The sequence below is a fragment of the Ursus americanus genome, chromosome 33 (genome assembly GCF_024610735.1).
Source record: "Ursus americanus isolate L20-20 chromosome 33, mUrsAme1.1.p, whole genome shotgun sequence".
NCBI lineage: Eukaryota > Metazoa > Chordata > Mammalia > Carnivora > Ursidae > Ursus > Ursus americanus.
In genome coordinates, this window is record NC_142159.1 from 8,345,445 (window position 1) to 8,416,140 (window position 70,696).

A 70,696-nucleotide genomic window follows, 5' to 3' on the forward strand; every position below is an offset into this window, starting at 1 on the left:
GGTGAGGACGCAGATACCCAGAGAGGGTAAGGGACTTGCCCTGGGTCCCACAGCCAAGGCGGTCTGAGAAGCAAGCCCGGGGGTAGACTCTAGGTGGCTTCCTCTCAGCCACCGTCTTCCTGCCGCTCACCAGCAGGTGCTCAGTAATGGTGAGGCCGCTGTGATCCCTGCTCACCCAGCAGCCCTCCCCCACTCCCTGCCGCACCTGCAGGCTCTGGGATCACCCTCACCATGGCCCAGGGCACAGCCAAAGACCTCTTTGGGGGCAGGTGAGGAGAAGCCTCTGTGGCTGTGACCTTGACCATCGGCATAAGAGAGAAGGTGGAGGGGGCAGGAGGAAGAAGAGGGAGGGGAGGAGGGGGCAAGGGAATCAGGAGGATAAGAGAAGGAGGAGGGTGGAGGAGACCATGACAAGGAGAGATGGGGAAGGGGACAGAGAGGGAGGGACAGGCAGACACCAGCAAGCCACAGGGAGGACAGACAGAGGGCCGTGGACAGAGGACAGCAGTCACGCTGTGCCTAGAAGGCGGTCTCCAGGGGTGCGCCCCAGGGCTCTGCTCCCTGCCCAGGCCTCCCGGTTCACTTGGAAGAAGCACCACAAACAGCAGCGCCCCAGCTCGGCAGAAGACAGAAGCCGGAGGGACGGCGAGCAGCGCCGGCCGCCAGCGGACCTCGGGGTGAGAGTTCGCAGACGGCGTGTGAGCGGACACTTGGACAAGTTCTGCATTTAGGGTCAAACATGAACTGCACAAGTGGAGAGGGCGGGACAACCGTCTTGTCCGCGATTCCTGGAAAAGTCCCACCGGAGGCCCCCCCTGAGCTGACGGGGGCGCGGTTGCTGGAAAAGCCGGTGCGACACTGGATGACGTGGATGCAAGTAGAGGGTCCAGGAGGACGAGGTGAGAGACCCCCGTCCTCGGGCTGTCCTGGGGCCACCTGAGCCTGGTCTGCGAGGAGGGAGAATGGGCACAGGTGCAGGGAATGTTCTGGAAGGCTTGCAGAATCAGAGAAGGCAGAGGCGGAACACAGAGTACCATCAGGAGACCAGGGAGTCAGACGGGGCCTGGGTGGTAACCCCAGCTCTGGACTTCCTATGACCTCTGACCAGTCCCTTCACCTCTCTGAGCCTCGGTCTCCTCGTCAGTAACACGGGAGGGATCACAGTGCGTGTTTCTCAGGGTCTGAGCCCAGAGGAAGTGCCCAGAAATGGTGGGTCTGAAGAGCCTGGGACCGCCCAGCCAGAGAAGGGGCTCCTGCTGACCTGAGAGCTGTGTGCACCGGGGAGACAACTGCCAGGGTGGGGACGGGCCCGCCCCCGACACGCACACACAGTGCACGGCTGTGGATCCCAGAGAGGGACTCGAGTGAGGACCTTCCTGGACGTGAACCATGGTAAGAGGTCAGGGAGTCCTGACCAGCAGGGATGGCCCACGAACTCAAGGGGCTGCCTCAGGGGCTGAGGAGACAGGAGGCTCAGGCAGGGTAAGTGACCTGCCCAAGGCGACAGCAGAGCCAGGCCTGAGCCGACTCAGACTACAGAGCCTGCGCTCGTGACCTCTACCCGAGGAGGACGAAGCCGCGACGGACAGCGCAGGACCGAGCCTCTGGTCATTCTGACAACCCCCCTTGGGTCTCTTCCTTCCTCCCACACGGGCTTGAAACGGGGGGCGCTTTCGCTCCCAGTCACTCCGTCTGCTGCTTCTGTTGAGGCTCAGGGGTCGTGAGCAGAACGCATGTGGCCCTGGGCGACGTACACTCCCACAGCCACCCTGCGAGCCAGAAAGGGCCAGCCCATTGTGCGGGTATGGAAACCAAGGCTCTGAGAGGTAGAGGGAACAGTGTGGGGGTGCCAGGGACTGTTGAGGGCACCAGGGCCACGTGCTTCCTTCCTGGGGGGCCACCTGGGACCCCCAAGCTTCCTCTCCCTGACTCCCACAGCAGGGCTGTCACCCCCACATGTGCACCACCACAGTGGGAGAGGCCCCCCACCCACCCGAGGATCTCACTCCTGCGGTACTAGCTCTGTGCCTGGGATCAGGTCCCTGCCCTGGGCCTCAGTTTCCTGAAGTGGAAGATAAGGGAGGCTCTCACACCCAGTCTGGGAGCCCCGCGAGGATGACTCCGCCACACATGTGAGGCCCAGGCACAGTGAGCACAGGTCACGGGGGCCTTGACAATGGCCTTTGCCATTCACCCAGAGGGGCAACGGGACCTTTTAAAGCCGGCGGGGGTCACCGCCCAGGCGTGCTCAGGCTCGCGTGCACCAGCACACACCTTGCCACGCCCCCCGCTCCATGGGACTGTCCTGAGTGACGCGTCCGTGGGGTTCCTGAGGCTCCTCCCACTTGAGGAAGGTCGTGTCCTCCAGGGGTGTGAAGGTCAGGGACACGGCCGGGATCCTGCCAGGCCCTGCAAGGGGAAGGCGGCCCAGGGCCGGGGAAAGCCAGCTTTGGAACCAGACCCCTGAATTCAAATTCTAGCCTTGCTGTTTCCCAGGTGGCCTGCTCGGACCACTCACCCTCTCTGAACCTTGGCTTCCTCGTCTGTGACAGGGGGACGACAGCGACCCCTCCTTCACCCCAGAGCTGGAGCACGGAATGGGGGTGGGTGTCCCCAGGGCCCAGCCATGTCGCAGGTATTCAGACAGTTCCCGATTCTGTTCCTCTCCTGCTGGACTGGAGGCTGGAGAAAGGCTGTGGAGAGATGGGAGAAGAGCTGCAAGAAGGCAAAACTCCAGGGACTGGGAGGGGAGGGAGGCCAGCCCTGCTTCCCCTCCTACCAGACGTGCATTAAGAGCCCAGGCAGAGAGGCAGGACTCGGAGGGCGTCTTGGCATCCCCTAAGTCCCAGATGCCTTTGAAGTGAGGGCCCAGAGAGGGAAAGTGGTTTTCCCAGGTCACACAGCGGCCGATATAGCACTAAACTCAGTCTGAGCTGAGCCTGCCTGTTCCTGGTGGTCAGAACCTCCAACCACCTGTCTCCTCCATACCAACAACTCTGCCTTCAGCCCCACGCTGACCCAGAGCTTCAGTGGGGGCCACGGACCCACTCCTGTGAGGCTGGACCTTTCCTCAGAAGACCCCAATTCCATCTCTGTGTGGAAGGAATAGGGTCTGAGGGCAAGAAAATGGAGCTGTGTGACTTTGGACAAGTACCTTGACCTCTCTGTGCCTCGGTTACTTTGTCTATAAAATGGGATAATAATGGTCCCCCCACCTCGTAGGGTTGTTGTAAGCTCCCCGTACTGCATGCAGGTCACGGTCCCAGCATACAGGAGGAACTCAATAAATGCGGGCTGCAGGGATTAGGGCCAGGTTGTGGCTTCCAGCTGTCTGACCTTGAGGAAGTCACTGCCCCTCCCTGTGCCCTTGTCCACGGCCCTAAACGAGGACTATTCTACCAGTAGCACGGCACCGCAGGTCCCTGTGAAGATCACATGGGATCGTGAGGGATTAAAAACAGCCCAGGGTGTCTGCTGCGGGTCCGCGCACCCCGAGGTCAGCACGAGGCACTGAGCATGTGTTTATTACCGGCCGGCTCTGCGGCTCCCCCTCCCGCCCCACTCCGTCCAGTGTCACTCAGGGGTCCCCAGCCCCTCCAGCTGCCTGCTAATGAGCCGCAGTCTTCAGTAATGAGGCTGCTTCATCTAGGAAAGTGCTGGAACAGCCTCGGAGGGAGAGGGGCCAGGTGGGGGGGGAGGGATGGGTGCAGGAGTCTTTGCTCAGGGAATCCCCTCCGGTCTGCAGGGCTCAGTAAGAGGAGAAGCTCCCCTGCTGCTCTTCCCGCAGGAGCCCCCACAGGATGGGGGCCCAGGAGTTGGACTTCCTTCCAAGTGCCTAAGACCCCACCTGCAGAGCCACCCAGCCTTGAAAAGTGGAAGAGCCAGGATTCCTGAGTGTGGGGCCTTTATGAACAAGCCCAGCGCCCTGTACCTGGGATAATGAACACTGAGCCTTGGGCTTCCAGAAGTGCCCCCCTCTGCCCCCCTCTTGCAGGCAGCCAGCAGGCTCCGAGATGGGCAGAGATCCTGGCCGTGTGGCAACGTCCAGCTTGGAGCTGGGCCAGGCCAGTCCTGAGGGCAGAGGAACAAGACTAGACCCTTCATAGAAGGGATTGGCAGGGACCAGCCAGGCAGTGAGCCCCCACCAAGCAGGCCTGGGTCAGAGGAGGCGGTGGGCGAAAGGCGAGTCAGCCTGGGCAGAGGAACGTGACCAGAGCCCAGTGCCACGGAGGGACCCACAGGGCCAAGGCCACAGCTCAGAGTCCTAAACCTGGTGGGCCTGAGGCTGCTGTTGGGTCCCCTGAGCTGGTCATACCTTGCTCTGTCCCAAGGCTGGCCTGAGCTGGGCAGGGTTGGGGGTCCAGAGGCCTCTGGGGCCCAGCCTCAGGATTGTCCACAAAAGCAACAAATGAGAGGGTACATCTGCCCTGGACAAAGCCATTTGCAGGGGTGGAGGGGAGGGTGGGGGATTCCCTGCCCGAGGAATCCCGTGGCACAAAGGAGAATGTAAGACAAGGTCGGCAGGAGAAGCAGCCCAGGAGACTGGATGGCAGGCACCATGGCTCAGAACGGGCCGAGTCAGGGCCCTGGGTTGCAAGTGACAGAAACACCACACCAACCAGCGTCAGCACGAGAAGGGAGTTGATAGGACGCCGTGATGGAAGGTGCTAGAGGAGGGGCTGGGTTCTGGGACATCTCAGGCCTCTGGCTCTCTCCGCCCTTGTCTCTGGTCTCCATCCCTTGACTCTGGTCTCCGCGCCCTCCCCTCCAGAGAGCCCCAGGGCCCCAAGCTCACACCCCTCCGGCTCTGTGTCTGGCCGGTCCTGTAACTCAGTCCCAATCGCTCTGATTGGGTCCTCCCTGAGTCCGCCACTGTGTGAGGAGGACGAGGGACTGTGATCGGCCACGCCTAGGGCTGTGCCCCACCTCTCTCTGCTCTGGAGTGGCTTCTGCAGGACCCCAAGGACTGGGGGGCTCAGGTTGAGGCTGGACCCCAGCTGAACCCACACCCTTCCCTGGCTCCCCCCTCCTGAGAAGACACCATCCAGATGCCACTTGCTCTTGGGGCCCCCTCTCACTCTGCTTCTGGGGAACCCCACCTACACTGGACCCTGCCTGGAACAGCCTTACCCCGACCTCCCCTCCACGTTCTTGCCTGTGCGGGGCCGAGTCTAAAAGGGACCATCTTGTCAGCCAGCATCTTGGGGTCTTCCAAACCCAGCTCCTGCCTCGACCTCCTCCGGATTCTCCCCACATCTGCCACGGGTCCCCACGCAACCCACCCTCTCCATGTCATTCCTGTGTCGCTCTCAGATCTCCGTGTGATGAAAGGCAGGTGGTAAACAAGGCCCAGGAGAGAGGAAGCCAGCCTCTCCCCAGGGCAGCCCCCGACTACTGACAGATGGCAAATTGCTTTGCAACCAATATTTTTTTGTTTTTTATTTGTGTATAGATAAACAGGACTAAACTAATTAGGATTTTTTCTTTCCTTCCTCGGGTCTTGGACTACAACGAGAGTCTCTTGCTCTGGACTGGATTGGATAGCAGTCTTCACTGAAGGATTTGTCTCCCCAATTACAGTTCATTAATGGACTTACAAGAGAGGGAAGATGGGGCCGTCCACAGTCCCAATAAGAGGATTGTTTTGTATTCCTCCTTTTTAATTGCATGCATATCTCCTGGACCAACGCTCTGTGAAAAATGAGGAAAAAGAGACCCAACTGGTCCATCTGTTCGAGATGCAAATGATGGGGGAGAAGACAAGGCGTGGGGAGGGGGTGGGGAGCGGACTGCTGGGCTGGGCCAGGACACCCCTCCCTCCTCACGGTGGGGGGGGGTGCGGGGGGGTTGGCCTGGATAGGGAGGGGCTCCTCTGCTCACGTATCACTGTCTCTGGGGGGATGTGGGTCAGGACAGCCGTGGTCTTTACGGAGCTACCCTTCTTGGGCACCTACTATGTGCTAAGGGTTTTACATGGATTTTCTAACTTAAACTTCCCGGAGATCCATTTTATAGGCCCATCTTACAGATAGAGGAAGGAAGGCAGGGCGCAAGGCGAGGTGCAGAGTGGGCAGGGGAGGAACTCGTCATGGGTCTTACGGAGGCTCAGAGACAGCAGGATTGGCCCACGGTGCTCAAGCTGGAGCTGGAATTGGAAGCCAGGCCTGTTGTCTCAAAAGTTTCTGCTATTTCTTCTCCCTCTTTGCTGCCATCTGGTGAACCTTAGACTCAGTTTTCCCATCTGTGAAATGGGCCCTGGAGACCAGGTGAGATGAGCTGGAGGGCTTTGGGACGCTGTATTCTGAAGAAGGTGGGGGAGCCTGGGATGGCAGGCGTGGAGAGAGGCTCCAGGGTCCCGGAGGGAGGGCCCCTAGTTCCTGGCGGCAGGAGGAGGGTGCGGGCATCATGGGGGAGGTCTGCTCCCATCCCCAGTCACCTGAGGCGAGTGGGCGGACCAAATCAGTCCCTTGGGACTCTCCCTATCGAAAAGTCTGGAAGGGCTGGCCACTCCCTTCTCCAGCTGCGCCACGCTCCGGCCCGCACTCTGGGATGTTTGTGTGCAGGTCTCCAGGTGTGTCTCTGCTCTCCATGGCCTCCAGCTGTCCCGAGGCTTTGTCACGCCGGGGGGGGGGGGGGTGGGGAGGGCGTGGGGGGGGTGGCCCACACCTGACTGCTTGGGTGGGGGGAGCTGAGCAGGAGCACCCCAGGAAGGATCTTTGGTTTTTCACTCTCTTGAGCTCCTACTTGCACATGGCCCAGTTTTGTCCCCAAATCAGGGAGTAAATGTCTCCAAGCCAGGTTATCAGGGAGGAGCTCCCACTTCACAGGGCCGGGAAGGAGCTGGCAGCTGGCTGTTGGCCTGGTTGCAGCTCCGCAGGAGCTGGGAGGGGAGACTTGCGGGTCCAGAGCCACGGGGGAGATGACCCACTGCACAGCCAGAGCCCCAGGTCACACCGGTACAGGTGCCGAGCCTGCATGGGGACCGCACACACTGCGGGTCACAATGTAGCTGAGGAGCCCGGGGCCAAGGGCTCAGCTGCTTTTGTAGCAGGTGGTAAAGCAGCCAGGCCCCTGTCCTGAGGAGCGGGGAGTCGTCACCCAGCAGTCACACTGCGGTCACCTTCACCTACGCAGGGGATGGTTAGACCTCGTGGTTTGCACACTCAGCAAGGACATGCAGGAGTGCCCAGGGCCTGCTTCTCCCCACACAGATACAGCCTCCGCCTGGGTGGGGTGAGGGTGTTGGGAAGCCCAAGCAGAGGTGTCTGCCGGGCCCCGCGACAGGTGCCAGGAAGAGAACACGAGTCCACCATCCAAAGAGCTGGGGGTGAGTACCGGGCTGTCGCGGACGTGCTGTGTGACTTGGGGCAAGTGATTGCCCCTCTGGTCTCAGTTTGCTTACCGAGGAAATGGGGAGAAATATTCCCCCCTGGGGCGGGAGACTGGAATGAGACACTGGGTGTGGGGCAAGGTGTCATCAGGGCTCAGGACGGAAACCCCATCTGAGCGGGGTTTGGGCACAGGTGCCCCCTACGCCGCAGGTCTCCCACGGGGGCTTCAAGGAGGAGACGGTACCCCCTCCAGATCGAGAACTGTCCTCTCCTCCCTCATGGAAAACCTCCCAACAGGTCAGAACGTGTCCCCCTGCATTGCCCCCTCCGGTTCACGGGGCCTGAAGTGGCCGCTTTCTGTCTGTCCCCTCCTGTAAAGTGCAAGTGGCCGTCCTACTCAGTGGCGGTGACAGGGAGCATGGGGGTCAGCAGGGGGATGGCGTAGATAGCATTTGAGGGGGGCCGGAGCAGGTGGCCGGGAGGATGTGTCAGCTCCCCAGACGGGGGTGGGAGAACAGTGGGGGATGGGTGGCCCTCGGGAGAGTGCCACTTGTCCCAGAGGCCCCGGCTGGCTGGTCCACGGTGCTGGGCCTGGCCCCTGGCTCCGTGCAGACCCGGGATTTCAGACTCAGGGAAGGTCGAGGTGGGAGAAGACCCTGGCAGTCCTCCAGCTGCTCCCTCTCCGGGGCTCCCCAGTGTGGGCTCTGCGGGCCCCCAGCTCCCTGGGATTCCCAGACCCTGGCGCAGAGATCCTAAGTCTTCAAAGGGGTGGGGGCTTGGAACCTGCATTTCAAGGAGACCCGGGGGTTCCGAGAGGCCCCCTCACTGCCTCCGCCCAGGCCTGGGTGCGAGCCCTGCTCCAGAGCCCAGCACGGGAGACGCCTGGCAAGCTCCTCCCCTTCTCCAAGCCTCCCTGTCTCTCTGTGGGTGGGGTTAACCTCCTGCTCCCAGGTTTCAACAGAAGGCTCGGTGACAGGCTGCTGCAGGACGCACCCCGACCCATGCTGGGCACACAGTGGGCCCTTCAGCGCTGGGAACATCCCTGAAACTCCAGTGTCAGGATGTGTGAAGTAACACAAAAATTTCGATTGCTGACACATGGTATTCCTTGCAGCCTCAGGACCTCGGCACTGTTATAGCCCATTTTACAGAACAGAACAGTGAGGCTCAGAGGGCAGGGCCGGGGGGCTTGCAGTGGAAGCGCTGGGTCTCCAACACAGGCCTGTCTCAGGGCCATCAGCCTTTCCGCCTTGGGGTGGAAACACAGTGTCCCGGAGCTGCGGGAGCTGCCCGTGTCACCCCGCCGTGCGCATGTTACTGTAACAGCCCCCTCGGCTCCCAGGGAGGGCAAGTGGAAAATAGGCCAGAGCGGTAATGAGGCTGCAGGGTTCTGATGTGGCTTTTGATGGGATCTGGCTTCACAAGCACCGCCCCACATCAGAGGCGGCTGTGTGTGGGGCCCTCGATCAAAGGCCAGCCGCCTCGGAGCCCAGACACTGCGCCTGGTTCTGTCCTCAGAAGGCTCCCCCTTGATCCTCTCCCAGCAAGTCATGCTGTCGCTGCCATCGTCTCTGGCTGTTCCCTGAGAGGGTCACTTGCTGCCCGGACTGGCGGTGAGCAGATCTCCCAGAGACGGGCACGTGCCCCCCACACCTCCCACCAGGCTGCTTGAGACCCCACCTTGGGGCTCGTGTGGCTTCCTTCCAAGTGGCAGCTCCCAGGATGGGAGTCTTCTCATTTTGGTAAATGGGGTTCCAGGCCTGGCTCTGTCACTCCACGTGGGGCCCTGGTCCCCTGGCTCCATTCCCTCCCCAATCAAATGGGGGTTACAATGTCCTTGTCCCAGCATTGGTGTCCAGACCCTGGAGGTGGCACCTGTGAGGGCTTAGAATGTGGCAGAGTGGGCAGAAGTCCTGCATCCTCCTTCCGCTGTGTGACTGTGGGCATGTGCTCAACCTCTCTGAGCCTCCGTTCCCTCCTCACGGTGTGACCGTGAGACAAGAGGACAAGTGTTCGCTCACACCTCGCCTTCTCAAGAAGGCTCCTCAGACACCTTATTTAATCCTGCCCTCTGCCCCCCACGGCCCCCCAACCTGCAGCGTAATTTATTTATGTGTCACATTTACTGTTTGTCGTCTGACTGCCCCGCTGGTGCGTCAGCTTCTTTGGCATGAGGACGGGGACCCCCGTCCTGTCTTCCAGGGGACCCCAACTGCTAGAACAGCACCCCGCAGGCAGCAGACAGTGAAGCGTGAAAACGCACGCGCCCCGGCATCGGGCCCGGCCCTCACTGCCAGCTGATCTCCAGTTTTCTTGTCGGCACCCTCTCCCTTCCCTGGGCTCACCTGGATCTGTCTTTCCATCCAGCGGCGGGAATGGGGGCCAGGAGGGCCTACCTGGCACAGATGGGGCGCTGCGGCCCTGCTCCTGCACAGGTGGGCGCACATCCAGGTACCGTGATGGCTCGTGGCCTTCCTGCCTCTACCCGTGAGCTGCAACGTCGTGTCTGCAGCCAGGGCTTCGGAAATCCCTGCCACGGGCGTCACGGGCCTGTGTCGGCAGCACGGTGGGAGGACGGCTGAAGAAATTGCATTTTGACTAACGAGCTGTTGCTCTTTGATGATGGGGTACGCGGCCCCAGGTCCCTTTAAGAGGAGATCACAGTCTAAGTGGGGTGATTGAGGGGGGATGCAAACAGGCAGCTGAGAGTGCAGCCTGGGGAATAGGGGATGGGTGTGTCAGGGGAGGACTTCCTGGAGGAGGAGACTCCGACACTGGGTGCAAAGGCTGAGGAAGCTGGAGGTGAGGAGGAGGAGGGTGTGTGTGTGTGTGTGTGTGTGTGTGTGTGTGTGTGTGTGTGTGTGTAGGGCCTGGCTTGTGGGTAGATAACAGAATTCCCCCCAGGCATTCTGCTCACCCCCCAGCCCCCATATTCACACCATGTCAGGCCCCTGGGGTGGGAAGCACAGCAGAGAAGAGACAGTTGAGGTCCCAGAGACGAGACCAACATTTCACAGGGAGAAGGTGGGGTCAGCAGCCTGTGGGTCCTTGAGGATAAGCTGTGCACAGGCTGGCCAGGCCCCTGAGCCTCAGACCGGAAGAGGCTGGAATATCTGAGCTGAGAGCCCCTGGAAGCCTCTACCCCACCTCCCCCTCTGAGGGTCAGAGCACCCCCAGCAGCTCACAGGGGGTCAGGCCCCTCCAGCTGGGGGGGATTTCCAGGGAGGCTCCTGGGACCCAGGGAGGGGAGTGGCTTGTCCCTGTCCCCACGGTCAAGTCTGCCAGGCTCTGAGCTCCGAGTTCCCTCTGCCGCAGGTACCCGGGGACCCCAGCCTTCCTGCCGAGGTCTGGTGGGTGGGGAGCGGCCCCTGGGCCATCCTGGAGGACTGAGTGCGAATCCAGCTTCCTCTGGAATTCCAGCCCCGCCCGCCTAGTCTCCATTTCTCCCCTCCCTGGATCCGGTTCCTTTCCAGAGAAACCCAGCCGAACCGCAGGACAGCCGTTGCTCAGAGCCCACCGAGCACGCCCCAGATTAACAGTGATATGGGAGAGACCTCCGTGGCGGAGCAGGGCCGGTGCTTCAGGAAAAACAAACAGAACAGAAATGCAAGCGGGCTCCTGCATTCCCCTCCCCAGGCGGCTTGTACTGAGGGAGACACACCAGAAAATTCCACTTAGCAAAGGCTGCGTCCCCGTCATGAGCCTCATAATTAACACAGCAGGAAAACGACCCCAGAAGAGCAATGTTCTTCGGGGAGCACCTCTGCTGAGGTGTTGCCCCCACGGAGGTCAGGACCCATCTCACCCACTTGGCATGCGGGGACCTGGGGGACGGTGAGCCCGGTGAGGATCTGGGGCGCATGAGCTCAGGGGCTCCCAGGGACCACATCTAGCGCTGAGAGGAGCTCGCGGGTCAGCGGCCCAGTGTCCTCCCTCTGCAGACACTGACTCGTGCAGGCCAAGGGTCATGGAAGCTTCCTCGATCTTCAGATCTGCCAGTCCTCTCATGGCACGTGTGACGCATGGGATCTGGGAATGAGAGCAGCTTTCACAGACTCAAAGATGCTTTCAGAAAACCTTTAAATCACAGAATGTGAGCATCTGGTCCCTTTCACAGAATCCTAGAATTCTAGCATCACAGAATCATTCATGGACTCCCAGGCCTGACAACCTGAGAATTAAGGAATCTCTGGAGGACACTGGAACCCATGCACAGCTTATGGGGCCCTCGGAATCACAGAATCGGTCCAGAGAAACGTGGAGCCGAAACAGACATCCTGGGATCAGAATCTCAGCCCAGAGAGTGACGCTGGTTTAACTCCCCGCTTCCTTATCCAGGGAGCTCTCTCCTCACTGCCCTGTAATCACTTGAACTCTCATAAGGATGGGGAGCTTACCACCTGACAGCACACCACCTGGTATTGGGCACAGCTGAGGATACTGAACCTAAATGTGCCCCATGTGACCCCCCCAGTCCCTCTGCACACTTCCCACCTCCCCCCTCCACTTCCCCGCCATCCTGCCCCCACAAAGAGCTAAACATGAAAACTAGTGAAGCTGACATCATGGCACAAGTTGTTCTGGCCAAACACGGGGACCAGCTGGGGCCTCGGGCTGAGGGGAGTCCTCCTCCAAGGCAGAGACAGACACCCGGCCACGGGGACACTCAACCCACCTCAGTTCATCAAGGCAGAGAGAGAAAGAGCATGAGAGCAACCGAGAGGAAAGGAGAATGGAGATACTTAGTAATGCCCTGTGATGGGGGAGAAGGAGCCGTGTCCCTGATCAGGGCTGGGGATGGTGCCCAGAGCCAGGGCAGGTGGACAGGGCTGACCTGTGGTTGGACAACTTGGTCCGAGTTATCCCAGCCCTGTCGTTGACCACTGGGTGGCTCTGAATAAGTAAGTCAGTGTTCCCCATCTGTAAAATGGGCTGATGAAGCCCACTCTGTGATTGGTGCTGGGCTGCGGTGGGACTCACTGAGTGTGGTCACCCCTCACATGGCCCTTGGCACGTGGCAGGAGGGAAAATATGTGAGCTCCCTCCCTCCCTCCATCAGTGCCTTGGCCTTGGGAGAGGAGCAGGATTTCTCCAGAAGCAGACCACGTGGAAAGGCATTCTCAGTGAAGGGAGCAGCCTGTGCAAAGCCTGGGAGCCGTGAGCATGTCAGGAGGGTTTGGGGAGCAGCACGTAGCGTTCTCGGGGTGTCGAGATGTGGGGGTGAAGCTACAGGTATGGTCTGGGGGCTGTGGGGCCTTTTGTCCAGGAAGGTGGAGTGAGGGCACTGGGAGCTGTGACAGGCAGAGGTGGCCTCCTGTGAGGATACCCCGCCCTCCTGTGGTGCCCGGCCTCGGCCTGGGGACGGAGGGCAGCTGCCAGCCTACCGGGACATCAGTCAGACAGGGGCAGGAAAGTCAGACAAATGAAAACATGTCAGAAACAATCATCGGGAAAGACAGGATCCGCTCCCAGCCAACACCCAGCCCCAACCACATGGGATGAATTGGTGATGAAACCCAGCACTAGAACATTGGAGCAATTTAGAGGGATCTGGAAAGGTTTTATTCTGACATAAAGAGCTGGATTTGATTAAGGCACATGTCAGCTGGGGAATCAAGGAGGCCAAGTCTTCTGAGGAGCTGGGCCAAGGCGCCCGCCCGCCCGTGGCAGATTTGGGAAAGCAGCCAGAGGCACAAGGTGGCGGCCAAGGGTCTGGGCTGGGGTCTCAGTTCTGCCCCCATGAGCTGTGGGACGTGGGGCAAATACTCAACCTCTCTGTGCCCTACATCCTCCCGCAAGAGGAGAAGTGGCTCTTGGAGCTGTCCCACAGGCCGTGGCACAGACTGAAGGAGGCCGCAGGAAGGCCCTCTGGCTTCCTGGCGCCCGCAGGCTCCCCTCTGTCTTCTTTTCTTGGGGGTCGTTATTGCTGTGGCCTCGCTCAGTCCTCAGTCCCTCCGGGGTACCCTGTGTGCGTTCAGTCAGCCCTGGATGTCTCCTCCCTTTGGTTCTCCTGTGTCCACTTGGCTCAACCCTGCCGTCCCCCCTCCCCCGGCATGTGGACACACGCCCCAGGCCCTGGGGGTGACTCGGCCTCCGCTGGGACAGCCACCGTCCCTCCCGTGCCCGTGAATCGAGCAGACAGTCGAGAGAGCTTGGATGTGACTCCGTTTGTGTCCCCCAGGCCCCGGATCGCGCTGCCTCTCCACCCTGGTCACTCAGGGCCGGCACTGGTGGCTGAAGCCGGTGGCGCAGGTCAGAGTGGCCCATCGAAGGGTCGCCCACTGCTGTTCAGGTGTTGCTGTGAGCCGGGCCGGCCTCCTGCCCTCACGCCGCCCCAGGAAGTCCTTTCACTCCTGGAGACGGTGTCTGAGCTCCACGAGCCCCGGGCTGGGAAAAGGTGCGGCCTCTGGGGCCTTGGTAGAGAACAGAGGCCCCCCGTCCATCCTGCCCCTCAGCGCCCTGGTTCTGTGGTGTCAGAACACGGACGTGGGTGAAGGCCGAGGGGTGCAGGGGAGAGATAAACATGGACTTGTGTCTGTCCTCTCGAGTCCCTCCTTCTGGCAGGAGAGAGCAGGCAGAAGAGGGCCGTGGGGCTGGGCTCAGACTGGTCTTACTTACTTATGGCTGCCACTGGAATCCCTTCCCTGTGCTCCCAGGGCACCTGCAGCCAAACATTCGGTTTGTGGCACTAGTTAATCAATGGGTTTTTGTTTTGGTTTACGGTGTTTTGGCCTGTGCCTCAGGCCTCTGGTACCCAGGTTGAACCCAAAGCCTGGTGAGCGTCCACGGAGATTGGGCTGATTTCTCTGCTCACCTATCCTGTTGTAACCCCCCCACCCCCTGGCGTTCCCAGGGAGCAGGGGCCTTGGAGCCAGCGGAGACCCAGTTCAAATCCCCACCCCACCTCTTACTGCAGGAGCCCATTGGGAGGGACCCTCCCCTCTCAGTGGCCCTGTCTGCGCAGCTGGGATGGGGATGCCCTCGCAGGGCTGACCTGCAGGGTTCAGGGGCCACCGGAGCAGGGGCTCCAGGAACAGAACTCCCATCATGGCTGTGAGAAGCAATCCTGCTCCAAGCCCCTGTCGCTCTGCTTCGCAGCCCTGGGTGAGCGCGTCCTTCTGGAAAGGAGAGCGCCTTATTCCCTCTAATGAATGGTCCCTGCTCCGTAATGGGCCTCACCTCCTCTTCCTGTCCCATATTGTGTGTTTTATGTGTGACCTTCGCCAAAGGCATCCGTTTCTCTGGATGTAGGTGAATTAGGGGGGAAAAATGGAATTTAAACATCCTGAAAGATTTATTCTGTGTAATAATGGAACAACTCCCACAGAAACCACACACAGTGCATTGGGAGCAGGAGGGCAGAGGTGGGGCCTTGAGGGAGGGGTGGGGCGGGGGGGGTGTTGGAGGGAGGGGTGGGGCTGGGGTTTGGAGGCTGCAGGATAAAGGACTCACTCAGCAGCTCTGAATTGGATGCAGCTTACAGTTTGTCGCCCTTAGCAGGGGAGGCGAGCTCCCATTTACTGAGCGCCTACTGTGTGCAGGGCTGTGCACGTGCTGGACTCCATCAGCCCTTACTCGGTCCCCCAGGTGGGCACTGCTGCTCCCACTTTTCTGGAGGAGAGTTTGGGGCCCCGAAGGATGAACTGACCTGTCCCAGGTCACTCAGCTGGTTGGTGGCAGGAGGGGATGTGAGCCCAGGCCTGGCTGACCCAAGTCCCTGCTCTTTCCCTGGCTCCGTGCATGAGGGACACGGGCATCTGTGCCTCAGGGGAGCTGGTGTGACCTCATGAAGCTGCCCCAAGGGGCCTCCTGGATGAGTTGGGCACCTGCCCTTTTGAGACCTCTCTGGTGGGCTCCCCACCCACTGTCCCTGCGGGGGCTTCCCACGTCATCTCCCAGCCTTCAGACACATGTCAGTGGGAACCTTTGCACCCCCTGCCCCGACCTTTGCCAAAGCTCTGTGTGGTTAACACCCTGCTGGCCGAGGCCTCACGGAAGGTGAGCGCAGCCTTGCTGCCCCGGAGAAGCTGGAAGCGCTGTGGCGGCTGGCTTCTTCCCATCTGTCCTTCTATTTCTGCCTCCACACTCCGAGTCCAGGTCTGTCTGACGGCGATGTTGAGTTGGGATCCCGGCCGCAAATGGCTCTCTGCCACGGAGATTCGGAGGGGACGCCCCAGCTGGCGGTCACACAGCAATTCAGTGTCAGAACCAGAATTCAAATCTATTAACTCATTAGTTCGTTCGTATGGCAAACAGTACTTGCGGTCTTACTGTGTCCCCGATCCTGGAACCCCCACCCCACATATGGTGAAACCCAACATCACCCGAGGACACAGAAGAGACGGGCACAGACGTGGAGGTGCCCGGCCACTCCTGGCTTCCTTTCCTGCTCAATCCCACTGCAGCCCACCAGCGTGGGAGGGAGGAGGCATGAACCCACTTGATGGAGGAGGAAACTGAGTCCCAGAGATGAGGCCATCAGCCAGGGAGGGGCCGAGGGGCCCAGCCCCGGACTGCAGGTCCACCATTAGGCAACAGAGGACATCTGTGCTTCTCTGCTTCCACTCCCTCCACCTGGGCCATTGCTGGGGACTGTCGCTTCTGCCTCAGAAATGTCTCTTGACCCAGTCCAGGGTTGGACATGGCACTGCCTCACCGTATCTGGTGGCCTTGAAATGTCTGTGTGTGCCTCTGACAATCCGAGATGACCAAACTGACTGCTGGAGGGGGCCGGGAATTTCTGCTGGGGAGCAGGTGTGAGCTTACAGTGGGTGCTCAGTTCAGTCCTCCTTCCCCTCCTCCTGCTGCATTCCACCTGCTGCCCCAGGACAGCACCTGTCTCCTTCTCTGCAGTCCTGGATGTCCTCAGTGCAGGCCACCGTCACCTCCCACTCAACCCTAGCAACATCTCTACACCCAGTCCCCCTGCCTCAGGCTCCCTTTCCATCCTTCCCTACTGACCAGCCACTCTGCAGCATTCACCCACCTGTCCTCCCTTGAGAGAAACACACACACACACACACACATGCACACAAAACACTGTCCTTGGTGGCTCCTCTCGCTTCAGGTAAAAACCTGAGCTCCTAGGCTCGGCATTCAATGCCCTTCCAAGTTAACCTCAATTGCTCCTCAATTGAACCCACATTTCCTGCTGCTCCCCCATAGTACCAACCCACTCGAGCCACTAGGCTCTTCCTTCGTCACGTCTGGGCTAGAGGAGATCAGCTCATTGAAGCAGGGTTGGTTAGAGAATGTGGGCAGGACTGCTGCTCCCCTCTGAGGCCCCCAGCATTCAGTTCTCCTGGTATTGGGGGGCCAGGCTGGCTCCAGCCCCTGTCCTGGGGTCTCCCTAACCCTGTTGCAAGGCTCACCCTTCGGTCTCTCAGCTTGGCGACCCTCCCTTCCTCTGAATTCTTGCTTTGCCTCGTGGGATATCTGACTCCCAGCGGCTCCCATGTGAAAGCTCCTTAAGGAGAAATCCACGCCCTGGCATCACTCCTGTTTTGCAGAGAGCGGGGAAATGTTCATCACTAGCGCCTTCCTTGTCTTCCTGCGGCCCGCCATCTCTGAGCTCTGTGATAAAGGAATTAGGTCCTGGGTAAAGGAAGGCCGTGGTGTCCTGAGATGCCTTTCCCTGTCCTGGGGGATGACAAGCAGCGAGCGAGGACGAGGAAGAAGAGGAGACAGAAGGTGGGTGGCAGGAGCAGGAGAGACAGAGTTCGAACATAAGGAGGAAAGTGCCACTGGGTGTTCGTGCTTGGGCAGAAGCATGGGGCTTTGAGAACACAGCCAGGCCTCGGGGGACCCTGGGAGTGACAGCAGCTTAGCGTGGGCGAGACCAGTAACACCTGCAGAACTGAGTATTTGTTTTTCTATCGCCCATGTCTGGACAATGAAAGCTCCGTGCTGCTTGGCTGTGCTAGCAAGTTGATTTGCTCAAAGACAATGAAATGTACCGCCACGCTCTCCTGCGTGCCCCGGGTGCAGATGCGGCAGGTGGAGCGAGGGCCCAGCCAGCCGCTGTCGCGCCAGTGTAGCCTCTGAGAGCCCCAGGGCTTCGGGGGGGGGGGGGAGGTGGGGGGGGGCCACCGGGCCTGGAGGCACTGGGGCCTTTCAACCAAAATGGGCTACAGTTTCTTCTTGACTGGAGACCCTAACTCCATGTTAGGCCACCTAACGGGGAATAGGTGCAAGGATGCTGGGGGGGGACGGGGCACCCAGGCTGGGTGACCACGGTCTCTGAATGCCCCTGGGTCTCACTAGCTGTGGATAGAAAAAGGGGACATCTAGTAGGTAAACTTGGATCTCGCCATCTCTGAGTTCCTCCCACACTTGAGTGAACTGTGGTTTCTTGCAATCCCTTCCCCCGCAATTTGAGGGTCCCCAGGGGGTCTCACATGAGCTCAGAAACCAACCCACCAACTGCTCTAGTCACTGGATGAAGGCTGCTCTGTGCCCCTCCTGCTGTCACTGGGGAAGCGTCTGGGGTGCCTCTCCCGGCTGCCCTGTTGGCCGTGTTCCAGTGGGGACGGCAATGCCAGTGTCCACTCCAAGGGACTGGTCCCACTAGCATTGGTCCCTGAGCCCAGGGAGGGACACAGCCCACAAGTGGGGCTGGGGGGCAGGCAGCCAAGCCCTCAGCCCAGCTCGGGTGGCCGCTGCCCCCGGAGCCCTGTTCTGGTTCTGCCCCCTCTGAGCTGCAGGGTCAGCTCCCCCGCAGGCTGAGCTCACCCGCCAGCACAGTGAAGGCTCCTGGCACCAGAATGGCCTCCCCGTGGTGCCCGAAATCCCCATCAGCACATTATGCCCCTTGGGGCCGACATCACCCTCTCCAGATCCCCTGGGGGGACCCCCAGACTTTAACCCAGTGTTGGCTATGAGCACCCTCATGGGTCCTGCCTCCCCACCCAGAGACACCACCCCCCACTCCGCCCCCAAGCCTGTGTTCCTATTCCAGCTCTGCGCCTCTCTGATCCACGTCCCCCTCCTCTTGGAAGGGAATTTGAGGCCACATTTGCCCTTGGCGGTCTGCAGAAATGCAAAGCTTCTACCTGGAGGAGGCATTACAGCCCTGACAGGTGGGGCGCAGCCGCAGGAGGACTTGGAGGGGCGGAGCTGGGGGCTGGAACAGCGGGGAGAGGCGGGGCACCTGCACCTTCCCAGCATCCACCAGCTCCGTGGCTGGCGTGATGACTCTTCCTATTCTTGTCTTCATTGCTTCCTCCAGGGAGGCAGAGCAGGTCCTGGGACGGAACCCTGGCTCCTCCGCTCACCTGCTGGGTGACCCCAGGGCACGACACTTAGCCTTCCTGAGCCTCAGTTTGCTCATCCGCGAAGTGGTGATAATATCAGTGCCTGCCTCCGCGGGTTGTCCGACGGTCGAAGGAGTTGAGGCTTGTAAAGTGCTTAGGTCGGTGTCTGGCACCTTCAAGCCCTCTGTAGCTGTTCGCCACCAGCCGCTGCTCCGCTGCGGTATAAAGGAGCCTCGTGGAGCTCAAGTGATTCGTGAGGTCACAAAGCTTCCGACCCCCTTCTTTTGGTCAAAAAGTCCCTGATTTCCGGGGCGCCTGGGTGGCGCAGTGGTTAAGCGTCTGCCTCGGCTCAGGGCGTGATCCCGGCATTCTGGGATCAAGCCCCACATCAGGCTCTTCCACTGGGAGCCTGCTTCTCCCTCTCCCACTCCCTCTGCTTGTGTTCCCTCTCTCGCTGGCTGTCTCTATCTCTGTCAAATAAATAAATAAAATCTTTAAAAAAAAAAAAGTTCCTGATTTCCTTTTGGGGAACTCGCTCCCCCTGATTATCAGTCCTCAGGATCTGAAGGAGGCATCTTGGACCCAAGCCAATGGGACATCCCGCTGGCCATGGCCGCCGCCATGGGTCCTGAGGGGTGGGTGGCCAACTGCGTGAGCCATGAGCAGCCTGAACCCCAGCAGGGGCGTCGTCCTGCAGCCATGTTGTCTCCATGCTGGGAGGGTCTGTCTGAGGGGGCAGCCAGACCAGAGTCCGGAGTGAGAGAGAGGGGACAGAAAGCAGGACCCAGGGAGTTCCTGGGGACCCCCTGCAGGATGTCAGATCAGAAACTGAAACTCCCCATGGATTTTTCAGTCACCACAGCCAATAATTTCCTGTTTTCAGTCAGTTTGAGTCAGTCTTCCATCACTTACACGACCCTCTCAGTCGCTAGGTCTGCAGGGAGGGCTGTGGCAAGGGGCCCAGGAGGCCCACGTTTCCCGAGCTGCTCAGAAGGGGGGCCTCTGTGTTTCTTCCCACATCATCCCACATGCCTCCACCCCCCTGAGAACCCATCTAACCCATTTTACATAAGGAGACCCTGAGGCCCATGGACGTGCAGTTCTTTCCCCAAGAACCCAAACATAAGTACTCGTCTGGGCTGAGTGCTCAGCCCCTGGGGTGTCAAGGTCAAAGCCCAAATGACCTTGGTCTGGCCATCAGAGCCTGTCTCCGGCAGCCCCGCCCCACCCAGACAAGCCGAGAGAGTTGCCCAGGTGCGACAGAGCCCCAAACCTGGGGGGGTACAGGAGGTGGGGCTGAAGTCTGAACCGTGGAGAAAGACAATCAAAACACTTAGGAATGAAAAATAGTGACAGTAATTTTAAAAGAAATCTATTAAGTTGATGAGCTGTTGGAAGTAGTGAAGAAAACACACCAAGAGTTACAGGGCCAAGTTCACTCTGCATCTAAAAGATCAGCGCCCCCTTTCTCCACCTTCCCCCCTCTCCCCAGCCCTGCTCATCTCTCTGCTTCCCCTTCTTCCCCTCCTTCCCAGATATGGCCCAGCAGTCCCATTTCCTTGTAACCACAGAGCCCAGCACCTTGCTGAGCCCCGAGCTGGCCCCTGTGGCGAGGCCGCCGACCCGCCTTCGTTTTCCCACAGTGACGCTTGGGGCCAGGAGCTGGCAGGCCTGGAGGGGAACATACAGGGCTGAGCTGGGACTCCCGGCTTAGATAGCCCTGGGAGGGTAGAGGCGAGGTGGCTCAGGTGGGGTTGGGGTTCCCTGCCCACCCCCCAACAACGAGGCCTGTGGTAATGGCCCACCAGCATTTGTCTCCAGTGGCCGAGCAGACCCTGAGCCCCCCCACACCTCCCCCAGCGGCAGCGGTCAGGGGAGTCAGGAGGGTAGGGGGACGACTCTAGGAATGGGCATTAGGGAGAAGACGGACCCTAGGGCTGCACTGCAGTTTCTTACTCAAAAGGACAACAAGCGTGCACCCTCTCAGGACAGCTGGCGTGGACTGGGCGCCACTGTGTGCCAGGGGGTCAGACATCAGGCCCAGACCACGGAGTCAGGGACAAAAAACAAGCCCAGCTCTGTCCCCCCAGGGACCTGGCTCTTCCCACTTGCCCAGTTTGGGGGGTGGGGCTCAGGGTCTTTGTCACTCACTCATTCACTCACTCCTTGGGCAAATGTGACTGGATGCACCAGGGTCCAGGCCCTTGGGATGTGACACAGAAGTCAGGGGACCCAGAGGGTTAGAGGGACTGTGGGAAGGGAAGTCCTGGGGTAGGGGGGCAGGGAAGGGAAACGGGGAGGGGGAGGTGAATCAAGGTCTCTGGCTTAAGTGACAAACCCAGAGTTCACTGCATGGACAGTGGGGTTGGGGAGGGGCACAGACCCCCAGGGGAGGGGGCAGCTGGTCTGTGTGCAAAGGAACATCACCAGGCTCCCCCTCCTCTCGCATGCCTGCCCCTCCCCACCGCTGCAGTCCACAAGGCGGCTTAGGGATCCAGCCAAGGCCCCCCCATCTCCCACTGCCAGCCACCTGCAGGGACTGGCCAGGGACCCTCAGGCGGCATCCAAGCCTGATTGGTCTAGCCATGGTCAGGTGTCCAGTCCTGGTCCAATCAGCTAAGGCGGGGGACAACTCCTGGTTTTGTATTTTATCCAAGGAGTTGTAAGTACCATCATCATGAATATTAAAATGAATATTCATCACTCACTTCTGTGCAGACCAGCGCTGGGAGTTCTCCATGCGTTGTCTGATTGGACCACCCACAGCCCTCCAGGAGGAGCCGTGGTGCCCTTGGGCCTTAGAGGAGGGAAGGAGACCTCGGAGGCAGTGTCAGTGGCCTGTGGCTGGTGAAGGACAAAACCCGGACTCTGGGCCCTGCCATCTGACTCCAGGTCCGTGCTAGGAACCACAGGCTGTCTGCCCTACTATGTGCGGGCTCTGTGTCCTGCATTCTTCGTAGGAGCCCGCAGTGAATCAGGAAGATAGATGCATGAACGGTTAAAATGCAAGTGTGCGGTAGAAAGGGTAAATGCCTTGCGTGGTTGCAGGGAGGGTGTGGGGTGGGGGAGGGCTGAGGGTGGGTCCAGGCTGCTCCAAACCTGCCTCCAGGCTCCTGGGTTGAACAGGAGAGGGAAGACAGCACTCTAACGCTCATCCAGCCCCGATCTGGGTGTGTGGCGAGGGACCGCACTCGGAGTGTCCCTGACTCTGGTGGGACCTGGGGCACCGGTGTCACTTCCAGAGCATTCTAGCGGGTGGCAGGGAGGTCACACTGAGCGGTGGGTCAGAGTGTGCACTCGGCGCAGACAGACCTGCTTCTGCCTTCCCACAGGTTATGTCACAATGGTGGCTTGTCTTTGTCAAGCCTCAGTGTCGTTTCCTGTGGGATAGGGATGGGGGTCCCCCAGCTCTGTCCAGTGGCTGTGAAGGGTAAGGAGGTGAGGGGGCGCTCGGAGCACGGGGAGGGTGTGGGAGAGCAGCAGGGACTGCTATTTAGTCTGCCATCACCAGGACGCCTGTCCACAGGGTAGGAGCCTCTCCTGGCCCGACATGCAGCAGGTGCTCAGAGGCCACTGTCAGTGGCGGGGTCTCCTCCACACAGTGGGGTGCAGCCCCCCCCCACCAGCGCCCCTTCTGCCACAGGGACAGCAGCAGCGCCACGTGACTTCGAAGAAGTTGCCGTCTCATGGAATTCTCCATCTCTTTTCCCTTCAGCCCAGATCCATCGCCTTATTGACTTGAGCCGCTTTACCTGCCGCTTGTCTCTGGCAGAATGACAGAGAGCCAAGGTCTCGGCGCCCTTTGCTCCAGCTTTTATCTGCCTGATTTCAGGCAGTTGGAGCCCGGGCTGCCACTCAGCTGGAGAAATGTCCAAACTATATTAAATCACAGGATGCGGGCAGGTGACAGGAGAACACTTGTCACCCCTCTCTGCTGGTCCTCTGGCTCTCAAGCTCCTGGTGGGGAGGGACAGTCTTTGCCTGCCTCACAGGCTCATTTCCCAGCCCCTCCCCCCAATAATCACTGCGTGGTAGCTGTGGATGTGGTTTTCTGGGGATGGAGTGGCTGTGGCCGGACACACGCCCCCACATAAGCGACCAGGAGCCTCCTGCCCGGGCAGCGCTGGGCCCAGCCTATTTACCCTCTTTTCATCATTATTGGTGGTTTTGGGTTTTGTTTTCTTTAATTTTGAGAGGGTCTTAGTCTGCTGGGGCTGCCCTAACGAACAGTACTAGACCGGGTAACTAAAAACAAATGTATTTCTCACAATTCCGGAGGCTGGGCCATCCGAGATCCCCGTGCCAGCACGGTCTGGTTCCGGCAAGAATCCTCTTTCTGGCTTGCAGACAGCCCCCAACTCCTGGGGTCCTCCCATGCTGGAGACAGCGCCAGGGAGCTCTGCTGTCTCTTCTTACAAGGGCCCTGACCCCATCCTGAGGGCCTCACCCTCCTGACCTCATTGGAACTTAATTACCCCCCCCCCAAAGCCCCCTTCTCCAAGGACCACCACACTGGGGGTTAAGACTTCGACACAGGAATTGGGGTTGGGGGGCGCTCAATTCAGTCCAGAGCAGAGAGTAAAACACTCTTCCTGTTAAATATTCAAGAAGTGTAGGAGGGTACAGAGAGAACAAATGCCCTGTCCCCACCACGTTGTCATAAACCCGCTTCCCAGATGGAACACTGGACGAGAACGATAATAAAATAATAAAATCTTGCTGTCTTAGGTCCTGCATGATAAGCCTCTGGCCACATTAATTCAACTAATATAGGAACCGCATGAAGTAGACACTGTGGTTATTCTTGTTTTAAGGGTGGTGAAGCGAGGCTCGGAGCCGTGGAGCGAACCCCACGATACCCCACTGATAGCCACCAGAGAGACTGAAACCCGGGTCACGGAGATCGCCAAGCTCCGCTCTTTCCACCTCGCCTTGTATTTTTCTATGCACAGTTTACATTTGCTTTCTTTGACAGCATGGGAATATTTGGTATACACTCATTTGTAATTTGCTTTTCATTTGAGAGCAGAAAGCTGCTCTGGCTGCTGGGCGTTCAGTTGTAATAGGGGGCCGTCATTTACGTTCCCTCTGGATGTATTTTTGTATTTGGGTGGCTGCTTCCCCCCCCCCATTACAAGCAATGGTGCCTGCTCTTTTATTTTCTCTCATTCATTTAAAATTTTTTCTAACTACCCAAGGGCTGGCTGCAGACACTCTTATTGCTCTATATTCAAGCAGGTCATATAAAGAAAGAGCACCTCTGTGCTCCCTCCCCTCCGGATTGCGCCCTGCCTCCATAGTAACACTGACATCAGCGTGGTATGTGATCCTTACAGACCTCAGTGGAAGCACTGCACACAGACGTATATGCACGCCTGATTTTAAACAGATACAAGGTAGCCTATTATAAGGATGTGTGCATCTAGCTTTCTAATCTTTAACAATATCAGAGACATCTTTCTGTGTTTTTGGTTTTCATGAAGCGGTTTATTTCAGATGCTTAGCTATTTCTCCTTTCTGCCTTTCCTCCCTCCCTCCCTCCCTCTCCCACCCTTCCCTCTCCCCCTCCCTCCCTTGCTTTCTTCCTTTCTTTCCCAATTCCCCTTCTAATGAATATTGAAGCTGTTTGGGTTTTGTTCTCTGTGTAAACATCCACATCCTGCAATCAACATCCTTGTGAGTGCCTCATGGCGTGCACATGGGAGTTTGTCTCCAGCATCAATACTGAGATGTGGGATTGCTGAGTGGAAGGCTTGTGGCAGGCTGGGGCTTGTCTGAGACCACAGGAGGCAGGGGAAGGTCTGGGTTGTGGGTGCCTGGTGGCTGTTTGCCACAGGCAGCATGAGGGAGATGGGAAGGGATCCACCCTTCACTTAACTGTCCACCAGCCGAGGCCACGCTCTTGGGCAGCTCCTGGGGGCACTGCCAGCTCCTGCGGTCTAGGATTGTAGGTTTGTTATTATAAAAAGAGGTGATGTAACCACTGGAAATAGTGGCTTCCAGAAGCTGTCTGGCTGCCTCCCAGGCATTTTCTCCTGGAGCTATTGGGGGGAGGCTCTCTGGTACCTTGGGGATATTGGGTTGGCAACAGCTTGCGGCTAACTTTCTGTCCTCAGGGGGCTTGTCCCGGATACAGCGGGAGAAACAGAGGCCACTTTGCAGAAAGAGGCAGAGGCAAGCAGAGAGAAAAGGTGGTTACGAGGAGCGCCCCGGCAGCACAGAAACACTGATTCTGGCCATTGCTCCTTCGGCCCTGGGAGCTCCTGTCCTTCCTCCTGCCCTGGGTTCTACCTGACCTCCAAAGGCCTCAGCTGCTGAACTGCGGTCTGAAGCTGCAGCCCGGAGTCCTGAAAGATGCTGAGAGTGGGCTCATGAGGTCACAAGGGGTCTGGATGGGCAGAGAGTGGGTCCCCAGGCCGGCTCAAGGGTGTCCTCCAGCCCAGCTTCCTGACTTCAGGGTCTCCCACATCCCACCCTCCAATCCGCCCACTCTGTCTCCTAAAGCACAGGGCTGGCTGGTCATGCCCTCCCTTACCCTTCGGGAACTGTCCCTTGCTCTTAAGGTCAAGGTCATGCTCTTCAGGGGCGCCTGGGTGGCTCAGTTGGTGAAGCGTCTGCCTTCGGCTCAGGTCATGATCTCAGGCTCCTGGGATCTGAGCCCCGTGTCAGGCTCCCTGCTCAGCGGTGGTGGGGGGAGGGGTCTGCTTCTCCCTCTCCCTCTCCCTCTGCCTCCTCCACCCTGCTCATGATATGTCTTTCTCTTTCAAATAAAGGAATACGCTCTTAAAAAACAAAACAAAACAAAACAAAAAAAAAAAAAACCGCTCTCAGCCTGGTGAGTGGGGTCCTAGAAGGCCTGGCTCCTGAGTGCCTCATTTCTCATTCTACGCCTGCACACTTGATCCTCTGGTGGGATCATACTTTTACGTGTTCCTTGGCGCTCATTCTCTCTCCTCTAAGGGTTGAACATGCTGTCTCCATAGCCTGGGTACCTTCCTTCCTCTTTTCTAGCTCACTCCCCCTGGAGTGGGGGTTTTCTAGATGATTCATCTTTCAGGCTTGGAATTAAACATCCCTTCCTTCCGGAAGCCCCCTCGCGCCGCTCCTTTGCGCTCGGCATCATGGGTAGCACAGCGCCAGCCAGTTGTGTGAAGATCCGGTTCCTCCAGGAGGCTGGAGCTCCAGGAAGACAAACTTCACGGCCGCTGTGCACACCGCTGCCTCCCTTGGTCCTGCCACAGGGCTCAGTAAGGACCCTTGTAGTTCCAGAATGAATAAGCTGGTTCAACAGGTGCCAGGCGGCGTGAAACACCACAGCCACGGAACCAAGACAGACCCAGGACCAAAAGCGGATGCCAAGCTGAGTATATCCGCCTCCCCCCTCCCCCGACCCTCAGGTCGCTTTCCTTCGGGGCAAATGCAAATATTATCACCCACTTCCGTTGGAGAAAAGATAATGAGGGTGACAGTGTTTGGCAAATGCATTATGCAAATATTAATCTTTAAAGTAACACTGGGTCACTAAGGCGCCCTGTGCACAAATTGTTCTGACAAACCTGGTGGTGTTTCTTTAGGATGAAAATGCAAACATCTCAGGTATAGGGCAGAGGGGAAACAGAAACACACATTTAATGAAATGCTACAATGTGCCAAGTTCTTATCAGGCACATCCAAATATTAATTTTCTACATAAAAAACCTCACAACTTTTGTCAGGTTATTATTACTTATCTCAGAAACTTTGTAAAAAAATTTTTCTGTTGCAAATGGCACGTTCCTCTCCGTACATTGATTTGGACTCCAGCAAACACGTTCAACTCCCTTATGATCTGTGGGCTCTCGTTTGGGTTTTGCAAAAAGTCAAACACAGCGTATGCAAATAATGACAGTTTTTCCTCTCCCTTCCCCATCTGTATACTTTTCATTTCTTTTTGTTGTGAAGTGCTTTAGAAAAGACCTCCCATGTTGAATAGAAAATGATGATGGCAGCTGTCCTTGTCCTGTTCCTGCTCTTAAAGGGAAAGCTTTCAACATTTCACCACAAAATATTATGTTTGCTGTAGGCTTTCATTTTTTTTACTAGAATCTCTTTTATTCCTTTCATTTCTCATTTGCCAAGGGTTTTGCCATGAATGGATGCCAACTTTCATCAAATGCTTTTGCTCAATCTATTCAAATGATCATCTCCTTTGAAAAGATCTAATGTGATGGATTACGTTAATTCATATACTAACACTAACCTAACATCGTATTCCCAGGAAAAAAACCAAACTTGGTCATAATACAATTATCTAATTTATTCACGGCTGGCATTTTCTTGCAAAATTTTTAAAGACTTCTTTGCATTTACATTTTTGGGTGAGTCTGCTCCACAATTTTCCATTTATGGTGGGACTTGGGATTCAGGGTTTTGTTTGTCTCATAAATAGAAGTATTAACATAGGACTGGAATAATCTCTGTCTTAAATGTGGGAGAGAACTCACTTATAAAACCGTGTGGATAAAGTGCTTTATTTGTGGGAAGATTTCTACTCTTGATTGGGCTTAATGGTGATGAAATTATGGAGAATTTAGAAATTTCTCTCTGGGTCAGTTTTGGTAGTTACATACTTTTTTCTAGGAATACAGTCAATTAAGCGAGAATCTCAAATTTATCGGCATAAAGTTGTCCAGTTTTCCATGCCTTCCATCTTACTATTGCTGCAGTCGTTTCTCTTTCCTGTTGCTTATACAGATTACATACTTGTGCTCTCTGGCTCTCCTTGTCTTTGTTCGGTTTTACCAGAATCTCCTCCTGTTTTTACATTTTTTCAAAAAGTTTTGGCTCTGTCGATCCTGTCTATTATATATGGGACTTAACCTTTCTGTGCCTCAGTTTCCTCGTGTGATGCTGAGAGATACAGTCTCCCAGGGGAACATGCCTGGAGAGTTAAGAAGGTCAGAAGTGTGTTGGAGGCTGGCCACAGCTGTCCACCAAAGCAGTGACAGATGAGCAACAGGGAGGGACAGTTTGTGATCCAGGTAGTGGCTGGAGGGGAGGTGAATTTTCTTGAACCATATTGCTATGGACTGAATGTATATGCCCGCCTTCCCCTCCCCCCACCCTGCCCATTCATGTGCTGAAATCTAATCCCCAATGTTATGATATTAGGAGGTGGAGGCCTTTGGGAGGTGTTTAGGTGGTAAGGGTGGGGCCCTCATGAATTGAATTAGTGTCCTTATAAAAGAGACGCCAGAGAGATCCCTTGTCCCTTTCACTCTATGAGGTCGCGGTGAAAAGAGGGCTCTCACCACACACCAAATCTGCAGGCTCCTTGACCTTGGACTTCCCAGCCTCCAGAACTGTCAGTGTAAACTTTTGTTGCTTATAAGCCACCAGCTTTTTTGCTATAGCATTCCCCGGGGACTAAGACACGCATGGACGCCACAGACTTCCACCGAGCCTCGAGCAATCTTCTTGGGAGGAAGGGATCCCAGCAGTGGGGTGGACTGAACAAGGAGGACCTTTGGGGTTGGGGAAGGGCACAAAAGATCAGCCGGAGAGAGCACGCCCTCTGTCAGGGAACTGTGAAGTCCCCACAAACACAGCTACCTGTGCAGTGGGAGGGAGAGAGTGGCCATGCGGATGCTGCCCGAGACCAAGACCTCCAGCACGGGAAGAGCAGAGGAAGGGCAGGAGGGAGACATGAGCACCATGCACCTCACCTCCCCAACCCCTTCCCAGCGGGGGACCCCTGAACCCTGATGAGACCTGAGCTGGGAGAGACGACCCAACTGGACCTTTTCATGCTGACAGATGGGCAAGCTTCAAGTCCACGAGATGCTGTGACAGCTGAAGGTGAGCACAAGGCCAAAGCAAATGCCTGGGATGTCATCTAGGGGGTGTGGGGCTCAGCCGAGATTGTTTGAAGGTAGGGTGGGGGATTTGACACCATTCCTTTTTGTGCCCCATCAGATTCCACCCATTCAATGAACTAGTAACATATTTACTGTGTAGCTTTGAGAAGAGAAAAAATAAGGTCTGGGGACTCCCATCTCTCCCTCTCCAGAAGCTTTAGGTTCTAGGCTTACTTATAATAGGAAAAGTTTGAGAACAATCCAATCACTCTCACAGGAGGGATTCGGTTAACTAAACTCTGTATCACTGCAGGCCCCCACCCCGCCCCACTACTTCTATATAAAACCCTGCTCCAAGGGGCGCCTGGGTGGCACAGCGGTTGGGCGCCTGCCTTCGGCTCGGGGCGTGATCCCGGCGTTCTGGGATCGAGCCCCACATCAGGCTCCTCCGCTGAGAGCCTGCTTCTTCCTCTCCCACTCCGCCTGCTTGTGTTCCCTCTCTCGCTGGCTGTCTCTATCTCTGTCAAATAAATAAATAAAATCTTTAAAAAAAAATAAAAAAATAAAAAAAAATAAAACCCTGCTCCAACAGTGAGAAATCTGGGTCCGCAGGCTGCCACGCACTTATTTGATTGTTCGATTCCTTAGTGTATGCCTGTGGAGCTGTATCAGAACTGTGAATCCGTAGCCGTGGGAACCGCTTTATCAGCTAGAGCACAGTGCTTACGCACAGCTCCTTTCATCTCAGTCCCAGCACTGCTTAGGTGGGCATTTCCCCTCCATTCCCGTTATTAAAGCTGTTTCCTACATTCCTAATGCCCTTAGAGTCTCCCATCAGCCTGGTTCCTGCCCCGGGATCTTCGAACCTCTGAGATGACATTTTAAAAATTTGCAAACAGTAAGATATACTTTTTGCACTGTAAAGTTCTATGGGTTTTCACAAACGCACAATGTCACGTGTCCTCCACTGCAATATTATACAGCACATTCTGACACCCTAACCGCCCCCTCCCCCCGGTCCTTCATCTGCACTAGGAGCTATGCCAGCAGCTGGATAATCTTTCTACTGTCTTAATAGCCTTGTCTGTCCCAGATGCCATACGACTGGCTTCCTCCACTTAGCAATATGCATTGAAGTTTCATCCATATCTTTCTGTAGCTTGATAACTCATTTTTTAAAATCACAGAATAATATTCTGTTGCAGGGCTGTACCACACTTTGTTTACTCATTCATCTATTTAAGGATGCCTTGCCTGTTTCCAGTTGTTGGTGATTGTGAATAAAGCTGCTCTACATATTCATGTGCATTCATTTTTGTTGTGGACACAAATTTCCAAGTCCTTGGGTGAGTGCCTGGGAGCGTGAAGCTCTGTGAGGAATCGCCAGGCTGGCTTCGGCAGTGGCCGTGCCGCTTTGCATTCCTACTGGCAGTGAGGGAGCGTTCCTGTTGCTCTGCTTCCTTGCTAGCATTTGGTGCTGTCAGGGTTTTGGGTTTTCACCTTTCTTTCTTTTTTTTTTTTTTTAAAGAATTTATTTATTTGTTTGACAGAGATAGAGACAGCCAGCGAGAGAGGGAACACAAGCAGGGGGAGTGGGAGAGGAAGAAGCAGGCTCATAGCGGAGGAGCCTGATGTGGGGCTCGATCCCAGAACGCCGGGATCACGCCCTGAGCCGAAGGCAGACGCTTAACCGCTGTGCCACCCAGGCGCCCCTGGGTTTTCACCTTTCTAATAGGTGTGCTGCATCCTGGCCCTGTGGCCTCCAGGAGTGTCCCATTTTCCAGCTAGCCCACCCTCAGTCTTCAGCAGTTCCTCAAAATCACCACGAAGAGCTCCTTAGGCCCCTTTATGGGTCTGGCTGCTTCTGAGGAGAGTTTAATAAATGGACTGTTTGTAAAGGTGAGGTCAGAGAGAAGGGACACAACCAGATCAGGCTGGTGGACCAGCTGCGCTCACCGTGGACACGGCCTGAGCTCCATCTGTCCCCTGACCTCTGTCAGCTTCTACTTTGGTAGACCACCGTGCATTTTGAGTTCCCAGGAATCAGCGTCAAGTCAGATTCAGTGTCTGGGAGTCCCCCAAATGAACTCCCTTTCCCAGTAAGTGGCTGCAGGTTGCTTGGGGGAAGGCTGATGGATGTGCTTGTGGTGATGGTCCCTGGCCCCCTGTAAGGAGCCAGGCCTCCCTTCAATCAGAAGCACCTTCATCTGGGACTGGACTTGGGTCTTGACACTGAGCGAGAGGCTTTGAGCTTCCCCTGTGGTGACTCAAGTGAGGTACGTGGCTAGCAGACCTAGGGTTTTGGTTTTGGGGGTTTTTTGTTTGCTTGTTTGTTTCACAGAACAGGAATGCAATAGCAGACCGCTCATCTATTTATTTTTTAGGGATGGCATGAACAATGAGCCATGATCGAGGATCCCTGCAGATAAGGCATCTGATGACCTGTACCTCCCTGTCGTCTGTTTTAGTAGATGTCCCACCTTCATTTTGGCCTCTGTTCCTCTAGATGCCATTATCATCCCCATCCCCACTGATTTCCATGAGCCTATTTTGGTAGCAGCTTTCACCCAAGGCCGTACCTATCCTACAAAGAAGAGCAACCACAGAACTTTTCAAAGATGCAGGGAAGGCATACATACTCCCTTCACTGATGGATTTCTCAGTGCTTTAGTTTCTTCTGGGTGTTCTCACACAGCACAGGTGTGAGGGTGGGTGTGCAGTTTGCACAGGATAAACCAAGCCCAACATTTCTATCTTCCTAAACCTTTGGATTCCCTCCTGCTCACCCCCCCCACCCCGGCTTCTCTCCACATCAGAGCTCCCGCATCACAGATGTACAGAACCATCAAATAGGATTTCCAGTCAACCAACCAAGTAAGCTGTGGCCACCTGCATTGATGTGAGCTAACAGATTACATCTAGAATTGCTGGTAAGTGCACTCACATCAATGAATTCGGTCCAATTTGGTGTTTCATATCCTCCCTGGTTTGATACCAGCAGAATCCACTCCTACATGCTTTCCAGGTTTACCCCAATTTATGCTCAAGAAGTCTTGCTTTTGTTGTGCAATTATTTCTTCTGGGTCAGAGTTCATACCTGTGCCTTTGGGGCATGCTTCTTCCACTGTAGATTTGGTCCTAATTATAGGTCTGGTGGCAACAGTAGGCAGTTGTCATGGTTCTCAAGGTGAGTGAGCTTCCCCTTTAAAGGCCTATGCCCCCAAGGGAGTTTGTCACAGTTTTCAAGCAGAGGACAGCTGGTGTCTCCAGGCACTGGAGGGAAAGCTGCTCTCACTGTTCAGGGGTGCTTGGAGTGGTTTAAGACTTTGGTGTCATCTACGTCCAACCAGATGCTTCCCTTCCAAGTTTCCGGACACGTTTCTGGGTTTTTTTGTTTTTTTGTTTTTCCGCAAGAGAAGTAATTTCTCAATGACCTAACTTTCACATGAGAAACTTGTCAAGACTATGAAGTCAGTGGATGTTGGGATTTAGCAACCTGCGTAATTGATTTTGTATGGGATTTCAGACACCATCAGCATCGTGACTGCAAGAAAGAAGAGATTTGTTTAGGGCTGTCATAGCTAAGAGTTAAAGGACTGAGCTTATGACTTTCCTCCGACGTGTTCCGGTGCACTCAGGAGGGTCCCCGCCACCCCCAAGGTGACCGTCACCACCATGACAGCCAAGTGTTGTGGCCACATGGGCTCCCAAGGCACTTGCATCAGTTGGCACCTATGGTTGATCATGATGCCACCGAAAGCTGTCGCTGAGATGCCAGTAATGCATGGCCTGATTAATCCCGATGCCACTGAAAGCCATGGATTACTGGCATCCCATTTCCCATTGGCAAGGGGTTCAGCACCATGTTCATGACTGAGGGCATTACCAATCCGATCCCAAGGTTCCTGTCTTTGTGGGTCTGTCGCCTGGGATCACATCTAGTGCCAATTCCTCATCAGCCAGGGTCCAAACAGGAGACAGAAACCACCTTGAATTTGGACAGGCAAAGTTCAATGCAAATAATGGTTAACGACATAACTAGGGATTGCCAGCCAGGGGCAAGCAGAACTCCAAGGAAGGCAGGAGCGACCATTACATGTAGGGTTCTGTGCAAGGAGGGACACATCGAGAAGAGCCTCCCTTGCACTTTGTCACCACCACCAGGGTGCGAGCCCCGTCAGAGAGCACGTGTGGTAGCCCGCTGGATGGCGGAGGACTTTGCTGGGGGAGGGGGCGTGCCAACGGAACTTGCTGGGTGTAGGTGAAGCCATCCACAGGGAGACGGCACACGCAGGAACCTGTAGTGCCTGCTCACTGGGGTGCTGGACACCACTAGGTGTCCCGCAGTGCTCGCTTTTGCACCCCCAGGAACAATCAAAGAAGAGCATACCAGAACCAAGAATAGAAGCTCCCATTTTTTCCTGCTGGGTTCCCCCCCACCCCGTGGCAGTTACTGGCAAGTCGAACATCATATGTATGCGATATCATATATATGGTGACGTAAGTTATATGTTCTGTAACATCATCTCTATAGGTGTGTGTATCTTTGCGTATCTGACAGGGGAGACATAGGAGATAATCTGGTGTCGAGGGCAGGTAACGAAGGATTTGGAGCTGAGAGGCAGTAAGTGGATAAGTGACACGCTTAGGTACTATACACGATTGTGTGACCTGGAGCACGCTATTTGTCTTCTCTGGGTCTTGATTTCTTCTTTGTGAAGGGGGGGAGTCACCGCCCTCCTGCTGGGTTGCCCTGAGGTCTGAGATGAGCATACCCAGTGCCCCGCACACAGCTGGTGCTTAATTAGAAGTGAACACAAGTTGGCAAATGGCCCCACTCTGCATTCTGGGGTCTAGTTTCTGGACCTCTCCTCCTGTCCCTGTTGGGGCCTCCCTAGGCTCTGGAGTTGGGAACCAGAAGCTGAAGAAGGGCCCGGGAGGTCAGAGAGACCCAGGACCCTCTCCTTCCTCTTCTTAATTTGCTGTGAATCCTTGATAAGTAACCTACCCTCCCTGAGCCTCAGTTTCCTTCTTCATCACCTACCATGACCTTGACCCCATCCTTAGTCAAGTGTGTTGGGAACAGCCTGACTGGGCTCCCAGGAGAGCTGGAATGCAGCCCCCCTCTGTCACTAGCCTGCCGTGTGTCCTTGGGTAGTGTCTCTCCCTCCCAGGGCCTCAGTTTGCCCATCCGTCCAATGAGGGTTTCCATACTCGGGTTTCCCAGGTGTCCTCCACTGCCCCTAGCTCTTTGATTCTCTGATTCCCCACCCCTCATCTCAGCAGGCAGACGCCACCCAGTGGCTCCATCTCACTTCCGGGGGAGGCCACTGCTGGGGCTGCCACATTGAAAGGCTGGGCACATCCGCAGTTCCTGGTTAATTACTCTGTCTTCTGTTTACTGCCTCCCCAATTCCCCGAGCAAGCATCTCCATTACTGGGACTAATTTACTAGCACCAGCTTCCACTGCGAGGCGTGGAAGCTTCGAGACATACCCTCACCCCAGCTCCCATAGCCTGGAGGGGCATGAAGAGTATTTCAGGACTTTAGGGCTCTCCAGCCTGGCCCTTCCAATCTGCAGCACACCCCAATCTCTTCTGGAATCCACAGACTGCCACCGAAGTGTTAGAGCATTAACTCAGGAGCCTGATGGACGTAGCTTTGGCCCCGCTGTGCCCCTCACTCTGACCTCAGGTCGGTGTTTGCGCACATGCCCCACTCCCCCCACCCCCATTCCTGCCTCTAGGAGGCACGGCCATCAGCCCTCAGGCTTTGCACAGCAATGGGACTTGGAGGCCAATTCCTGGGTGACTCCAGAAGGGGACGTTCTCTGGGGCAGGTGCTTGACAAGAGCTTGTTTCTGGGCAAAGGGACCTGCCTGAGGCAGAAGCTTGGACCAGGGCGGCTTCTGTCTCCGCAGACTGCCCTGGAATTTTCCTCCGCCTGGCTGGTGAGAGCATTGCCGTGGGGTTGCTGGTGAGGGCCAAGGCAGGCTGGGACAGCAGCTGTTCACCTTTGGGGTTTGACCTTTGAGGTGTTCCCGCTGCCATGGCTCTTGGGCCTGGCCCCCAGGGGTCCCGCTGCTCCTGGACCCAGGATAGAAGCTGGGTCTGGCAACATGGAGCCTCGGCCAGACCAGCAGAGCCCAGAAGAAGCCTTTGATTCATGAACCGCGGGACTTGGGTGAATTTAGCAACTGGGTTTCCAATTGATTTCCAGGGGGAGGGGTGATGGAGATGAAAGCTTCTAGAAGAGGCTGGGCTTGCAGCCTGGCCAGGATCTGTGGCCCGCAGTGGGCAGGAAGTGACTGACCCAACCCAGGACCCCAAGAGGGAAGATAATGAGGTAAGGAAAACCCATCTGCGTGGGGCTGGTCCCGGGGCCTCAGAGATGGAACAGCTGCTTCTGAAGATACATGCAAGGCTCTGCAGATGTGAGGGGCGAGGCAGAGAGAAGGTGGGGTTCTCCTCCCCTCCCCCCCGGCTTGGAGGAGGCTCCACTTTGCAAAGGATGAGGTCTGCAAAGTCCTCGCAACTTCAGATCTCCAGGGACCTGGGGCTGGCTGCCCGCCCTGCCCTCCCCACAGCCCCCAGCTGGCCCCTGTCTTGCAGTCCCCTCCCTGCAGCCGCACCCTCCGTTCCTTGCAGGCTCCGAACAATGAAGGGAGGAGGGAACCACATTTACCGTGGGTTTGGGAAAGGGAGCCCTGGGTCTGAATTCCATGGGCTTCTTCCCCCTGCTGGCTGTGGGACCTTGGGTCAGCTCCATGCATACCCTGGGCCTCGGTTTCCTTGCACGCGAGATGGGAGACGAGGAGACTGCCCTCCAAGCAGGGCTGTGGGATGAGATGAGATGTCACATAAGGAGAGCAGCACAGCCCTTGGTGCACAGTGGGGGGGATGTGGCCCGGGGTGACAGATCCCAGGTAAAGAGCTGATTCCAACGGCCATCATCTATGTGATCCTTGGATGCATACCTTAGGCTCTCTGTGCCTCAGTTTCCTCATCTGTAAAATGGGAAGGCTGATAAGGTCTCAGACATAACTGAGGGACTTTCACAGGCCAGGCACTGTTCGACATGCTTTGCAATAATCCCCCAAGGGGGATATCATTGTTAGCCCCGGTTTACAGGTGAGGAAACAGGCTCAGACAGGGGGGAATAACTTGTTCAAGGCCAATTAGGAAGTGTTGGAGGCAAGATTTGAACCCAGGTCTCTCTAACTTCGGAGTCCGAGTTCTTACCTGCAAGAAAGTGCCTCTTCCCACCTTACTACTAAATATCAGCACACGATTCAGGGTATACTGCTGAGACCACCTGCTGTTGAAGGGGAGGATGTTGAGGTCAGATTTGGGATGACTGGGGCCTGGAATAATCAGGGGAGACTTCCTGGAGGAGGTGGAGAAGTGGGGAGGGCAGACCGGCCTATGGTCCAGAGAAGGTGTTGGGGAGGCTGAGCTCAGGGAGCCCAGCGAGGGCAGGGCCAGGCCGAGACTCCAGCCCCAGGGCTCACTTTGGGATGCAGCCGGGTTTCTGGAATCACTTATGTGGCTAGAAAATGTTCAGAGCTGGCCTCAGGCTCTGATGTTCCCCAGGTATCAGTCGTTAGCACATTAGCTGGTTTCTGTCCCTGTTAAGAAGTTGTATGTCTTCTCATAATTCAATGTCATGGTTTTATCAATTCGGTGTCTCAGAGTCTATAAGCAGGGGTGAGTTGTGGCTTTTCTCCTCTGCATTTACGTAGTTCTATTGACTTGTCCTTCATTATTGAGCTCGTAATTCTTTTCACGAGCTTTCATCGATTTCCATATTGCAATATCTCCTGATGCCCTTTCTGATGAGAGTCCTATTCCACGTGTCCTCGCATCAGGGTTAAAGCATTTTTACTTTGAACTTATTTCATTATAAAGCAACATCAATACCTCCCTGGGGATGCCTGTGAGCCCTCCTGGGGATGCTTGCCCTATCTCCTCAGACAGTTTTTGCCTTTTCACATGCTGTGTGATTTATTGGGGGTAGCTGGACACGATGTGTCCAGTCACAGGATAATGGGAGGTTTTCTGTTGATCGGGCTTGGAGGGAGGCTGTGTTTCTGTTTGCTGTAGTTGTGATATCAGAGGCTAGAATTTCCTCCATTGTCCTGTGTTTGTCTCTCCTGTTTTGGGTTTTCCTAGAGACTCCCTAAATAGGGTCTGAGGCTTGAAGTTCTTTTACCTGCAATCCTGTTACCAAACGGGAGCCCTACTGAAGTGGCGTGGGCCAGGGGCGGGGGCGGGGGGAGGTATTCGGTCAGCTCTTCCCGGAGTCTGAGTTGGGCATTTCCTTTCCCCCAGGTAGCCAGGCTCTGGTAAAATCGGTTGCCTTCAAGCAGCCCTTCTTCAGGGGAACAGAATGCTCAGTGTCTATTTCAAAATGGTTTTTTCCCCCTTCTCTCTGCTGGGAAGCAGGAGGGGACTTTTCTCCTCTCCTCCCATTGAAAACCTGGTGGGGCTCCTGGAGGTAAGGCTCACAAAAGTATGGGGAGCCTTCTGGGATTTGGTTGCTTTGGAGTTCTTCAGCTCCCGAGCTAAGCGGCACTGAGCCTCCAGCAATCCATCACATACAGTTGACAGTGTTCCCAAAGATGCCAGCTCCAGTTATGGGCTTGTGTTCCTGGTAAGCGGTGATCATAGGCATCCGCTTGTCTCTCCAGTTTTCGGAGTACCAGTCTGTCTGTGGTCTCAATTCTTTGATGCATCCGAGAAGATGGTTCTCAGTTGGTTCAGCATTTTTTCTCATTGTGAGGATGAGAATGAGCACTTTCAAGGTTTTCACAGTCATTTGCAACATGCAGATCTTATGTGTGTTTTGTTACATGTGTACCTACGGATGCTGTTTCCTTTGGAGACTGTGTCATTGTGTTCTAAATGTCAGTTTCCATATGTTCACTGCCAGTACATAGGAATACAATGAACTTTCGTGTGTTGATCTTTTATCCTGTAACCTTGCCCTACCCACTTATTATTAGTTCTAGGAGGGTTTTCTCTTGTTGCTGTTGTTTTGGTAGATTCCTTGTGATTTTCTACAAAGAGAATCATACCATCTCCAAATAGAAGAAGTTTTATTTATTTATTTCAAATCTGTATGTCTTTTATTTTTTTCTTGCCTTATTGCAGTGGCTTTCTCATCTAGTAATAGAAATACAAGTGATGAAAGTGCACATCCTGTCCTGTTCCTGATCTTTGGGGCAGGCATTCAATCAGGCACCATTAAATATGGCAGCAACTGTGGGATTTTTGCAGCTGCTCTTTTTTTTTTTTTTTAAAGATTTTATTTATTCATTCGACAGAGAGAGAGAGACAGCCAGCGAGAGAGGGAACACAAGCAGGGGGAGTGGGAGAGGAAGCAGGCTCCCAGTGGAGGAGCCTGATGTGGGGCTCGATCCCAGAATGCCAGGATCACGCCCTGAGCTGAAGGCAGACGCTTATCGACTGAGCCACCCAGGTGCCCCTGCAGCTGCTCTTAATCAAGTCCAGGAAGTTCCCTTCCATTTCTATTTTTTACAAGAGTTTTTTTTTTTAACCACAAATGGTATTTTGAATAATGCCAAATGCTTTCTCTGTGCCAACTGATAGGATTGTGTGATTTTTCTTCTCTAGCCTGTTAATACCCTGGATTATGTTGGTAGACTTTTGAGTGTTGAACCAGCCTTGCAAACTCGCAATAAATTCTACTTGCATATGGTGCATAATTCTTTTTATATATTGTTGGATTTGGTTGCTAATAACTTTTTTTTTAAAGATTTTTATGTCTAAGTTCATAAGAGATATTGGTCTATCCTTTTACCTTTTTTTCTACCCTGTTTGGTAACAGGCTAACACAGGGTTCATCTATTGCTTTGGAAAGTGTTCCCTCCTCTTCTATTTTCTGGAAGAGATTGTATAGCATTGGTGGTAATTCTTTTTTAAAATGTGTAGAATTCTCCAGTGAAACCATATAACCCCAGAGATTTCTTTTGGAGGAGCTTTTTAATTATTACCTCGGTTTTTTAAATGATTACTCTGATGACGGATCTCATCCTTTTTGAGTTTGGTAATTTAGGGTTTTCAAGGAATTGGACTATTTCTTCTAAGTTGTCCAGTTTATGAGGGTTAACTTGTTAATAGTATTTTCTGAAATCTTTTTAATGGCTGCAGGATTTACAGTGATGTCCTTTACATCATTCCTGGGACTAGTATATTGTCTCTTCTCTCTTTTTGTTCCTGTCAGTCTTGCCAGAGGTTTATCAATTTTATTGTTTTGTTTGAAAAGCAGCCTTTTGTTGTTGTTGCTGTCATCATTGATTTTTCTCTATTGTTTTCCTATTTTCAATGTCATCAATTTCCACTTGTCTTTATAATTCACTCCCTTCTGCTTGCTTTGGGTTTATTTTGCTGTTCTTTTCCTGGTGTGTTGAAGTCAGAGATTAGACAATTGATCTGAGTCCTTTCCTCATTTCTAATGTAAGCATTGAGTGCTATGAACTTCCCTCTCAGCACTGACTTAGCTGCATCCCAGATATTTTGACATGCCGTGTTTTTGTTTTCATTTGTTCCCTGTAATTTTTTTAAAAAAATTACTTTTAAGACTTCCTCTTTGGCCCATGAATTATGTAGAGGTATGTTATTTAAATCCTATGTATTTAGAGAGTTTCCCTGTTGTTATTGGTTCCTAATTTGATGCCAGTACGACCAGAGAACACACTCTGTATCATTTCAGTGTTTAGAAGTGTACTGAGTTTTGTTTTATGGCCCATATGGTCAAGGTAGGGTCCGTCTTGGTAAATTTTTTTGGGCTACTTCAAAGCTGTGTTTTCTGATATTGTTGGGTGTTGCGTTCTATGCAGGTCAGTTAGATCCTGGGGGTTGATTGTGTCGTTTAGATCTTCTATAGTTTTGCTCTATAATATTGTTTCATTTCTTGTTTGAAACTTCTTTTTCTTTGCTGAGGTTTCCTATTTTTTTCCTTTGTTTCAAGAGAATTTGTGATTAATATTGGAAACATTTTGAAATAGCTGCTTTAAAATCCTTGTCAAATGAATTCAGGCAACTGATTCGTCTTGGTGTTTGTCATCAGTCGATTGTCTTTGCTAATTTAAATTTTAATTGTCTTGGTTTTGGAGATGATGAACCATTTTTTATTGTATCCTGCACATTCTGTCTCCTCTGTTAGGGGAGTCTAGGTGCTATCTGAATCTTATTTTAGCAGGCAGCCCCCCTGTTTGGGTTTAGCACGTGGGTTCTTGGCCTGCTCTTGTGGGCTGTGGTCCCAGAGGCAGCTTCGATTATCAGAGCCTTGTGCTATTTCGGTCTGCTTGGCTTATCCGGTGCTGCCTGGGTTCCCGCTAGTCCCCTCTGCAGCTGCCTTCGGGGATGCCAGGGGCTCTTTAGACCTGCTGTGCTGGGCAGGGCTACGGTGGGGTCCCCCTATTTGGTGGTGCTTTCCGGCTTCACCTGAGGTCTCTGGTGAGGGAGTAGAGTGTCAGGCTTCTGGAGACACAGAAGCTTCCTGGACTGGGACATTGGTGACAGGGTCCCTGTTTCTGGTTCTGCTCACCCACCCCAACCCCAGGAATGCTTTGACGTGGCTTACAAAAATAAAGCATTACACTTTCAGCTATTTCAAGTAACTCAGTGCTGCTTGCAACAGACACCCTCACTCCATTTCTGAGAGCGTATCGGCATGTACGAACCCCTAAGCTTTGGGGTGGGGGGACTGAGAGCGAGGGCATCAAGGGGCTGTCGCTTGGCAATAAGACGCAGAGACTGTGCACGTAGACACAGAACATGTCTAATTGGCCACGTTAAGATGCCTGGCTGTGCAAGTGTCAGTAGGGTGGGTTTAATTACTTCAATTTTTAACCTTCTCCACCTCAATTAAGGGCTTTGGAGCCTACACTTAGACGTCCATCCCCACTCAGCCACTCACCACTTGGCATCTCTGGATCTGTCTCCTCATCTCGTGGAGGGAGAGAGAAAAGGCCTCACCTCTCAGCTTGGCTCACAGGAGGCTGAGGTGAAACACTGAGTGCAGCAAGGAGCGCCTCAGGGATCCTGCTCATTGACCATCAGCAATGATCACGATCTGGCAAATTCGAGATAATGGGGATGTCCGTCTTAATAGTGTTAATGAGATAATAATGATGCTTCGATTAGGACGAATAATGTTGTGTTTAGAAAGCAGGACTTGATGAGCCCAGGCTGGGTCTGCATCCTGACTCCAGTGCTTACTCTCTGGGGGGACACGGGGCAAGCTACTTACCACCTGATGCTTCAGCTTCCTCATCTGCAATGTGGGAACAGTGATGAGACCTAGCTCTTCAGTGAGCCATGCACGGGGCTCGCCAAGGACCCTGGAATGCTGTAAAGGCTCAGTAAATGCTGGCTACCGTTTGCCATGTGTTTTGTTCATGGCTGCATCCTTGCACCCCCAGAACCTGGACTAGGGCTTGGCACACAGACATGCTCTGTCCTGACGTGCTGGGGCCTCAGCCCAGCGGGCAGCCCTTCTCCAGCCCAGGACTGGGCTTGCTTCATGACCGTCTGCAGAGCCTGCCTGGGAGCCCCACGCCCGCTCTGGGCAGCTGAGGAAGCCGCAGGGCTGGTGCCAGAGCTGTAGGTGCGGGTCTGAGCTGCCTCCCTCCAGGTGTCGTCCCTGAGACACTGGCCCCTCTTTCCATCCCCCACATCCCTCCCCCCCCCCCCCAGCTGGACATCAGACTAACAGTCCGTCCACAGTCCCTTGCATCCGCATGGTTTTCTGGGCTTGGGCGTGGGCAGAACCAGCGGCTGGGAAGCGGGAGGACCCCCTTCCACCAAGGTCTTCTCTCTTCCCTGCCAGAGATTCTCAGGGCTCGCTTCTTGGAAAATAGAAGAGGCAGCCCCAGGGGGCCAGGCACCTGCTCCTCCCCTCTCCCTCCCCCTCCTCAGCCAGTCGCTCTGCAGCAAGAGGTTTCAGGGCCCTTCCTGGGTGCAGTTTTCATGGGGGAGGGACAGAGAGCACAGAGTCTGAGGTCCTGGGAGACGGAAGGTGCTGGAAGGGAAAGGAGAAGGTGCTAATATCTGCCTCCACCCACCTGCTCTCAGCACGTTGTCCTGCTTATTGGGACCTTGCGTTCAGATTCATCAGTGGGTCCCACAGGGTGTATCCATCTGCTGGGGCTGCCATAGCAGAATACCACAAACTGTGTGGCTTAAACAACAGGAATTTATTTTTTCTCAGTTCTGGAGTTGGAAGTTCAAGATCAAGCTGCAGGCCGGCCTGTTTCCCTGAGGCCTCTCTTGGCTTGCAGGTGGCCATCTCCTTGCTCTGTCCTCACATGGTCTTTTCTCTGTGTGCACACGCCTGGCGTCTCTTCCTCTTCTTAAAAGGACACAGGTCCTCTTGGATCAGGGCCCCATCCTTGTGACCTCATTTAACCTTAATTCTTTCCTTAAAGGTCCGATTTCCAAATACCACGTGGGGATTAGGGCTTCAACATATGAATTTGGGGGGGAGATAATTCAGCCCATAATAGGGGATCACAATGCATAGGGAATGTCTGTGGGGTCTCGTGCACCCTTGGAAGGGTTCAGTGTGACCCTTTCTGGCTCTAACTCCTCCCCTCTCTCCCTTTACCTCTGAGGGTATCTAGTTCAGGCCTCTCATTTCACCCTTGGAGAAGAGGCTCAGGGAGGGGCATTGACCTGACGCAGGTCACACAACAAGTAGAGAGCAGCTCTAGGAGGAGAGTAGAGCCTCCTGACTTTGGCCTGGAACTTTCCCTGATGCCAGTGATCAGGACTGCTGGGCTGGTGGGCTGCTGGCACTGGGCCATGTAGCCATAGGGACCTGGTGTCGGTGCTGAGAGGTCCTCGGTGCCAAGTGACTGCTTTTGTCTCAAGTCTGGCTTTTATTTCTCTCTCTCAGTGGTTCCAATTTCAGGAATTTTTTAAATCTGTGTTTTTATTCTCTGTTCTTTCATTGTGCTTTCTCTCTGGGTAATCTGAGACTTGCAGGCAGCTAAGTATGATGTGTACATTCAAATGAAATGCAATAAAATATAATTGAACATATTTCTTTCATGTCTGAGCAGTAGATTAATTCCCTGGCACATCCTATTTTCTCTTTATTCCCTCTGCTTTTTTCTCTGAGATTTTTCTTCCTCTCCCCACAGTCTCCAGGATCTGAATGACCTGCCCACTGGAGAGACACAGATGGTCCTGACTTTACAGCCTGAGTCCCCATGATCAATAGATGATGCTCCTGGGGCCGAGGAGAGGGACCTGCAGGTGCCACGTGGGCCTGGGAGGGCTGCCAGCCCCGGGCAGGGAGAGGACGGGTCTCCGCCTATGATGCACATGGAGAGTGTCCACGGGCAGGGCTGGGGGGTCTCCTGTGGATGCCCCTGTCACGCAGGCAGGGACCCTTCTGGGTGGACACACTTATCCCTGCGCACGCACTGGAAAAAAGCAGGTCCTTCTTTGTTGCCCTAGAACTAAGCCTGGATGTTTGTGATCATGACTTTCAGCCAAAGCAGCCATCGTGGGTCCCCAGGGATGGCGGGATCAGCAGGGATGCTCTGTACGTGGCCGTGAAGCGTGGGCTCAGCCCAGGGCCCAGGAGGACAGTGAGAGGCATCAGATGGAGGCAGCAGGAAGCGTTCTCCTGCCTCAGTGTACTTGCCGCATGACCTTGGGCGAGTGTCCCAAACTTCGGAGCATCTGGAATATGGGCGCAAGTCAGTGCATAGGACAAGGTGGCGGGAGGATGAACTGAAGCAACACCAGGGCTGTCAGCGCGGTGCCTGGCACACGGTGCGTCCCGAATAAATGGGGGCTGGTACTGCTCATCCCTCCCTCATCCCTCCCTCCCCTCCCCCCCCACCCTCCCTCTCCCCTCCCCTCCCCCGCCCTCCCTCTTCCCTCCCCTCCCCCTCCCTCCCTTTCCCCTCCCTCCCTCATCCGTCCAGCCCACTTTGCGAGCTGCGGTGTGCCAGGCCCCATGCCAGGCATCGGGGAGAGAAGAAGAAAACCTCCAGTCACCTCCAGTGGCTCAGGGTCCGGCGGTGACACGGAAATAATCTTGTCAGGGGACAGAAGCTGGGTTTTCCAGGATCGGAGGAGGGATGAGTAGAGCAGACACCAAAGGGAACCAGAGAGGGCCTCCTGGAGGAGGCCTTGAAGGGGCTTGAGTTTCAGGGGCAGGGGAGGGGGAGGGGCGTTCCAGGAGAGGGGACAGCAGGGCACAGACAGCAGAGCGTGAAGAGTGTGGCAGGTTGGGGACCAAACACTGTTCTGGAGGCTACAGCTGTGAACCCCACAGACGACACTCCCTGGCCTAGAGCTCATAGCCCGTGGGGGGCACAGATGTTCACCAAACACCCGGCAAGCTGCCCTGTGACCAGTGTGCTGAGGACGAGTTTCCCAGGTCCCTGCCTGTCAGGATGGTGCAGGAGGGCTTCCCTGAGGAGGGGACACTTGCACTGAGATCTGATGGGTGAGGAGGGGAAGCTCTGGGGAGATGAGGAAGAGGTGTCCTCCAGGCCACCGGGATAGCATGTGCAAAGGCCCTGCAGTGGGAGAGATGGCTGTGGATTCAGGGCCTGAATGCTGGCTCTGAGGCTGGGTGGACACTGAGGGGAATGGAAGAAGCTGGAGGGGGTGAGAGGGGTTGAGGATGACCCCAGGTTTCCTGGTAGAGGTGAAGCCTCCAGTGCAGTCATGACCTGGGAGCAAGGTTTGGGGGGAAGGTCGTGGTCACCAAGGTCACGTCTCTGTGGTTTTTGCCTCTGATCTTCGAGGTATAAGAGGTTTTTTACTGACTTTCCATCCAGTGTCTTCTCCATCCTTCTCCTGCCCCTACGGGATGCACTACTAAGGGGCAAGGAAGAGAGGCCCAGAGAGGGAGTGTGATTTCCCAAGGTCACACAGCAAGCTTGGGCACAGCTGGAGGCAGCTCCTGGAGCGGGTCTTTCCCTCCACGTTGTCACCTGCTACACCCTGGATATCACAGCCGGGGGCGAGATCCCCGCTCTCCAGACTCTGCCCTGCTGGCCGCGGCCCCTGGCTTCATCACCCGCTGAATGAATAGCTGAAGAGACACTGTGTTTACAGTGTCAGTTTTTCAAATGGTTCAAAAAGAAGTTGATAAATGGATCCTGTCCTTTCCCAGGAGATTTTAGATTGCCTTTTTCGTTATTACTTTTATTCATCTTTTATCGCTGTGTCTCTAACACACAGATTCCCTGTGTCCTGTAGAAGCCGGAGGTCCTGGGAAAACCCTTCCACCGGGTTGAGGGCACCTATCCAGAGATGGCCCTGGGCTGCCCTGCAGGGCTGGTGCTGGGAGCTGAGGCAGAACTGGGCTCCCTGCCTCGCCCTCCCCAGTCAGCCCTGGGACTCTCCCTCCAGTCGGGGTGGGGGGGTGGTGAGCTCCCTGTTCCTAGAGGTCCTCAGGGTCTGGGCAACGCTTTGCAGAACCGAGGCATGGAGCGTGAGACTGAGGCCGTGACCAGAACTTCAGCTCTGCAGCCTCTCCACCCTGCCCTTCATAGACTTGGGGGGGGGGCGGTTAAGGAACCAGCAGTCAGCATGTGAGTGGGGGCCTTCAGTGTCCAATTCACCCCCTCCATCGCCAGTTCTGGCCCCCATCTCATCCCAGGGCTGAGGCTGTGTTTTCCCATTTCGTGGAGGAGGAAGCTGAGGCTCAGAGAAGCTCAGTGAGTCAGGAAGCAGCAAGGACTAGGGGCGCCTGGGTAGCGCAGTCGTTAAGCGTCTGCCTTCGGCTCAGGGTGTGATCCCGGCGTTCCGGGATCGAGTCCCACATCAGGCTCCTCCGCTATGAGCCTGCTTCTTCCTCCCTCACTCCCCCTGCTTGTGTTCCCTCTCTCGCTGGCTGTCTCTCTGTCACATAAATAAATAAAATCTTTAAAAAAAAAAAAAAAAGGAAGCAGCAAGGACGGCATTTTAACCCAGGCCCGCCTGCTTCTTTCTCCAAAGCCTGACTGTCTCCCCTGGTTCCAGGCTCGGAACGCAGTGCTTCCCTGCTGAACCCCAGCTCACCCGGACCAGGGCCCCCACGCTAGGTACTTGCACCCCCACTTCTCAGAGGAGAAAACTGAGGCTCAGAGAGGTTAAGGTATTTGCCTGAGGACACACGGCTGGTGAACCCTGGAGCTGGGGTTCAATCCCAGGTCTGTCACTGCAGTCTATGCTGGAACCACTGCACCCTCCTGCCCTTCCCCCCAAAGTTCTTCTTGGGGTCCCCCCCAGCTCCTCCACCCTGACCTTTAGACCAGTTAGGAAAGGTCCTGACCCCAGGATCCATGAGCATAAGAAGCAGCTTATGAAATTCTAGAGGGCGAGGAGTACTTTAATTACTTTCATCTCTTCTGTCCCTTAAGAACTGCTGGATGAGTGAGTGAATGAATGAATACAGTCTCTCTGCAGCCTGGGAGGTCATCAGGCAGGTGGTGGTGATAGGGCAGGTAGGAGGCTGGGGTGGGCAGGTTTGTAGGAGAGGGGTAGGCTAGTGGAGGCCTGTCCTTCCATCACAGGCAGTCCCAATGGCGGGCTCCATCTGAGGTCCTGTGGTCCCCCGGAGAGAAGGATTCAGTCACTTCCCTAGTGAGCCCACCCAGGGCCCCACCCTCCCGCGCTCCTTCCTCTCTCCCGGATTCCCATCTATCCTGAGTGGGTGAATGCGCGATGGCGGGAGCAGGAGATAGCATTTTGGCAACCACCTGGGCTGCCCATGTGTGCTGGGTTTATTCCCACTGCAGCCCGCGTCTCACACCTTTGCCTTTCTGCTGCAGACACCCGAGCTCCTTGGCAGCTGCTCCTGGGTCCACAGCCAGGACCACGCTGGGGCCGCGCTGCGTTTCTGAGTCCAGCTCCCGCAGTGCCACTGAGGCCGCAGGGACCCTCACGGGCCGTCCCTGTCTGCTCTAGGTCCTGCTCAGCGGCCTGCTTTTTGGGAGATAGAAGTGTTCTTCCAAGTGCGTGTGCCACACTCTGCCTCAGAACAATCAAGCAGGGAGCTTGCGCAAGCGCAGACGTTGGGTGGGGGGGGTCTGGCTCCAGGCTGCTGATTGGGCAGCTCTGGAGACGGGCCAGAGCATCTGCACCTTTAAGAAGCGCGGAGGAGGGGTGCCCAGGTGGCTCAGTCGGTGAAGCATCTGCCCTTGGCTCAGGTCATGATCCCAGAGTCCTGGGATTGAGCCCCCATGTGGGGTTCCCTGCTCAGTGGGGAGCCTACTTCTCCCTCTCCCTCTGCCCCTCCCCCTGCATGTGTTCTCTCTGTCTGTCAAATAAATAAATAAAAATCTTAAAAAAAAAAGCACCGAGGAGATCGAAAATGAGACCCTAGATCAGGCTGACAGAAAGGCCGGTGTGTGGGACCGAGCTCTGTGGCATAACCTGATTGTGATCCAGGCCTGCGGGAATTGTTCCAAGTCCACTAACCACCACGTCCAGCCCGCATACCTCTGCTGAATGCACAAACTCCCCAAATCAGGCTTTGTCCTGCCCTGCCTGAAGTCCACACCCTCTGCCCCAGGATCTTTGCTTCTGTGGTGTCTACCAGTTCAGTTATCTTTGCGTGTTTCTGTTCTGCCAGTCCTTCAACATCCAGCTCAAATGCCACCTCCTCCTGGAAGCCTTCCCTGAATCCCCAGATGGTAGCCATTTATTTATTTGTTTCTTTGCTCTATGTATTCATCACACATTCCTTTAACGCTTCCTATCATCCAAGGTTTGTACTTAGGGTACCCTTTGCCTTGTCTCCGTGTCTTCACTACATTATCTTTCATGTATTCACCAGGAGCTGCCCTGGTCTGAGACTGGAATAGAACAGGCGTAGTCCCAGGCTCCATGGTGCCCACACTCCCGAGAATATAGTTCTTTACTTTCTTATCTTCTCCGCTCCATTGATGCTGAAGCTCCCAGAGGAGAGGGGCCATTCCTGACTCATCTCCAAGCACATGGGTCCCCAGCCTGGGACCCAAGACGGACAGGGAATGCAGCAAATAATGGGCACCATCACCCCGCCCCCCAGAGCTGCCCTGCTTGAGCACCTGCTTGCAAAGGCCCATGCTGGGGGCTCCTGGGCATCAGAACCGTCCGCTGGTCTGTCCCTAAGGGAGATAGTAAAAAGGTTGCCCCTTCTGAGGAACACATCTCTTTGGGCCTCGAAGTCTGCTCCTTTTTCCAGAGGCCCCTGAGAAAGGCCACCAGCTGACCCCAAAGCCTCTGTGACCTGCTGCCCTGGGGGGCTGGGGGCAGGTGTCCAAGGGCAAGGAGTGGGTTCCAGAGGTGGGATTTGGTGAGGGTGGGGGCAGGTGGGAAGGGGGAGGAAGGAAGAGGACGGTACGCTGACTCTGACTCACACGGGCTGTTCCGTGCACCCCGGGGCCGCGGTCCTGCTCTCTCTCCCTGTACTAACTTGGTCCTCCTGGTGGCAACAGTGAACGTAAGTGAAACTGCACTTTTCAGAGGAAGAAGCGAAGGCACAGGATGGGTAAGTAGCAGGGCTGCGACTTTCATCCAGAGCCTGGCTCTGAAAGGAAAGGAACACAGTCCACCATGCTGCCTGCCTCGGGCCCCAGGCGGGAGGTGACGGGGCCTGGGCGCTGTGGACCCTGACGTTGACAGGAGCACTCGGGTCTCTCCAAGGGCAAGGAGCTGTTCAAGGGCATGATCTTAGTCAGGGAGAGGAGGCCAAACTGCTCTTGGTGCAGCTCACATAGATCGACCTGTCATTCCTTCACGGGGCCTGGAGATGCTGTGGCGGGAGGCCAGGGTGAGCCTGTGACCCCACTTGGTGTCCTCAACGGCTGGGGAGACCCTGAAGCTGTATTTACTGGAGAGAGGGTGGGGGTTGGTTCTGGTCTGGTGGAGGCGGGGCAGAGTTCACCGTCCAGCCCTGGAGTCACCCTCCTGCTCCGGGACAGTCCGGGGGCGGGTGGGGGAGGGGGGGAAGATGCCAGGCCCCGACAGCCCTGCTTGGAAAGAAGGCCCAGCCTGAGCTCGCCCTGAGCTGGGCTAGCTGAGATCACCTGCGGGTGGAGTCACAAAGATTTGAGTTTTAGTCCTGACGCTGTCCCTTGTCAGCTGTGTGGTTTCCACATCACTTCTCTGCGTCTCTGTTTCCTCCGTTATAAAGGAAGACGAATAAAACCTCACTTCACAGGGCTGTCCAAGAATGCTCACGGAGAGCTGAGGAAACAACGCCCAGTGGGTATCGGGGGAACCTTAGCAGCTGTGCACCCCCTCACTGGGAGAAGGGACGTCGGGATTGGGGTGGGGGCAGTGGGGGAGCCTGGAAGGAGAAGGAGAGGGGCTCACAGTGGCTAGGCACTCCCCGGTGTCAGGCTGTCCATACAGCCTCCACTGAAACCTACTAACGCTTTCGGGCTGATACTGTTATTAGCCGTCATTTATGGTGTGGACACAGAGGCTCGGCCGGATGAAGGCCGAAGTCCCAGGGTTGGTCACTGGCCGCAGCCCGGACAGGCACCTCGGTTTGCCGACTCCTAAACCCTCACCCTGCAGGTGAGCCTCCCGGATCTACAGGAATGGCCCCAGGGACGGGGTGGGGACCTCCCATGGCCCTCTGGGCCTTCTCAGCCCTCCTGGGAGGGTTTGTGCAGACACGTCATTACCCAGCGTGATCAGTCCTAACGAGGATGGAGGACCCATCGTAGATCGACCAGAGTCTGTCACCGAGCTGGGACTTCTCTTCACAGCCTCCCCGTGGCTCAGCGGTGCCCGCAGCGGGAGGACGCCCAGCCCATCAGAGGCCGGCTCTGGTGGCCAGAAAACGTGGCCCAGCCGCCTCCCTGACCCCTCCCCAAGTCTGCTCTGTTCTCACTTCTGCCTGTTTGAGTCCTCTGGGCCCTCAGGCTCGGGGACCCCCTTCACTCTCCCTCCTTTCCTGTCTCCCCTCCTCCAGCTTCCCCTGTTTACTCTTGGTCATGTCCCCGTGGACACCTGGCAGTCCCTTCCAGTTCCCTCCCCTCCCACGGTCATCTGGGGCCTTGGCGGCAGACAGCCCCAGGGCCCTTACCGGCCTCGCCTCTCTCCAGCCATGTGAGCAAGAATGAGCTGTCTTTCTTCCTTCCTTCCTTCCTTCCTTCCTTCCTTCCTTCCTTCCTTCCTTCCTTCCTCCCTCCCTCCCTCCCTCCCTCCCTCCCTCCCTCTCTCTCTCTCTCTTTCTTTCTTTCTTTCTTTCTTTCTTTCTTTCTTTCTTTCTTTCTTTCTTTCTTTCTTCTTTCTTTCTTTCTTTCCTTCTTTCTTTTTCCTTCTTGAGCTTCTGTTCCCTACGTCTCAAATGGGGGTCATGACACCGCCTCACAGGGGCTGTGTTACAAAGAAATGAGAAATGTATGTGAAGTGCTCTGCTGACACCTGGTATAGAGTATCTGCTCAGTAAATGGCCCCCCAGGCCTGTCACTTCCCTTTCCCCAAGCGCTACTGATACCCCAGTATTTCATACTATTGGTAGCATTGAAAGCGCAAACTGAAGCCTGCATGTCCGGCCCCCAGTGACCCATCCACAACCGTCTGTACACCTTCTCCCCTTTAGACCCTCACCCCCACCCCCATTGAACTACGAGCTTTCCAGAACACTTGCTATTCCTCAAGCGTGCCTCATGCTTTGCTCGAGGTGTGTCCTCTGTATGGAATTATCTTCTTCATGGACCCCTGACCTGCAGTCCTGACCATGAGCCCTGACCATGAGCCCAGAGTCTAACCTCAGTTTCCCTCTGGGCCCAGCTCTAAGCACGCCCTCTCCAGGAAGCCTTCCAGGATGCCCCAGAAAATTAGACCTTCTCCTTCCTGTGAAGTCCTGTGCCTCCCAGTGTAGACAACCCCTGTCTTTAGGCAGCCACCTCTCTTCAGGTGCGGGTCCGACTTCCACCTCTCCTCGAGCCGCAGCTCCATCCAGCCGGAGAGTGAGGACCTCACAGGCCTCTGGACCCAGCTCAGGGCTGTGGTCCCGAGTATCCCACCCTGGGCCAGTCCTGGGCAGGCTCAGTGTTCACACTTCACCCTTTTATCCGTACCCCTGCCACTCCCTGTGCTCTGGGCAGGCCTCACATGAGCCCTCGTCGGTGTAAGACATGGTCTCATGATTCCAGCGTTTGTGGTTCCTGGAGTCTATGCATCTCAGGGCCTGTGGGTCTAAAACACGTCCCTCCTGTGGTCTGCGGACTCCCCGGGGCTCTGATTGTGGGGATTGGTGGGTCTAAGTTGCTCTGGTTCTGTGAGCGGGGGAATCTGGGGGGTGGGATGCTGGATGCTAAAGTCTACACTTTGTCTCTGAAGTGTATGCGTTGGTGAGTCTGAGATGCTTGTGACCTTGAGGGTTGGTGAGTCAAGGTGCCCTCCGACACCCGAGAGCTGACTTGGCACTTCTCTGAATCCAGGCCACCTGGGGTAGCCAATGGGTTTGAATCTGGACCCATCACTCAGCAGTTGTGTGAACTTCAATGCTCTGAGCCTCAGTTTCCTCATCTGTGTAATGGGGTTGATGACAGCAGGCAGTCGTGACGCCCCCAGCAGTGTTCACAAGAGGCTTGCTCTGTGTCCGGGTTGCTGTGACGGGCTCTGAGGAGTGGACAGGGGGCCAGGCGGGTGAAGGCCCACACACAGGACCCCGGGGGCAGGCCTGCCTCTGCAGAGTGGCATGGGGTTTCCACGGGGGCAGGCGGAGGGCCAGGCTCGTCTTTCCCTCCAGGCGGGATGTCAGCAGCCAGCCTCACCTTGGGGTTCAGACCGGTGCTGTCCAACAGAAATATAATGAAGTCATACATGCAGCTTTAAATTTTGTAGTATTCACATTGCAAGAGTTAATAAAGTGAAATTTACTTTAAGAACGTGTTTTATTGAACCTAATACATCATTTCAACTTGTAATAATATTAGAATATTAATAATGAGATAGTGTGCATTTCATTCATACTAAGCCCTAAAATCTGGTGTCTTTTAGGCTCATAGCACACCTCCCATCCGTACAGCCAAGGGCTACCTCACCGGCTAGCCCCGGCCAGTGTCCCCAGAGGCCCCGAATTCCACATAAGGAATGGGCTGGGTCTTAGTGATGGCGGAGGGGCAGCTGTGCGGGGCTTCCCTGTCTGTTTACCTGCCCAGAACAGCCCTTTCGAGCATAAGTTCTCAGGGACCCGGGCTTTCGCTCAAATCCGGGTTCCGCCTCTTCTCCGTCAAATGACCTTGGACAAGTGACTTCGAGGTCGTGGGAAGATTAAATGAGGTGATGCCAGTGAAGCACTCAGGGCTGCACTGTGCCTGTCCCAATCTGTCACAATGTATTGTTTTCGTTACTCTGACGTTAGGGCATTGACTCATCCCTGTAAGCATGTGTCTCCACCTGCCAGACCCTCGGCGCTGTCCCCGGCCGGTCGAACTGGCAGGTAGCAGGTGCACGGGGTGTGGGCATGGTCTCACCGCCAGGCAGGAGCTGGCCTCACAGCCGCACAGACACGACTGTCACCAGCTTGACCCCCAGACCTACCCTTTACCGCCCACCTGCTTGTACTCACTAACCGCTGTCTTATACTTTTCCGTAGCCTCTTCTTTCTGGCTTACCTCTTAACTTGGGCAAATGAAACCCAAAACCATCACTCAGGTGACGGTGGTGGCCCTACCAAGACCTCCCACCACCCAGACCGCTCAGACCCTGTGAGCTCAACTGTGACTGGCGTCTGTGCGCATAGACCATGGAGTGACCTCATTATAATAATTATTGTAATTACCTTTACCTCATTATAATACTCAACTCTCTACCCAAGGAGGAGCCTCAGCCTCATTTACATAACAATGTGTGTCTAGGCATATTTCCTCCAGGCACATGGGGGAGCCCCCACACATTTAATGTCAAGGCTTTCCTATCTAAATATTCGTCCTAACCCTAAACTAAAGGTCCCTACTCACCCTCTTTTGGGGACTCATGGCTTTGGAAGCTTTTCCATGTGATCCCCTTATTTGCCTCAAATAAACGTTTTTCTTTGTGCGACAATTCATCTGTTTCTGTAACTCGCCAAGGAGCGAACTCACGTTGGTTTGGTTACAGAATCACACCCGGACCCAGCAGACACGGATCACACCTGGACCCAGCAGACGTGGTCACACCTGGACCCAGCAGACACGGATCACACCTGTGCCAGCAGACACAGATCACGCCTGGACCCAGCAGACACAGAGCATGTTTGGGCCCAGCAGACATGGAGCGTGTCTGCGCTGAGCAGATGGGCTTCTAGCCACAGGCCTGGCTTTAACCGCAGCAGACCCTGGTGTTATCAACAGCCCCTCCAGGCGTCTGCTTCTAGCTTGGAAAATAGGAGGGTAGGACGAGGTGACCTTCGAAAGCCACTTCCCATGCAAACACACGGGAACGTGATGACATTTGTAGTGCGCTGGGGCAACTTTTACAGAGGACGGCCTCGGACTGGGATAACAGGCTGAAGTGTGTCTGGGGCTTGGCCCTGCCATGCGTGACTTGCAACCACAGATGAGAACTGGTTTCCTCCTCTGTGAGAAAGGTGGCAGCACTGCCTCTGTGCTTTTGTGACTTCTGAATGGGATGATGTGAGTAAGCCACTTAGCACGGTGTCCCTCGGGGAGGGGGGAGCAGAGCTCAACACCCGCTGTTTGCTGTCCCCACTGAATGGACAAACAAGGGCTGCCCGGTGATGGGCTCTGAGCTCCCCGCCACCCCGGCCTTGGAGACTAATGGCAAATTTGGTGGCTCCAGGGAGAGTCCTGCATGACCGACCACGCCTGAAATAAGCTCTGGTTTGTAGGGGGGTGCAAGGTGAGGGGCCCCGCTGCAGCCACCCTCTGAGACTGTGAGGGCCTCACCAAATCACAGAGGGGCCCATCAAGGCCACGGGCAACTGGCTCATCTCCGCTGCTAGTCTGGCTCCTGCACTGGCTTCCTTGATCCTGAGCACAGAGCTGCTTTCATTCCGCGCAGCTCGCTGCGTGCTATCCACCCATGACACTGCAGGAATTCCGGCAGTGGTCACACTTTAGGGAAGGCGGGCAGGGCAGCCCAGAGAGTCAGGGAAGGGGGTGGGGTGGGGCAGGCCTGGGAGGGTCTCAGGAAGAGAGTCCCTGCTTGGGGGTCAGAGGGGGGTGGGCAGGACGGTATTGCATCCGACACAGAAGCAGAAGCCTGGGGGGGAAGAAGTGGGCTGCAGGTCGTAAAGGGCGGACTGGAGACAAAGCAGGGGTGTCTGCCCACCAGCCTCTTCTTAGAGCGGCTGGTCATCCCAAGCTTCTTCCCCCAGAGAACGGACACCAGATAGCTGCAGATGACCAGGCCTGTCCTGGGGTGACTCAGGACCCCTTACCTGACCCGCCCACCCTCCCTCAGTGTTCGGGGTTCCCTGCCCCCCTGATCATGGCTTCTGATTTCTGCTTCTAGCCATCCACTGCCCATTGGTCACGACTTCCAGAATGGAGGACCCCGATTCATCCCTTCTACAAACGACAAACGTCTCCTGGGCCCCCTGCAGGCCAGGGTCTGGGCGGAGTTTTGGGGGACATGACGGAGGCATGGCTCTGCTCAACACTGCTGCTGGGGAGTCACTCGATAGCTCATTCAATTCCCTCCCTTCTTCTGGAGTGTTCAGAGGCATCCTGCGAAGTGTGGGTCCTGGGCGGGTCAATGGCTGCTTCTTGAGGTCTTAATGTGTTCACCCCTCACAAAGCCCCTGAAAGTGAAGTCTGTAGCAGGTGTCCTTCCCACTCCATGGGATGGGGGCCAGAGGGACGGGCTGGGGTTGCCAGCGGGAGGGGAGCGGCTGGTCGGAGCTGCTCTCCTTTAGACCGGTTGACTCTATGACCAGCCACAGGCTTGGGCTGCAGGCAGGGTGCGGTGGCAGGGCTGGGAGCTCGGGGTGTGGGGGCGACAGGTGGGGAGGTGGGGGCACAGCACCTGTGGGGTACTCACGGCACCTGTCCTCTACGGGATGGAGACAAAGCTCGGGAAACGTTCCGTCAGGCGAGCCACTGCTAGTGTGACGACTACCGCTTTGACCATCACTCCTGGGGAGGGATCTTCTTCCTCCTCCTCCTCCTCCTCGTCCTCTCATTGTCAAGATCGTCACAGCCACCACTGTCAGTTTCCCTCGTTATACTCACCACCTCACTGTCACCATCATCGTCACCACTGTCCCAGCCACCCCTTCATGAGCCTCACCTCGCACTCAGCTGGGAGGCCGGTGTGAGTGTCACCCGGGGTTATAGATGGGGAAGCCGAGGCACAGGGCAAGTCAGTGGCGGAACTGGGATTTGAACGCAGTCTGTCTGGCCCAGAGCCAGCGTCTTCACCCCAACCACGGCCAACATGAGAGCAGCCACGGATGCTCATGGGATGCCCCCTTATGCCACAGACATGCCCACCCAGGCTTTTCTCCCAAGCCCCTGCTCCCCTCCCCTGCGTACAGCCTTCTGGGGACCGCTGCCTGCTGGTGTTCTGCTGTGGGCCCTCACATCCGTGGGCTCGTGGAGGTAAACCTCATCCAGTCTGTTGTTTTTACAGACAAGACCCTGAGGGTCAGAGGGGGCGGGTGACCGCTGCCAGTCCCAGACTGAGGTAAGCACTTGGGAACCGAGTGGACAAAACGAGGTGACATGGGAAGTGTGTCTGCTTGGGATATGGCAGCTTTGAAAGGCAGAGCAGGGTAATGGAGGGGAAACAGAGGCCTGGGGCAGAAGAGCGGCTGGGCCTGAGCCTCAAGCTCCGGCAGGTCAGGGCTCTGCGTGGCTGGATTCCCCAGGGTGACCTTGAGGGCAGGGGCTCGGCCATCTCCACCTCTGCCCGCCCCGCCACAGGCAACCCTCCAGGGGAAGCAAAGGACTTCCCAGTTTTGCCGGAAACTCCCCTCTACTAAGTTAAGCAGAGTTCTCATGGTGGAAGGTGTTTTGTTTAATACCGAGATCCCTCTTGTCTGCTTGGAAAAATGAATTCTGTCAAATCTCTTGAAGCCAACTGTCAATGTAAGTCATTTGGGGGAAGACAGATCTCTTACCCTGATGGCAAAATTCATTTGCAATGATCCTTTAATCCAGTGTCCCTGGGAAACCTGGAGCAGCATTTTCAAGAGCTCTTGGCCCAGAACAGTTTCTTCCCACTCCTCCCTGCCCCCTCCTGTCCTGGTGCCCCCTCCTCTCTTACTGCCCCCTCCTCTCTTAGTGCCCCCTCCTCTTAGACCTTCAAAAAGCAGCACAAAGAATTGAAGCTGGCTTCCTTGTAGCCACTGGTTTCTCACAGCAATTTTGTAGAGAGAAAATGTTACAGCACAAACCTGCCTCTCCGTGTCTGCCTGGGGTGTCTGCCTGGGGAGAGAGGAGCTCCCCGTCGGAGGCTCCACCTCTCACCACGGGATCCCAGGGGCCTGGGTGTAGATTCAGCCCCAGCCCTCACTCGTTGTATGACTTGGCGGGTGGCTTACCCTCCATGAGCCTCCTCGGTTTTCCCCTCTGTGAAATGGGCACAGTAATAGTGACCACGCAGGGTTACCGTGAGGATTTGATGAGGCCGGGGCTCACGTGACAACAGCGGGTGGCACTTGGGGGGACACTCTGGGCACCCAGGGTCTCTCTGTGCTTTGGACCCGCATCTGTAACACAGGGACTGTGACAGCCCGGTGTGCAGGATGCTGTGGGGACCCCATGCTTTAACGTGTGTTGAATGTCTGGAGCAGGGGGAGCCCTTGATGCACGTCACTGGTGCTGTTACCACGATCATCAGCGTTCAGCTGGCGGGGAAATGCCCCCGGGCTGTCTTTGCACACGAAGCCCCCGGTGCATGGCCCGGGCATCATAAAAGCTGACACTCAATAGAGCAAGAACTTGGGAGCAAACTGCCTGGGCCCAAGGTTCCGCTCCACCATTTCTGAGCTGTGTGACTTTAGATGAGTTTCTAAACCTCTCTGAGCTTCCGTATCTTCATCTGTAAAATGGGGGGGATAGTGATAGTGCCTCTTATGCAGGATCGTTGAAGTAATTCAGTGGATTAATGCATGCGAAGTGCTAAGCGCAGAGCCTGGCACTCGGCATTAGCTCTGATCATTCTAGCCCCCCAAGGGAGGTGGGCGCTGAGCGGCCCCTGAAGATCTCCCTTTGCACCACTGCTGCAGCGACAGCCGAGAAACCCAGGCCAGGAGACATTAGATTAAACGTCTGGGAACAAGACCTTATACAGCAGTGCTAAATTATGCAGGGCGGACAATTAGAGAACGAGAGGATCTGTAAGGAAGGGCTCATTGGGCGGGACAGAGACTCAGTGTGCAGGAGCCCGAGGTGAGGGAGAGGGGCCCTCTGCCCTGGGGCAGGGCTGGTGTTTTACACGACACTCATCTTCCCCCTTCATACAGTCACGCAGGCTCGCTCGCTGGGAGGCGTTTGGAAAGTGCAAACATAAGAGTATGTAAATCACTGGTCTCTCACCTCCTAAAGACGGTAGTTTTTACTTTATTTCTTCATTCTTTTTTTCTACTCATACACAAGTACATTTTCACAACTGACTTCACGTCGGTGTGACTGTCAGGAAATGTTAGGATACGATACAGTAACAACCCCTCAAAACAACAAAGGTTAGAATAGCTTTTTGTAAGCCGATGTTGGGCAAAAATAGTATGAATTCGTAAGAACTAACAATGTTTCATATTTATGGATCTAGTAATCTTCGTGTTCTGTTTGTTTGAACTTATCATGGTGCCAGATCTAGTATCTGCAGGCTCCCACCCCGGCCCCACCACCACGGTGCCTGGACCAGTGCAGGGGCCTCCTGCCTGCTCCCTGCCTCTGCCCCACCCTGCTCCCCGCACTCTCTCCCCAGCAGCCAGGTGGCCCCCTGACACTCAGGGCGGAGCTGTCCCTGCCCTGCTCCATGCCCCCAGACCCCTGCCTTACTCCGCACAGTCCACCCTCACAGCGGCTTCAGGGACTCTGAGGTCTCTGGCCCCCAGCCCCCAGCCCATCCCCCTCCCCGGAGCCCCTCAGGCTCCTTCCTGGCCCTGGAGCCCTCTGCACCTTCAGCCTCAAGGCTCCCCTTGCCCTTCCCTCCAGCTGGAGCCCCCTCCCCACGTCTGCCCCGCTCCCTGCTCCAGGGTCACCTGCTCTGACTGGCCTTCCCTGAGCCCCCTTTACAGCTGTGACCTCCTCCCCGCCCAACACCCTCTAGCACCCTCCCCTGCCTGCTTCCCCCAGCTCTTACCCCTACTTTCACACTCCGCAGCTCACCTTTCATGCTCCGTGAGGCTCCTCTTTCTAGAATCAGGCCTCTCACTTTTGCAGAGGCCGATGCTGCCCACAGTGGGCTCCTGAGGACGTGGACACTGGCGTGCTGGCTGTGCTCCGCAAGCAGGACTGTCCCGCCTGAGATGCTGTCCCCACTTCTCCCGGGAGCCAGGGAAGCGGCTGCTGGTGACAGGGCTGTTCTCCAGGAGGAAGCACCGGTCTCCACACGTGGCCTGGTCCGGGAACTGCCAGGGCTTCAGACAGCCCAAGGGTGCAGTTGGGGCTCGGGTGCTGCCAGGATCCAGCTCCGGGCTAGAATGCGGGTGGGATACTGTTCTGGAATGTTCCAGGATGGTGAGTGTGGAGCAGCCACGGCCGTGCACTCGTGCTCATTTGCTGGGGAGATGGAGTCTCCTGACCATCGTCTGCTCCCCTCTGCTGACTCTGGGCTCTGAGCAGGTCCACCCTGGGGCCGCACAGACGGGGAGACCAGGACACCCTCTGACAGCGCAGGGCGTCCTCCCCTCCAGGTGGGCTCCCCCACCTTGCAGCTTCCCGTGTGTGTTCACCACCCACCAAGGAACCTGGCCTGTCTGCTTACCCCTGGGGCCCAGCCCCTGCACCGAGGAGCTGGGGGGGAGGGGGGAGGGCTTTCGGGGGCGGAGCTTGCAGGTGTGTCTCAGGGTGGGCCTGGGGGGTGCCCCCTGCTGGTCCAGTTACCAGCAGGCATCTCTGTCCCTGGCTGACGGGGCAAGGGCTGCCCTAGGTAGTGATTTTGTCTTTAGGACTGATATGTTGTCCAGCTCCACATAGGGCCATTCAGCTGCTCCCTGATACCTCAGTTTGCCCAAGTCAATGCACCCAAACCTTCATGGACCACCTCCCCCAAAGCATCCCTTCCTGGGTTTCCTTCTCACCAGAAGCATGGGGGCTCTGATGCTGGAGGGGGGCAGGGTGAGTGGCCTGGATGTCTCACCTCTTCACCCCTTCAGATCAAAGCACTTTCTACTGTCTCAGGTTCAGGCCCTCATCGGGCCCAGGAGCCCCTAAGTTCCATGACACATTCCTGGACTTGCCCCTCCTCCCTCTCCCCTTCCCATCTTACTTCTTTTTGCCTAAATGACACTGAGCATTTTTCTGTTTCTTGCAGAGTCCCGACTCCGAAACCAAGGAAACCTGTTTATTTAAAAATCTGATTTTTTAAAAGCACCCATTCCAACAATGAATCTCTCTCTCTCTCAGAGGGCCCTTATCAAATAAGAGGAACAGGGCTTTTGCAAACCTTTGTGGAAATTAAACCAGCAATCTGGGCACACACTTGTTTGACAAGTGATAATTAACTGCTGACAATATAATTTCAGCTTGGCCACAAGCATATTTTTCATTAAAAAGTAACCAAAGACATCCCTGTGTTGAGATGTCTGATCTCATCCTAGCTCAGCCCCTCTGCCCAGAGTGGTGGAACTCACCCAGAGGGTCCCTGCTCTCTGCCAGGTTGGACCTGGACCCCAGATGTGACATTGGTGTTTCATACCCTGGGCTTGCTGGGCCCCACAGACTCCCAGGAAAGTTCCAGAAGGAGGCTCAACCAGCTCCTCTCTCACTATGGGACCACCCTTTCCTCTGGGTGTCCCAGCCCCAAATGTGCCTGGAACCCTAGCAGGGACTCAGCCTGGACTGCAGCTTCAGGGAGGGAGGGGGCCCCCGTCTCTGCAGCCCCTGCCACGCCTCGGTCCCACAGGGTACCTGGACCATACTCCATTTGACAGAGAGGAAACTGAGGCTCATAGAGGCAGAGTCATTTGCTCAAGGCCACGCAGCTGGTGAGAGGCTAGAAGGAGGTGTGAACTCTGACTTGCTGACTCCGGAGTCCCTGCTGCCCCTACCCCGGCCCCCAACTCCCTTCTCTAGTGAACCCCGACCCTTCTGTGCTTTTGTTTCCTCATCTGTAAATTGGGGGTACTCCTAGCACTCTCCTTATGAGGTTGTGTGAGTAGGAACATGATATATACATGTTATATACACCTACATATGTATCTGTGTACACACACACACAGCACTTAGAATGGAGCCTGGGAGCTGGGGTGGCTCCGTCGGTTGAGTGTCCTACTCTTGGTTTCCACTCAGGTCATGATCTCTGGGTCACGAGCCTGCTTGAGATTCCTTCCCTCTTCCTACCCCTTCTGCTCCTCCCCCTGCTTACACCTGCTCTCGCTCTCTCTCTCTAAAATAAATAAATAAATAAATAAATAAAATCTTAAGAAAAAAGAATAGTGCCTGGCACATGGTAGGCCCTCAACACGTGTTAGTCATAATGCTTATTAATTATTATCTTATTACTGTTTTCTTTTTTAAAAATATTTTATTATGAGAGAGAAAGAGAGAGAGAATGAGTGGGGGGAGGGACAGAAGGAAAAGCCGACTCCCCGCAGAGCAGGGAGCCCGACACGGGACTCGATCCCAGGACCCTGGGATTGTGACCTGAGCTGAAGGCAGACAGTTAACTGACTGAACCACCCAGGCGCCCCTCAAATTCGTATATTGAAACCCCATCACATCCCTAATGTATTAGGTGGTGGGACCTTTGACAGTGATTAGGTCATGATGGTGGAGTCCTCAGGAGAGGGACGAACGCCCAGGACACCCCAGAGAGCTCCCCTAGCCCTCAAACCATGTGCGGACGGACAGAAGATGGCCATCTGTGAACCAGGACAGGCTCTTACCAGACAACGAATCCGCCCACACCCTGACGGACTTCCAGCTTCCAGAACTGAAAGAAAACAACTTCTGTTCTTTGTTCTGTTACGGCAGCTCAAAAGCACTGAGATGATATTAATAATAGCGCCAGCGTGCTATGATTGGCAAAGTTCTTTCCTCCAACCCGTAGCCAGTGGCTCTGCCCTTTGGTCATTTCTATGAATCCTGAGCAGGACACATAAAGTTAAAACCACAACAAGGCAAGGACTGTAGGACAAATGCAAAAGTCCAAGAAAAGAGAAGGTCTTCACAAAGCAACCAGAAAGAAGGCATGACAAACAGGCAGAAGATTGTCTCCAGCACCCACAGGGATAATGTGTTAGTGCCAAATGAAATAAGCAAAGCAGAATTCTAGACCCAGCTAAATTATCATTCAAAACAGATGAGAAAGAAATACAGTTTCAGGTGAAGATACACTCACAGGCCCCTGTTAAAAGAAATAATAATAAAAAATCACTCGGGAGGGTAGCCACCGCGCCCAGAAAGCAGACGAGCACAGGAGCGGTCACGCACAAACACGTGGGTGGACCTGGGCCGGCCACGGACTGATCACGGCCAGCGCCTGGGCAGCGAGGAAGGCGGACCTGCAGGCCCGGGACGCAAGGCAAGATGGAACGGGAGCTCAGAGAAAACACGTTCTTGGTCTTCCCGCTGTTCAGGGGGAGGAGAGAGAGACTGATTTACTTTTGGTTGTTCAGCCAACTGTGCTTATTACGACCTTCAGGCCAAACAATTAAAAAAGAGAATAGAATACGGAATTTCCAAACCAGCAGAGGGACAAGAGGGACTAAACAAAACCTGACCGATCTGCTATGGGTGGTGGGAAATGAACCAGAGAGAGAGACAGCATAGACAAAAACAAGGGAACCAAAACATTCTTGTATTGGAAAGCATAGACCATGACAATAGAATCCCCAATCTGCTGTTCACACCTGTGCGTGACTTTGGACAAATGACAATGACATCCCTCCCTGACCTTGATGTCCTCATCTGCAAGCTGGAGACTAGAGTGCGGTTTGTTAGAGGGTTCTAGTAGCATTTTCCACGGAGAGGCTTCCGTGGGAGCCATGGGCGGGGAGGGGGAGCTGCTCTCATCTTGCCACAGTCCTCTGTGCCAGGTGCCGTCTAGCCCGGCAGACAGCCCCGAGAGCCAGCCTTACTTTACTGATGAGGAAACGGGCTCAGCGGGGAGAACCTTCTGGAGGTCACACGGCTAGGAATGGCTGAGCCCGGACACACACTCGGGTGCTCTGACCCTGAAGCCGCTGGTTGGCTCTATGACTTTCAGCAGCCTGACATCACTTCTCTGAGCCTCAGTGTCCTAATCTGTACAATGGGTGGACGATGTCTCCTTGCAGTCATTGTGGGGATGCAGGCCTGTCCCATCCTCAGTGCAAGCTGACAGAGCCAGGGACGGGCCACTCCCCTTCACCTCCTTGCTCCAGGCTGGTGGAAGAAATGGATTTTTGGGATATCACATTGTAAGCATCTTTTTTTCTTTTTCCTTTAATAATAAAGCTTTCTGTAGTAGAGCTTAATTTTGTCAGAAGAATAAGAGATTATCCAACTGGCTCAAGCCGTCCATCAAGGAAATTTCTACAGGGACAAAGAGGAAAGAAGGGCCTCTCCCAAGACAACCTCTGCTTTATCCTTTACCTACTCAGTGACAATGATGACAATTTTTTAAAAAGTTTTTTAGAAAGAGAGAGAGAGGGGCGCCTGGGTGGCACAGCGGTTAAGCGTCTGCCTTCAGCTCAGGGCGTGATCCCGGCGCTATGGGATCGAGCCCCACATCAGGCTCCTCCGCTATGAGCCTGCTTCTTCCTCTCCCACTCCCCCTGCTTGTGTTCCCTCTCTCGCTGGCTGTCTCTGTCTCTGTCGAATAAATAAATAAAATCTTAAAAAAAAAAAAAAAGAAAGAGAGAGAGAGCATGAATGGGGTGGAAGGGGCAGAGGGAGAGGGAGAGAGAGAATATTAAGCAGGCTCTATGTCCAGCACAGAGCCTGACACGGGGCTTGATCTTACAACCCTGAGATCATGACCTGAGCTGAAATCAAGAGTCAGACGCTTAACCGACTGAGCCACCCAGGTTCCCAACTACAACCATTTTTGGACGCTTGAAATTCCCCAGGAACTGCACTGTTTTACTCACGTTCCTTCGGTAAAGCCGTAGTTCCTGACCAGAGTTCATTTTTTGTCCCTCGGGGGACATTTGGCAATGCCTGGAGACATGTTGGCTGCAGGGACCTAGTGGGGGCCAGGTGCCCCTGACCTCTAGCAGGAAGCATTGCGTCTGCTGTCAAGCATCCCACAAGGCACAGGACAGGCCCCTGGAAAAAGAATGGCCCGGCCTGAAGTCAAAAGTGCTGAGGCTAAGAAACTCAATTGCAACCCACCCAGCAACCTTGTGGGAGAGGTGTCCTCTTCTGCTTTAGAAACGAGGAGACGGGGCTGTGGAAAAGGAAGTGACAGCCACACGAGGACACGGCTGGGAGGACACTCACCTCTGGTTTGACGCCGAAGCCCCTGGTTCTCTTGCTCCTCGAACGGTCAGTGCTGTGGGCTTCATGATCCGGCCTCCCTCCCCGCCAGTCATATGTCGAACCCCTAAACCTCAGAGTGGCTGTCTTTGGAGAGAGGGTCTCCAAGGGTGTCATTAAGGTGAAATGAAGTCACAGGGACGGCGCTCTGGGATGACAGGAGTCGTGCCCTTGTAGGGAGGGCGTCCAGAGCTCTCCCTCTCCACGAAGGGCTGCACGAGGACATGGTGGGAAGGTGCTGGTCTGCGGGCCAGGAAGAGAGCTCCCACCAGAAGCCCACCATGCCGACACCTTGATCTGGGACGTCCAGCCTCCTGAACTGTGAGAACTAAATGTCTGTTGTATAAAGCCACCTGGTCCGTGGTGTTTCATGAAGGCAGCCTGAGCTCAGGCGGCCAGAACCCCCCAGCTGGGTCATTATCAGTGCCTACCCTGCAGGAGTCAGTGCGTCCTGTGACGGGGACATTGCAACGTTCACGTTTAATTGTGTAGAAAGAAACTGGATCTCATTTCATTGGAGCTGCTACTGTCTCCTTCTACTTTAATTGTCTAACTTCTTCCTCTGTCTCTGAGGCAGTTAGTGATGAGCAAAGGCAGTCTGAGGAGTGTAGCAAATATAAGAGGAGCCCCGGTGTCCCCGTCCAGCTCCTCCAGGCTCCCGTGGGGACTCAGCAGGTCCCAGACCCACAAGCTGACCTCTGTCCCTATCGGGTCAGGGCAGTGGAGACAGGAGACGCCATTCTCCCTGTGCGTTCTTCCTCAGAGCAGAGCCCCTGGGCCCCTGGTCAGAGACCCGGTGCTCACATCCTGTCCAGTCGTCCCTCGGGGACCCTCCTTTTCAGTCCCCGGATGTTAGAGGGGGTGCACAAGAGGTGGCAGAGGGGGCCAGACAGGCAGACGGCAGTGGAGGAAAGGGAACAAGTCACACCGGACGAGTGTCAGAGATGGGTGACGGTGACAGGTGACAGTGACAGGCTCCGTGAGGACCTTGGGGAGGGGCCGTCTGCTTATCAAACCTCAGTTGTCCTGAAAGGGACTCAAAGCTGCTTCTAAAGCCTGTGTGACACAGTAGGATCCAGTGGGTCCTCCCAGCAGCATTTGCTGAGCACCTGCTGTGTTCAGGCCCCAAGCTGGGTGCTGAGCCCCCACTGAGGACAGGTGGGTCCCAGCCTCGGTCTGGTGGGGGATGAATGCAAGTCAGGAGGAGCCCCCTTCCTGTGACCCGGATGAGCCCCATGCTGGGGGGCAGGGGTGGTGACCCTGACCTGGGTCTCCGGTGAGAGCTCCCGGGTCCCCAGGGAGGGGGGAAATTTGGAGAACCACGTTCGCCTCACGGTGGGCGGGGACTGAGGCCAGGTAGGGGAGTGACCTGCCTGGCGTCCCAGACCCGGGTTCTCCCAAACCTGAGCTCTGTCCGCAGCATCACCCGGCCTCGGGGTCTCATCGGACCATCACGGCAACCGCGCCAGCCCCTCTCCTCACTCCCAGGCCACTCTGCAAACTTCCCCACGCCGATATAATTACACCTCCCGGAGGTTAATTTGTAAGGAGACGGTAAGAATGTGTTATTTAAATAGCGATTATTAAAGACATGCTGGGGGTTTGCTACATAATAGGTAATTATCTGTGACCTAATTGTGAAGGCAATGTAGTGGTTTCCACTTGGTCTTTCCACCGAAACCAGAATTAATCCTGCAGCGCAGTCCAGTCTGCGGCCTCGGCTGACATTTGTTCAATAATATTCTTATTAAATCTAAAGTGAGGGCAACGTAGGAACTTCGGCAACCAGTTGGCCCAGGGCTTGGCCTCGTGTCTGGGTGGAGACACTTGGACTTTGGTGTTTGCTGCGCTTGAACTTGTCTTCCCCCCACCCCCACCCCCAGGAACGCGGATAGAACGTGCGTAACTGACGCCTGCCGGTCAGTTTCTGCTCATTCATCCGTCTTACTTCTTGCCTTCTTTCCCCACACTTAGGTCCTCACGTGTCCTGTCCGTCACTCTCTGCTCCATTCATTCCCATTTCCAGGTGTGTCCTATCACTTCCCTTCCGGTCTGTGTTCGGGGGTGCGGCTGTGCGCCCCGCTCCTCCAGAGCCTGGGCCACTTCTCCTTTCTCCGCCTGTTATTTCACTAGTGCCTCCCTCCTTCCTTCCCTCCCTCCCGAATGCGCCCCTTCACCCACCACCCGGTGCACACGCCTTCGTGTGTCCGTGATCTCCCCGCTCATCTGTTTATCGAGGAGCTCGTGAGTGTGTTGCCTCCGTGCAGGCACTCACTCCACACGCAAGCACCATCCGTTAGTAAACAATACGCACTGGTGGGTTTGGCTCAGTGTGGCCACGTCCGTCTGTCCAGCAAAGCTCCCGGGGCCTTTAAAGTAGACTTTTCATTACAGTATAACACACAAATCACAGCTGCAGAGCTGAAGAATTTTTGCACACGGCCGTACCAGCAGCTCAGGAGTCCCTCCAGGCCCTGTCCCTGCCCCTCTGAGGGCGACCACTGTCCTGACCGCTAGGAGCACAGATGACCCGTGCTGCTCTAGGTGTCGGGCAAATGGACTCACGCTGTCCGCGCTCCGGCCTGTGTGGTTTCCCTTGTGCTGCTACGTTACCAAGCCGTGCACTGTTTATTCTTACCGATGGCTGGTGTTCATGGTGTGAATACGCAACCACTGATTTCTCCACCGACTCCAGATGCGACTCGGGTACTTTCCTGTGCGTAACTGTTCTGGAGAGTGTGTTAGGAACATTCGGCTGGGGGCCATCTGAGTGCATCCTTGTGGGGCACAGATCCCGAAGCGGACTTGCTGGGGAAAAGGTTATGCAAAAGTTCAGCCTTAGTGATCCCGATCGTTTTCCAACAGACAGCTTCGATGTGTGGGCCCGCCTTGCTCCCAGACTTGCCCCCAGTCTCTCATCCTGCCCCCCCATGACCTTGCCTCACCCCTGGTCTGTCTCAGGTCCTCCTGGGCCACCTGCTCAGTTCTCCTTTCAGTCTTGGCTCCTCCCTGGGGCTTTGGTGCAGGTCTTTCTCCCCAGTCCTACTGCTGGCTCCCCTCCCCACTTTGCCCCTGTCTTTCTGTTGTGGGGACATATCCTCAGGCCTCCCTGGGTGATATTCTCTGGGCCTAGCCTGGCCTGGCTGCCTTTTCCAGCCTGTGGGTGGATGTAGTTTAATTTTGCTGGAGAAACTCTGGGACCCGGGAGTGATGCCACTTGAGGGCCGAGGGAACTGGGATCCTTGGCTGAAGGCTGCCACCAGGGGAGTTAATTCCCTGGTCCAGCTGGCCTGCCCCAGGGGAGATCAGAGTGGGCTCAGAAGGCTCAAGAAAGTCTTCAGGCCGTGCAATGCAGGAGCTGATCCTTGGAAGCCAGGCCAGGCTGTGCTGAAGGGGCAGGGCCAGGGGCTGTGGGTGGGGGCAGGGTCAGTGTCTGCAGAGCTAGGCAAAACGGGGAAGGAGGCACACCTTAAAGGAATTTGGAGCTTAGTAAGTGACGTGTAAAAGGAGTTGGATTTTAAGGGGGTGCTCAACTTCTAAGCCTGGGTGGCTTAGAAGCTTAGAAGCTTGTAGAATGGATCTTGGTGACTGGGGATACAGGTGAGGGACAGTCTGGGGCAGAGAGATGATGAGTTCAGTTTTGAATATGTGGAGCTCGCGACACATTGAGTTTGACATGCCAACAGTTCGTGAAGGAGATGTCTGATAGAAACACAGAGAACAGATCGAAAGGACCCTGGGGTTGGAGCAGGAGAGCTGGGGCGAGTCTCCCCTCTCTGGCCCTCGGCGGGGGGGATGCCGTGAGCAGGGCCCACGGCTCCCACCCTTTCCACCTCCCACTACACGGGGCGTAAACAAGAAACGGTGAGGTCGGAAGCAATTGTCAATGATGTGTTCTCTTTTGAAATTGGTTTTGGGCTCCTGAGATGGCCAGGGTGAACTTCATTGCCTGGCTGAGCGGCTTCAGACACCACCAAGCACCTGCCGGGTGGAATATAGAGTTTGGGATGATGGGATCAGGCTGAAGTGGGTCATCGTGGGGAGGTCTGCAAGACATAAACATCAAAGTTGACCCTGTTGGTGCCGCGTGCCTCCCGTTCCTCCCCAGCAGGTGGCCCAGTGTTCCCCTTCTCTAGGCAGGTACGGGTCCCTCTCTCCCACCTGCTCCTACAGCTGGAGGGATGTGGGCAGCCAGGTGTCAGCTCTGAAACCCTATTTCTCAGGGAGGTGGGAGGGGGCTGTCAGGACCTAGAGGGGAGCGTGCGAAGCTCACTGCCTCCAGCAGCTTTCTCCAGCCAAGTTCCAGCAGGTGCGAAGCCCAGAGGATGACCCCATGGGACAAGGCCGCTTTCCCCTTTGGTCCTCCCTGGGGGGCAGGGGGGCTCTGTGATTGGCCCCCAGGGGGGCTCTGTGATTGGCCCCCAGGGGAGAGATGCGGGCTCTGCAAGACACTTTCACCCTCAGCGTTGGGCATGGAGGTGCAGAGGTGTGACCAGCAGCTTCAGTGCCTCCAAACCAGGGCACCGGGGAGAACGTGTGATCAGAGTGCAGGATCCTCACGCGCAATTGTCAAGGAAGAACTGTTGAGACATTTTATGTTGCAGAAAGGTGTTTGTATTATAACTCAGCAACAGGACCCGTGGGCAGAAAGAGCGCATTCAGATTGTGAGGAGTGACTGATTATATAGGGTTTTCTAGCCTATGAAGGGGAAGGGGACATTAAGCCTCCCAGACATGGAGTCCATAGGTTCCTGGAGGTCTATTATTAAGATTGTGTTTTTCTTGTAAATCATTAAGACAGTTCCATACCTTAATGAGTTTCCGGTACTGCTTGACTGCAATCTCTATTGGCTGACGTTTATTTTCCCTGTCTTTGTTCTTAGGCAAACCAGTGCCTAAGGGATGTTGTGTGCACCCTACCTTGGGGGGAGGGCGTTTGCGGGGGGTCTGGCCTCCCCTTGCCTTTGGCCGCTCCTCAGGAGGGCTGCACACCCACAGCCCCAGTGCTGGCAGTGACCTCCCAGTCTCAGGCTCGTGACTGAGGGACTGCAGGCGGTGATAAGCTCCACCTCCCAGGACTGTGGCCCAGGATCAAATGCCACAAAGGGTATGAAGGTGTCTCTCAGTGACAGCCGCGTTAGTCATGGCCATCCTCACTGTAGGAAATAGAGGCTGGCATTTCCCTACGTTCGTCCCTTAAATAATCCCAGACTCACCAGGATTACACTTCCCTCCTTGGCCCCCTTCATTTACTGCCCTTCAAAGGTGACTAACTTAAAATTGTAAACTGGGAAGGGACCTTAGAGCAGGACTAGATCAATTGGGGAAACCGAGGCACAGGGAAGTGGCAGGCTGTGACAGAGCCTGACCCCACCCAGGGGGCCCAACCTAGGGTCCCTGCTTCCACCACCCCCCCCCCAGCTGCTGCCTCCCTGGGGTCTCCTCCAAGCCCGCCCTGGATACTGTCCCGGAGAGCAGAGATCAAAAGTTAAAGGGCTGGAAACCCGGCTCTGCAGCTGGAGGCTAATTTGCTTCGGGGCTGCTTTTTTGTTTGTTTGTTTTCTTCTTGGAATTACCTCCGCTGCTTAAAAGGCACATTTTTAAAAACCCTAAAGTGGCTTGTCAGTTTCACGCCAAAAGAAAGCACGTGACCTGTCCCCTGTGTGAATGGAGCAGGCTCTATGTCTAGTTAAAAGACCCATCAAATGAATATATTACAGGAAGAAAGGGTTTGATTTGGGAAAATTCAAGCTAGCGCACACATATTTTGCCTCCCAATCTTTTTAGATATTTTTTTAACCAAGAAAAAGAAAATCGTTTTTAAAGGTTACCTTTCCCTTAAAGAATATCTGAATGTGCGTAATTGAAGTTTGTGTCGAACAAGTGAAATGTTAGCGTTTTACCACTTACATAATCCTGCCCCCTTGTCTTTCTGCTGCCGGGAGACCTGCTCCCCACGCAGCCTCCTCGGCAATTGCTCTTTGTAGCTCCCTGTTTCATCTTTTGTATATTTTTGCCGATTCCCTCAGCAGCCAGGAGAGTCCACATCAGATTCCTCTGCCCCTTGCGGGACAGGTCACCATGGCCACCACCTCCTGAGGGCCTACTGTGTGCCCGGGGCTATGTGAATTTCTATATCCATTGTCTCCAGCCCTCATGCTCTTATCCCCATTCTGTCCACCATTACCCACAGCCCGGATTCTTCCTCTCAACCGCCTCCTCGTTTCCACTCCGGTCCCCAGGGGTGTCTTCTCCATGGAACAGCAGGACCGAGCCTTGAAAAACATCACTGTGGCTGCTTCTCTCCTGTGCTCACACCCCCCATGGCTCCCATCTTCCTGGGGATAGAGCCAGAGTCCCTGAACAGGCTCCTGAGCTCCCCCCACCCCGCCCCAGCCCCCCGGGCCTCCTTGCTGATCTTCGGGTGCCCCAGGCACACGCCCATCTCCTGCCTCTGAGCCCGTGGTTCCCGCGGCCCGGGGAGCTCTCCCCAGGTACACGTTACGTCCCCCTGTCTGTGCTCACGCGAGTCCTTCCAGGTGAGGCCCTCCTGACCAACCACATAAAATTGCACCCCGACTCCCTGCACCCCCTCCTCACCGCTCCTCCTGCCTAATTTCCCTCCGATCACTTAGCGCTCTCTGACGTCCTCTGTATATTTTATTTAGTTGTTATGTTTGTCGGCTGCCTTCCCTAGAATGCGAGCTCTATGTGGGTAGTGATTTTGGTCTCTTGGTTCACTGCTAAGTATCAAGCTCCTGAACACCGACTAAGACGTAAATACTTACCGTATGAATGGATAAAGATTCGTATTTGGTGTGCATGGGAACCAAAGGCATTCAGACAAGAACCAGGTACACGGATACACAACATTCATATAATCTCTAATAGTGATGGGTGCTATGGAGGGTATAAAGCAGGGCAGGGGGGCTGCTTTGGGCTGGGGTCCAGGAAAGCCCCTTGGAGGAGGTGACATTTGAGCTGAGACCTGGTTTTTACAGACCAGGCAGCAGGCCTGGGGAGGGAATGACTTGTCCAAGACCTTGATGGTTGGTGGTGAGTCATGCATGGTACAGGCTTAGAGGCCCCAGGGAGGCATGCTCAAGGCTCCTGGGGAGCTCTCCTGCATACTCAGCATGGACACAGTCCTGGGTCCTGCGGTACCCTGTGCTGACCCGGCCCCAGCCTATGGCCCCGTGTTGGGGTCTTGACTCCATCTGGTTTCCTTCCCACGGGACTGCAGTGTCCCTCAGTGGGATCAACAGGGCCCCACCCACCCCCAGGACCCATCACAGGGCCTGGTACGCAGTGGGGGCCTTTGCATGGGCTGTGTGTTTCTTTCCAGGCAGGCAAGGGCCTGTTCTTCAGCTGTCAACACAGAGGAATGTCCTGCTGGGAGAGGTCCTGGAATTAATCGAATCTTTTTTTTTTTTTTTTTAACAGAGAGGAAAGTGAGGCTGAGGATAGGCAGGGAGTTGTCCGAGGTCACTTGGGGAGTTGGGACTTGAATCCAGGCCTCCCCCTGGGGATCCCACCCAGTGGGCACCTGCTGAGGACGAGGCCTGGGAGCCCTGGTCCCTCTCCAGGCATCCTGGTGACTCGGAGAGGCGGGACCCCGCCACCACCAGCTGCAAAGGATACAAAACAGAGGCTCTGCATTTGCAATTATACTGTCTTTCAACCTGAGAAGACGCGGCACATCCTTGAACTGGAAA